General features: G+C 20.0%; 7 protein-coding genes across 7 annotated transcripts; 4 read left to right on the forward strand and 3 right to left on the reverse strand.

Moving 5' to 3' along the window:
- Nucleotides 1-529: 529 nt before the first annotated feature.
- Nucleotides 530-4,313, reverse strand: LOC128951458 (probable H/ACA ribonucleoprotein complex subunit 1). Its single transcript, XM_054296705.1, has 3 exons — nt 4,302-4,313; nt 1,197-1,497; nt 530-1,005 (listed from the first exon to the last, which is right to left on the reverse strand). Exons 1-3 carry the CDS (start codon nt 4,311-4,313, stop codon nt 530-532), a joined length of 789 nt encoding a protein of 262 aa, XP_054152680.1.
- A 4,953-nt stretch (nt 4,314-9,266) lies between these two features.
- LOC128951459 (acetylgalactosaminyl-O-glycosyl-glycoprotein beta-1,3-N-acetylglucosaminyltransferase-like) lies at nt 9,267-11,645 on the forward strand. The gene is made up of 3 exons (XM_054296706.1): nt 9,267-9,891; nt 9,979-10,710; nt 11,051-11,645. Exons 1-3 carry the CDS (start codon nt 9,267-9,269, stop codon nt 11,539-11,541), a joined length of 1,848 nt encoding a protein of 615 aa, XP_054152681.1. The 3' UTR covers nt 11,542-11,645.
- A 6,396-nt stretch (nt 11,646-18,041) lies between these two features.
- LOC128951461 (potassium voltage-gated channel subfamily KQT member 5-like) lies at nt 18,042-21,716 on the forward strand. Its single transcript, XM_054296707.1, has 6 exons — nt 18,042-18,092; nt 18,137-18,634; nt 19,401-19,769; nt 19,932-19,973; nt 20,775-20,953; nt 21,077-21,716. The coding sequence occupies exons 1-6, from the start codon at nt 18,042-18,044 to the stop codon at nt 21,714-21,716; spliced, it is 1,779 nt and encodes a 592-aa protein (XP_054152682.1).
- Nucleotides 21,717-26,654: 4,938 nt separating this feature from the next.
- On the reverse strand, nt 26,655-27,277 carry LOC128952648 (uncharacterized). Its single transcript, XM_054298075.1, has 2 exons — nt 27,143-27,277; nt 26,655-26,943 (listed from the first exon to the last, which is right to left on the reverse strand). Exons 1-2 carry the CDS (start codon nt 27,264-27,266, stop codon nt 26,663-26,665), a joined length of 405 nt encoding a protein of 134 aa, XP_054154050.1. The 5' UTR covers nt 27,267-27,277; the 3' UTR covers nt 26,655-26,662.
- Nucleotides 27,278-41,476: 14,199 nt separating this feature from the next.
- LOC128952650 (uncharacterized) lies at nt 41,477-42,087 on the forward strand. The gene is made up of 2 exons (XM_054298076.1): nt 41,477-41,687; nt 41,812-42,087. The coding sequence occupies exons 1-2, from the start codon at nt 41,573-41,575 to the stop codon at nt 42,051-42,053; spliced, it is 357 nt and encodes a 118-aa protein (XP_054154051.1). The 5' UTR covers nt 41,477-41,572; the 3' UTR covers nt 42,054-42,087.
- Nucleotides 42,088-54,975: 12,888 nt separating this feature from the next.
- LOC128951462 (nose resistant to fluoxetine protein 6-like) lies at nt 54,976-61,867 on the forward strand. The gene is made up of 14 exons (XM_054296708.1): nt 54,976-55,134; nt 55,216-55,409; nt 55,549-55,645; nt 55,717-55,804; nt 55,987-56,051; nt 56,134-56,310; nt 56,389-56,756; nt 56,969-57,060; nt 57,151-57,264; nt 57,355-57,472; nt 57,553-57,882; nt 58,252-58,304; nt 58,874-58,878; nt 61,740-61,867. Exons 1-14 carry the CDS (start codon nt 55,089-55,091, stop codon nt 61,865-61,867), a joined length of 1,875 nt encoding a protein of 624 aa, XP_054152683.1. The 5' UTR covers nt 54,976-55,088.
- An 816-nt stretch (nt 61,868-62,683) lies between these two features.
- On the reverse strand, nt 62,684-63,900 carry LOC128951463 (uncharacterized). The gene is made up of 3 exons (XM_054296709.1): nt 63,722-63,900; nt 63,396-63,475; nt 62,684-63,132 (listed from the first exon to the last, which is right to left on the reverse strand). The coding sequence occupies exons 1-3, from the start codon at nt 63,898-63,900 to the stop codon at nt 62,684-62,686; spliced, it is 708 nt and encodes a 235-aa protein (XP_054152684.1).
- Nucleotides 63,901-72,089: the final 8,189 nt, after the last annotated feature.

A 72,089-nucleotide genomic window follows, 5' to 3' on the forward strand; every position in this document is an offset into this window, starting at 1 on the left:
AATTTTGTTAAACTATTATTATTTATTATATTAATGCTAATTATTAATTTAAACAAAGTCTATTATATTTAAAAAATATATTTACAATAATTATATATACAAATATATACAATATATTGGAAATTAAGTAACTATAATATAGTTTTAATCAATTTTATTTAATTAATTAATATTTTTTTATTAAATTTTTCTTAGATATTAACGAAAAAATATTAATAATATTTTACGAATTTTTAAATATATTAAAATCTATGTAAAAAATAATAGTTATTTTTTGTTTAAAAATGATAATTTAAAAAATTTATTAACTTAAAACATACATGATTATATGATATCATATTCAAAAATTTATAATAATAATAATAATAATAATAATAATAATAATAATAATTCAATAATTTATCTAAATGGTAAATAATAATCATTTTAAAAAAACTGCAAAATGTAATGAACTAAACTATAGAAAAATATACTAAATAATAATATTTAATATATTTTTTGTTAATTATAATAAAACTATTATTGAATTTTATGCCTTTTTGGCCGAACTGCTGGCCGCACCGGCAGCCGACGCGGCACTGGCAGCTTTAGCTCCGTAGCCACCTTTTAGACCACTGATGCTTTCAATACCATCGTAACTGCCACCCAACAGTCCGCTCAATCCCTTTCCACCTACCAGTCCACCGCCCAGTCCGCCGCCCAATCCGCCGCCCAGTCCACCGCCCAGTCCACCGCCCAGTCCACCGCCAAGACCGCCAGTAATGCCAGCAGCGGCGCCGGCAGCCGGAATAATACCGCCCGAAACTCCCAGTGCACTATTCTGGCGACCCTCGCCGCGGGCAACAATAGTCTGGACATCTTCGACAACCGGTGCAATCTCCTGGACCACACGTCTGTACGGTATGATAACTTCCCTGAGCTCCTGGATAACTGGTCGGACCACTTCATGGGACAAACGATAGGGTTCTTCCTCTGATTTGGTCGCCTCTTGTTGACCAGGAGCACCTGTAGATAGGTAGGTAGGTCAATTTGATAATGACGGACAGGTAGATAACAAAAATAAATAATTAATTAATATTAGTTGTTTCAAAAACATTTAACAAACATTAAATTAGTGTAGTTATATGTATATGTGATTAGGACAGTTAGGATACAGTTTATAGTACAGGTAGTAGTCTAGTCTACTGTTACTATACCGGGTGTATGTATTTGTTGGACAAAAACGCCACTTGATTTTGAATTGTACAATATTTTTACTGGCAATTCAATGGCCGGTATCTCAATAGTTTGCGGTTGAATCGGCTCCTGTGTCAAGTGTACGGGTTTGATGTCCAATCGCCAATGCGATTTAATGGCAGCGGGAATAATGTTATTTGAATGGCCACTGGAAATAATGCCACCGCCTCCGCCACCACCACCACTACCATAGCTACCGGAGCTAATGATACCGCCATACGAGGCATAGGTTTGTGCAATGAATGCAGCGATTACTACAAACTGTAATTATAAAACAATATTAGTATTTTGATAATAATAATAATTTTTGATATTATTTTATTAGCACTACATTTTCATCTATAATAATTAATATTTTATAAAAATTTTCATATTTACCTTAAACATTATTAATAATAATAGTAAATTAAATTGTTAACTTTAAAAATTAACTATTAATTAAATTAATATATATATATATTAAAATTTACTGAATCAGTCAATTAGAAACTGTATAATTATATTTCAAATATATATTTCAATTATTTAATGAAAATTTGAATTTAATAATTTTTAAATGACAAACATTGGCTTTTATATACTTTAATAATTTGTCAAATATTATAACTAGTATTCGTATAATTTTGTTTTACTATTATTTTATTTATTTACTTATTTTAAATTAAATAAAAATAATTGCACAAAAAAAGCTGTATCACTTTTTTATATTATAATAAAATCTATTTTAAAAATACTGTATTATTTATATTTTGAATTATATACACTAACACACTAACACTTCAAATCTAATTTAATGCATTTTATTGTATTTATATTTTATCAAATTTATGTTTATTATATTAAAATTTTTACTTTTATTTAAAAAAGTCAAATATAGTTCAGATTTTTATCAGATATATATATATATACAGTATATATTCACTTTTATTATGAAGTTATATATTATGCATATATTTATAGTCTGATACAATTTATCATATAAAATGTATATTCAGTATATAATGTATACTATATTAATAAAAATTAATAATTTAGTAACAAATTCTTAATTTTGTCATAAAAATTTGCATTTATAATTTATATATATATATATATATATATACACACATTAGACTAAAATATATATAATCTAATTGTATTAGAGTTTTACGGAAATGTAATAATATTTTTAAAAAAATAATAATTTTGTTTATTGTTGGCATTAAATTAAATATTCAAAATATGCAATGTGTTTTAGTAATTAAAAAAATAATATTTTATATTATTTTAAGTTAACAAAATAGAAAACTTTTGATAAAATAAAAATTTAAAATAATAAAAATTTTAATTGAATTGGAATTTTATTATTTAATTTAATATAATAATTTTTATTTTCAATATTATTATTATTATCATTTCAAAAATTTTTAACATAATTTTTGTTAGAAATTCATTTGAGAATATACTTAATATATATATATATATATAAATGAAATATATAAATAAAATAACTATATAACTTTTATCATTATCTAAATCTAATTTTTTTATTTTGGTTTAAATTTAAATTAGATTTAAAACATCAACAAAAAATATTATAATAAAAAAATAATTATAAAATGAAACACATCATCATCATAACCAACAACTACAACAACAAGCAAACAAAATTGAAAAAGTTTTTAAATTAACAAAAAATAATACTAATATCTCTTAAGGGTTAATGAAATTAATGGACTAAACGTTATAAAGTGAAAAGTTTTTTGAAGGCATGTATACAGTATGTGTACTGTAAGTACTATAAGTGCATATTTAATTCAATATACTATACTGTATATTATAAGTATATAAAGTGTTGCTAATACAGTATATATACTGTACTTTTATATTATTGAGAGAAAAAAAAATTATAGCACTGGTATGTAATGATATATACAGCTAACAACTTTACATCACTGGTATCGACATCATCAGCATCTGCAGCAACAACAACAACAACATTAACAACACGTTGTTGTGAGAGTGCATTAGCCCAACAGTACGGCTATTAACTCTCTCGCAAGAGTTGTCGGATGACCTGTGACTTGAAAGAGAGAGAGAGAGAGAGAGAGAGAGAGAGAGAGAGAGAGAGAGAGACTGTAGTATTATAATACCCGTACCCTTTGAGAGCACTTGGAGGCACATGTATGTGTGTATGTGCTGTTAGATAACAGATTTTTTGTTGTTGTTGTTGTTGTTAGGTATAGTTATTTTAACTATCAGATAATGTTTATTTTATACCGGGATTTTTTTATTGTTGTTGTTGTTGTTGCTTGATTCAATGTATTTTTTGTTATTTATTTATTTTGATATTTGTTGCATTTATACAGTATAATTAAGCTTAATATACGCATATAAATAGTGTATAATATATTATACTTTAAACTTTATATACCATATACTTTATATGATAGTATCATTTAATGCAAATTGTTATTTATGTACAGTATATATATATATAGTATATAATAAAAAAGGTTATTTTATATATAGTTATAAATTATATAACTTATATAATGATTATAATTTATCTAATATATAGTTTAATTCATTGGAAATCATTAGTTGTTACTATACTATAATATTTAATTCATTCTCAGTATAAAAAAACGTGTATAAGTTTTTTTCCTAATATAATTCAATATTACAGATAAAATTTATTTTTTTTAAATAACATTTTCTCAATGTTAACTAAATATACAATTTATTTATCAATACTGTTTAATATATATAAATATATAAACTATTGCAATTTAAATAAACAACATTTTACAATAATAATTATTGAACAAAATGTTAATTTATTAATAAAGGATTTTTTATGAGGAACTCTCCTCTTTAATGGTTAAATAATATTTATTTTTTTAAAAATTGTTTTCCGGATATAACTTATACAGTAATATACTGTATATTATGGTATTAAGCAAATAACTTACACTTAATACTTCAAAATAAAATATAAATTTTATTTCACTAACAATTAGCTAATATTTATTTATAATACTATATATAAATTGATTATACTATACTAGATGTACAGGTAAAACCTTATTTCCCATTATTATTATTATCACTGTATTGCCTAATGTTGATGTGTAATGTGCTTATTGTTGTCAAAAACTTTTTATATAAAAAAAATAATTTTATTATTTATAGGTGTGATTGAATGGCTATAAAAAACATTAATAATATTTTTTTTTACTTTATATCTCTCTTTGAGATTTTATTTAGTCGTTGTTGTTATTGTTGAATACATTTACTATTGAAAAAACACAACACATATATTAAATACTACTTGTATAGAAAGTTTGAGATAATTGAAAAAATTATTTTTTTATATTTTGTGTGTGCAATAACTACAGTATAAATATATTGAATATAAAATACTGTATTATTCAATATATATATATATATATATATAAGAGATTTACAGTGACTTTATGAGAGAGTGAATTGAAATTTGCAGACAAATATAATAAAATTATTTTATTATTATTATTTTTTTCTACAAAAATAAAAACTTGTTTTCAATGTCACACTCTAGCGTAACGAGAAAATGCAATGTTAATAAATAAAAATTATTTTAAAATTATATATATATATAGATATAAATTTATACTGTATTTTCATATAAAAAGATCTATTGATAAATTGATTTTTTTATTGTTGTTATACATATGTTTAATTTTTATTAAACATTAACATTATTATTATTATTAATTTACTATTTTTAAACATTAATAAAACATCAATTTCTATATATAAAAATAATGATTGTGATAATAATTATAGAAAAAGTTATATAATTTTTATTATTTTTATTAGAAATAAATATCATATATGTTTTTATATATTAACTATATATATAGCATATAATGTATATAAATTTTTATATGTAATAAATTAGTTTAGATTTTAAATTTATATACTATCTATTTAATTTTTTTATTTTTGGGTATATACTAGTGGACAAGTAGATAGACTTAAATAGATAAAAACTTGATCAATGAAGCTTAACATACCAGAGCATTGGGAAAAAACCAGAGCACACACACACATACATACAGTATACATACCTTTCTAATCTATTGAATAACCTACCTGTGCTGTGCACATATAAAATACTTGTTACATATAAATTATTAGAGGTAGAGCTCAATGTACCTAAAATAAAAAAACTTTCACTTATATATTAAATATATATATATATATATATACTATACACTTCTATTACATACCTGTGCTTAGCTGGCCATAAAATGTGAATGTGCTTCAAAGCACACAGAGCACCTGTAGTACTGTATATACAGTATATAAATTTCTATGGATAATGGCTATATCTGGTATAGCTAGTTATGTAGGTCCAGACACCGGTGCTCTAGCTTATGTTGCTCTGTTGCTTAGCTTAACTTTTTTTATATTTAAAAAAAACATTTTAAAAATCATTGCATAACATTTCAAAGGCTATAAGGAAAAAATTTTATTTTTTTCTGGTCTCTCCTCTATCTATCAACCTATCTATCTATCTACCTGTGCGCGCCTCCCTTTAGCACTGGCAATGGTAATGGTGTGTTTGACTCTTAACTTGAAATTTTATTTTATCTCTCTCTCTCTCTCTCCCTCTTTCTCTCTTCAATAAGCAATAAGTGAGAGCCCATACATAAATGCATACATAAGTCAGTCACTGTTGTGTTGTTGTTGGTTAAGGAAAAACTATAGACAATCGAGAGGTACATACAGTATATATATATATATATATATATATATTGTATATACACTGTTGTAAACTACTCTCTTATGTCTAACCAAAATATATATGTATATAAATTTATATATTAAAAAACATACCAGTGCTTGTTTATATATATAGTTTAGCTAACTATTGTTTTATGGCTATTGTTTCCATAGACATTGGTTTTATATTTTTTGATATCAACTGTAATATAAATAATTAAGAATAAAATAAATAATTTTTTTTATATATATATGATATTTAATGTTATCTATATATCATTTAATTAGTTAAATACTATAAATGTATTGCAATAAAAAGTGTGGAAAATAATGTAAAATATTAATAAAAAATATATTAAGTCAACTAAATTGCTTTATACAATAAATATCATCATTATATACACTGTATTTAAATATTTTACTTTTTAAAAAAAATGTTTTAATCAACAAAAAAGTGCTTAAAAATGTGAGAATTTATGGAATAATTAAAAATATAAATATTTAATTTTAAAAAACAATTTGAAATAAAAAATAATTAAAATAAAAACAATGTTTTCCTCTATTTGTTGATAATAATAATAATAATAATAAATTTTGAATTAATATTTTAATAATATTAATATTAATAATGAAAATACTAATAATAATAATGTCATTGATTGTATAATGTATTAAATATATAAATATGTGCATGTTTGTTTTTAAATAACTTAATTTTTTTTAATAAATAATTTTTTTCATTTTGTTTTATTATTTGTCTTAAAAGAAAAAGTAAAATAGTTTACAAATAAATATTGTGTTAATCTTTTAGTCAAAAAAGTAAATAATTAAAAGTGCATTAAAAATTGCTTTTATAACAAATAAAATAATAATTATTTTTATTAAAGTTCTGTTTATATAATAATATAACTTCTGGTGAAATTAAATAAAATTTTAGTATATTTAAAAAAATATTATTTAATTTTAATTATAGTAAATTTTATTCAAAATTTTAAAAAAATATATCAGTGCTTTTAACTTTTTGACAATAATAATAATAATAAAAATGATAATAATATTTTAATATATTTGCTGCATATTATAATTATGCCATCATTATCATAAACAAATAATATGTATTATATGGTTTATGATAATAATCTACAGGTATTTATAAATTACAGTATACTTTATATAGTTTTACTTAGATTTATAAATTTAATTTTTAAAAATTAATTATAAAAAATACATGTATACACAATTTTATATACACTTGATAAAATAAAATTTTTATTTAAATAAAGTATATTTAATTTTTTAGCACAATTGCTCATAATTAAACTAATTAAAATATTTTCTGTTAATTTTATTTTTAAAGAAAAAATATTTAATTTTATTAGTAGTTATTTTTTTATTTTAAAAGTAAAATATTCAATCAAATGATTTTTAATTAAAATATATTTGAAAACAATTTCTAAGTAAAAATAATAATCATTTTAAAAATTAGTTATTTTGTTTGAAAATATTTATTAGTATTTTAATATATAAAATGTTTATTGCAATCATTATATTTTTAGTATAAAGATATACCAAAAAATATATTTATATATGATGTCATCAAATTATCTTATTAGTAATATTATATTTTTATAGTTTATTACTATTGCTTATACTGTAATTTATATAAATAATTTTTTAAAAAATAACTTTAAGTTTATATAGTATATTTAATATATAGTAAAAATAAATATAATCTAACTTCATATTGTATTAAAAAAAATATAAAGAAATTTATAATCATTATTATTATTATTATAAAAATATAAAATTACATTCAAATTATTTTTGAACATTATTTTTTACTATATATATAAAAAAACATAAATACATTTATAATTGCACAATTGTTCATTTGATTATTTTTTCTATTTAATATATGTTTCAGGGTAAAATTTTATATACACAAATACACACAATTGTATATACATTTAAATATAAATATTTAATATATTATTAAAATATTAATAACATTTGATAATTTATACATTAAACATATACTATTAGTTGATGATAATGATTAGCCGTGATTATCAACATGGTTTATACAATTGTTTATATATATATACACATTTGTATTTATATATATATATATATATATATATATATATCTGTATACATATACACACACAATATTATTGTAATAATATTAATGATTTTTTAATTTTGAGGTCACATAATCATCATCTCAAACAGTTAGCTGATTATTATAAGCTATTGTTTTATCTGATAAATAATAATTTTATGTTAAAATATATAATTAAATTTTTCAACAATTTTTATTAAAAAAAATAAATATTTAATCTATCATAATAATATACTGTTAGTTTAGTTGCTCAATTTTTTTACACTTTCAATATTTTTTGGCAATTTATAATCGAAAAAAAATTGTTAGTTAAAAGTAAAAAATTTCAATACACATGTATTTTATATATAATATTATTTATTAAATTTTTAGCGGATATACTGTATGTGTAATTTTATTATCATTTAGTTAATTAACGTAATTGTAAAAAATATATTTATTCATAAAGTCACATTTGTTTATAACAATTTGTTTAATTTATTGATATTTATTTTTTATAATATTATAAATAGTTAAGTAATATTTTCAAAAAGTTTTTTTTTGGTAGTGAAACTAGTTTTTTGTATACAGTATATACTCATTATTATTAGTGAAATATTAGTAAATTATTGACGTCAATTAGCATATACTGTATGTAATTTATATAAAATAATTTTTTAAAACATCATAATATTATAAATATATATATAACTTATATATTTTAATGTCTAATTTAATCTGAATTTTCAAGTATATATATATTTGAATATAGTTTTAATTGTTAATTATTTATTTTAATTTTAGTTTTACTTAATAAATTTTAATTTTAGTATTACTTAATAAATTTTAATTTTATTTTTATTTAGTATTCAACAATGATTTGACAGCAAATATTTAATATACCAACAAAAAAAACACTAACTAAACATAACCGGTGATTGATTTTGTGATAAAATATTAAGCAAAAAATATTAATAATAATAATAATTGTGTATTTCCGATAAGTTATTATTAATCATTCAATTATTTATATATATAAATGTTTGTATTATTTACATTAAAACAATAAGTATTACTATTTATATGTTTTTTTTTGATACATTGTTTTAACATTTAAATATTAATAATTAACAATTAAGTACTTTAGACAGTATTATATTATTACATTATTATTATTATGCATCGTATACCAAAACAAAAGTTGGTCACCCTATTTGGTTTGACCAGTTTGGTGGCCACTATGATAACCATAGCCCGATTTTCCTCAAGTCTAACCGGTCCGATACCCGGTGCCGGCAACCGATATGTTATATCGCATGAAAAGCTGATTGAATATCAGCAACGATTGCGATTAATAGCCAGTAATAACAATTCAAATGAAACATTGAATAACTTATTGGAAAACTTGATGACTATATCCTATAATAAATTACATGTGATTAGTAGTAGTAGTAGTAGTAGTAGTAATAGTAGTGACGATAAATATAATAAAACTTCTAGTATTAATAGTACTAATAGTGATAATAATTATAAAAGTGCAATAAATTATAACATACCGGTGCTCAAAAATAACAACTATAATAATAATAATAAAGTGATATCATTGTCATCGTCGTCATCGCAATCATTATTGTCATCAATAGATCCGCTTTCTTCATCCTCATCATTGTCTGGACTAACACGTGATCAGCAGCAACAACAACAACAGCAGCCAATCATTATTAATGGTAAAAATATCGGCACAGGTAGTCATCATAATATACCGGAGCCACATAATCAGCAGCAACAGCAACCACTTAGTGGTAATAAATCAATTAATAAAAATAATTTAATTGTGCCAACAATTGATAGTAATAATAATAATAATGTGTTAAAACTGTCGAAACAAGTAGGAGAAGCCAACAACAAAGATAATAATAATAAGCCTACAATTAGACCAGGGCTTAGAAAATCAAAACCAGTAGTAGTAGTAGTCGACCCTAAAGCCGATATCAAAACCAATGACATTAACATCGATGTCGACCCACAGGTCATCAAAAAAGATAGACAACAACAACAACAACAACAACAGCAACAAAAACCAGTCAACCCGTCATCGGCTGACAGTAATCTACAGCAAGTAATCGAAAATGAGGAAAAAGTACCGAAAATACCGGTCAAACCTAAACTGGTATTTGACAGCAAAGATCTGTCCACTACTGAGCACATGTTAATTGACAAACCCCTTGGTTGTGATGACGATATGGGCGCCTCATTGGATCTATTGGTTATTGTCAACTCGGCTGTCGACCACTGGGAAGCCCGGGAAGCCATACGCGATACGTGGGGCAAGTTTGCCATCGAACGGGGAGCCTATCTGTTGTTTCTTGTAGGCAGTTCCTTGAGTCCAGTTGTCCAGCACCGGGTGCTTATGGAAGATGAACGTACCAGCGATTTGCTACAGGGCCAGTACATTGACAACTATTTCAATTTGACATTGAAAACCATATCGATGATGCACTGGCTAAGCACCCGGTGCTCGCGAGTCAAGTACGTACTGAAAGTAGATGACGACATGTTTGTCAATATGCAACACATTACCGATTTTACCGAAACCCGTAATTTTAACAAATGTATAATAGGTTTGTAAAAAAAAATTTTTTCGATATTTTATTTTAATTGTTAGTTTAAGCATAAAGAGTAATAATAAAAAACTATTTTAAATAATTTAATTAATTAGTGTATTAATCAGTTAGTATTTTTTAACTACAAAAAAATAATTTTTTTAAAAAGTACGATAAACTGTAACCTAATATTTGAAAATAATTTATAATTTACAAAATCATTAATAATTAGAAATAGTTAGAAGAAATAACAAGTATCTATAAATCATTATTAATTAATTATTATATTTATAATAATTAAAATAATAATAATAATTTTTTTTAAATAAATATTTTTCTATATCTATATATAAACTAGGTAAATTGGCCAAAAATTGGAAACCGCACCGCAACACAAACAACAAATGGTATGTACCGCCCGAGGCGTTCAACGGTACCGTATTTCCTACTTTTGCTACCGGACCGGCCTATATGATGTCCGGCGATGCCGTCAAACCATTATACGAAACCAGTCTCAGGGAACGGGCCATGTATTTGGAAGATGTCTATATGACCGGTATTGTTGCCGAAAAGGCTGGCATCCGGCGCCTGAATCATGCAATGTTTCGCAACACACATGTCCTCAATTTGGATGAATGTTTGTTTAAGCGACTGATGACCAGCCATAAGCACAGCCCTGAAGAAATACGACGACTCTGGCAACTGGTCTATAGGCAGCCGCCAAAAGACTGTACAACACCGGCGCCCAAAACGGTCAAACCAGTAGTGGTGGCCAGTGTTGGTGCCGCCGCTGCGGCTAATAAAGTCGGCGCTACTCAAAAAGCTACACAAAAACCAGTGAATGGATAGACCAGTCATTTCATCCAATTTCTCTCTCTTTCTCTCTCTTTCTCTCTCTTTCTCTCTCTTTCTCTCTCTTTCTCTCTCTTTCTCTCTCTTTCTCTCTCTTTCTCTCTCTTTCTCTCTCTTTCTCTCTCTTTCTCTCTCTTTCTCTCTCTTTCTCTCTCTTTCTCTCTCTTTCTCTCTCTTTCTCTCTCTTSTCTCTCTCTTTCTCTCTCTTTCTCTCTCTTTCTCTCTCTTTCTCTCTCTTTCTCTCTCTCTCTTTCTCTCTCTCTCTTTCTTTCTCTCTTTCTTTCTCTCTTTCTTTCTCTCTTTCTTTCTCTCTTTCTTTCTCTCTTTCTCACTCACTCACTCACACACACTCTCCATCTATCTATCTTACTATCACTACTACTACCTACCGGTGCTCATAAATATTATAAGTACATTATATTTAATTAGTAATTTTATAAAAATTATTAAAAAATTTATTTATAATTATTTATTTATTTTTTTATTTGTATTTTTTAATTTAATTCATTTTTTGTTTGTTTAATTGATTAGTAAATCATTACATTTTTTGTTATCGTTGCTCAATAATACTGTATTATTTTTAATTTAGCAATGTTTATGTTAAACATTAATAACAATAATAATAATAAAATCATCATTAATTTGTGCTTGTCATTTTTTTAGTTTCTTTTTTTAATAATTTAAAAATAATTTATTAAATACGCCCAATCAATAAAAAATAATATGTTTAATAGTTTTAAAAAAAAAGTTTAGTTATTTTCTATTATTACAACTATAATATATATATATAAATAGTAATAAAAACTAAATTATATATATTTTATATTAATTTTTAGTAAATTTTAATAATAATAAGATCTCTTATTTATTTGTATATAAATCTTTATTATTTAACAATTATTTTTGTAATTGTTAACAATTAGAAATTAATTTTATAACTTTATTGTATAAAAAACATATGATTTTTTTGATGCAGAAAATAATTTATTTAATAATTAATAGTTAATAAGTTAATAATTAATAATATTTAATATTAAAGTAAATAAAAATTATTTCTACTAATTAAGCTGTTTTATACAAAATAATAAATATATTTCATTAAATAATATTAATAATTAAATAAATTAAATTAAAAAAAAACTATCAATCAATTGAGTACATTAGTTTAGGCACATTGTTTGATACAATTGTCTACAGTGTCAATAATTACCGCACCTTTTAGTAGTTTAAGCGCTTCTGTAGCCAAATTAGTACAAACCAATTGTGAACCGGTAGCAACTTTATCAATGATATCTATTATCGGATCGATCAATGAGCCGGTGCTGGCCAGACATGACTTAAATTTATATATATTATTTTTACATTTACCTAGAATTAATATGAGAGTAGTAAAATTATAATTATTTTTTTATATAAATTTATAATTACTAATTAAATGTTTCGGCAAACATATGATATACTGTATAAAATATATTGTATTTAAGTATTTTTGTAAATTAAAAAAAATAATTTAATATAGTTATTTACCACAATAAGCATCAATGTCCAGTGCATTACATTGAATAACCATGGTGATAATTGTCATAAATGCCAGTGCCCAGATCAGTTTACTATTGGTTATACACATTATTATTGTTAGATTATAATTTTTTAAAAATATTTTTTTTTATAAAAATATAATTAATTAATTAATATAAAATTAGCGTATACTGTATGATACTGTAATAATTTAATTATTATAAATTAAATTATTAATATTCAGTAAATTTTGTTTGTATTTTTTTGATAAAATAAAACTTGACGCTATTTATACCATTGCAAATATGCTAGTAAATAGGATTGCCAATAAAAAAAACTTAAATATTATAATCTTTAAAATAACTATTTTAATATTTAATAAAGTTAGTAACTTTTTTAAGTTTTAGTTATAAACATATTATGTCTTATAATTATTTTGTATTTATTTAATTAAATATTCATTATTTTTTTGTATTAAAATTTATGAAAGTATGATTTTATAATTTAGTATAATAATTAATATATTAGTGTAACTAAATATAATAATAAAATTTATATATTAAATTGTTGATATTTTGGTTATCATATAAAGTTTTTTAATGACTTTTAACTTTTTTATGTTAATTTTCATTAATCATTGTAAAGTCATTTGATTCATGGCTGTCAACTAGAAAATGATTGTTTAAAAAATGTTATTTTTTATAAAATAATAATTTTAATAATGACTATTAATATTAACAATGAACTTTTTTTTAATTTATAAAATAGTTAGAAAACTAAAAAACTGTTTTAATTTATTACAAATATTAAAAAAATAATTATTTTCTATTAGTATATTATTTTTGTATAATAAATAGTATAAAAAAGTATAATACTAATTATAAGATTAATATTTAATTGATAACTATCAAAATTGTTATTATTATTATTATTATTTTAATAGTGTATTATTTTATAAATATAAAAATCATATATAAAAATATATTCTATAAAAAGATATTAAATTATAATTGAATTTAAAAAAACAAACAAAATATCGATATCTTATTTACTATATTATTCACTAATATTTTTTTTACATATTTATAGATAAGATTTTATATATATAGTATTTGTTAGTTAAAACAATAACTTAATAGAAAAAAATAATAATTAACAATATTGCACAATTATATTGAAACAATTTTTTTAGGCACATTGATTGACACATTTGGATACATTATCTATAATTGCCGCACCATTTAATAGGCTGATCCCGTTTGAGGCCAACATTATACAAGTTAGTTGTGAACCGCTAATCACTTTATCGATAATTTCTACGACATTATTGGGCAATGAGACTACATTTGACAAACATAACTTAAATTGATTGATACTATTTTTGCATTTACCTATATAATAATAATAATAATGATAAAATATAATTTTAGTTAAAAAATTACTTAATAAATATAAATGACAAATAAAAAACAAATAAATTAATAAAATAAAATTAAATATTTTTTTTAATTACCACACATTGTATCGACATCAAGACTGCCCTGACATTGAATGACCATGATAATTGCGATAAATGCAATTGACCATGTTGCTATTATAAATTTTGTATTTATACAACTCATTTTTAAAAATAAAAATATGATTATTTTTTTTATCAAAAAATTTTGACTTATATAAGTAATAGACTTATACAGTATATAATATTGAAAAATAAAAAATAAATATTTGAACTATTTTTTAAAGTAAAAAGTTTGCACTATTTATATAATTATGATTTAAATAATAAATAGGCTGGCCAATAATATTAATTATATGTATGTAAAAATATTTAAAAAATAAATGTTAAAAATTATTATCAGGGTTATTGTATAGTTACTATTATTTAAAAAACCCCTATATTTTTATTATTTAAATAATTAAAAAAAATATTATTACAGTATTATATTATATATTTAGCCTGTTTAATTTATAAAATAAACATTATAAAATTCACATATTTAACTATTTTATTTTTTGGTTATTCTAACTCAACAAAAAAACTAATTTGTCATCTAATTATTTGTCTAACAACAAAAAAAAAGTTTTGTCGTTTATTTTCAATTATCATTGTTGAGTAATTTGTAACTGTTATGTAATGTAAATGTTTGTTAAAATATATTAGATATTTTTTAATATTAATGATTATAAATATATTTAGTAATCTTAGAGTTCAATCAGATCTATTATACTATTAATATATTATTTCTTAATTTTTAGTAAATAATGTAATTTATAGTCTTTTAAATAAAATCATATTTAATATTTTTAAAAAAATTAAAATTATAATAACAAAAGTAATTGTTTAGATTTAAATATTAGATATAATTTATTTAATTTTAAATAAAAATTATAGACTTTAAATCTAAAGTAATAATTAATGAGTACATCGACATAGTGTTAAGGTTTTAGTTTAATATTTATTAATTGTTTGTTAAAAAATTACAACATATATTACAGTATATAATTAATTACATAGTGTACTAATAATGCTTAATTTATAATTTATAAAAAAACGTTTAATACTTTTATACAAAAAAATTAATAATCTCAAAAAAACTTATTAGATAATAATATTTTTTAATAAAAACTTTATTGTATAATATTTTAGCAGAATATAAAATGTTTTGGATATCGGTATCTATTAATAAACTTAAAATAATTAATTTGATTAAATATAATAAAAAATGACACTAAAATTATTAATCATTTAAAAATATTAAATACTAAAAAAACGTGTAGTACTTGATTATATGTTTTATTAATTATAAAAAATATCATAACATATATTATTTTATATTTGATAACAATTTCCTCTATATTTATTTGTTGTCAACTAACCGACAGTTATTTTACGATAGTTAACGATAAATTGCGAAACAATTTACACCTTTTATAGCTTTATTTAGTCAATGATTGCCAAATAGAGGAGATTGTAATCATTACTATTATAATTATATAATTAAAAACTTGATTTCTCTAACTAAAAGCATTAAAAAAAATATATTTTTTTTAGTTATTTATTAAAATTAGTATCATCTGATTTTTGATAAAAACTAATAGATTTATTATAAATTTATTATAAATTATTTACCATTTGATAATAGCATATACCTGTATATTAATTTAATGTATTAATTAAACATATTGCTAAGTTAGTCCTACTAAATATCTATACAATTCATTACTAATTACTAATATACAGAGTTAGGCATATATGCCGCAAAATAGAATAACGCTATATTTCTGTCATTTTCATATTTATTTTTATCAATTATATATATATTTTTATAAAAATAAATTAAAATTTTAATGATAGTGTTTTTATTTTAATATACCGTCTGTGGAAAAACTGACTACAATATTAGTAAAACTAAGATTATCATGTAAATCTTTCACAAAAATCAACTAAAGTTTGTGTTGAATTACAGCAAAAACAAGTCAAATTTTACTAATTAAGTTAATTTTAATTAATTATAATTTTTTTAAAAAATATAAAGATTTATAATGGATAAAAAATTTAAAAAATTTTAAAAACTGCTCTATTTTTATTTTTACGATTATAAATATTTAATTTTCGATTGAATATTATTCAATACAATTAATAGAAGATAAATTAAAACTTTGGACTAATTTAAAATATTTTAAAGTTATAGAAAATAGGAATTAAATTTAAAATAAATATTAGTTTAAATCAAATATTTGAGTAGCAAATTAAATGAAAATTTCAAAAAACATTCTTTTTAGTATTCTAAATAATATTTTAAATAATAATTATTAAAAAAATAATGTAAAGATAAAATAAATTTAAATAATAAAAAAACCATTTTCATAAATAACACAATTTTTTAATTTGTGTTTTAAAATTTGAATAATAAACTATTTAAATTATATTGTATGTCATATGTTTAGTAAAAGTGATTTTTAATAAAATAAATAAAAATTAGATTTTTATGAAACTTAAAAAAATATAAAACCATGAATAATGTAAAATTTAAGTTTAAAGTAATTTAATGAATTTTTTTAAATTTAAAAAATTTATATTATTAAATTAGGCCTGAAAAATTAAGATTTTATTGAAAAAATATCGAAAATTTGATATTTTCATTATTTAATATATAGATGAAAATATGCATATCTTTAAAAATATCAATTTGTACTTTATATTATTTTATTATTTTTAAAAATTATTTTTAACCAAAACTTTAGTCTTTTTTTCACATTATAAAAATTATTTCAGATTTTTAATTCATGTAGTTTTTTTATAATGAATTTTTGTATTTTTGCGCCTTATATGCCTAACCCTGTATAAAAAACATATAATACTTATAATTAAATAAAAAAGTTAACATTACATTGTTATCAAAATTACATAACTAATTTTTATATGTGTAACATTTATTTATTGCAAGTATTATGGTTTTTTTTAATTTATATTATCTAACAATTTTAATGTAATACAATTAGTATTTCTATAAAAAAAAATAATAAGTTTATACTACCTTTGTATGCAATGTTTATTAATATAAAAAAAATCTAGAAATGCTAAATAAAATATTATATTTGATGATTAAAAATATAAATCTAAATTTAATTGTCTTGTAATTATCAACAAAAAAAAAACAAAACAAAATGTCATAAACCTTATATCATATTTCTAAACATAAAAGATAAGTCTAATAAAAAAAATTTTTGTCAGTATATATCTGTATAAAATAAAATAATAAAATACAATTATTATATTAATAATAGTAAAATACATATTAAATTTAATAATAATTAAACTATATTATAATTTATATATTTATTAGTATATAAAATTGTTTTTTAAATATTTATTCAGTGCATGGATATCACTAATAAAACTAATAACAAAAATACAAACTACTATAATAATAATAATAATATCATAACTATTGATAATACTGAAAACATCAGCAACAATGTACTACAACAACAACAAAATACTGGATCGGCTTTTACTACCAGAACCAGTAGAAACTCGATAAATGTACCCCAGATTATCATAACCAGACAGTTCAGCCGTTACCTGAATGTAGGTCCGGCCGCCGGATCAGCCGACGGCTACGGTGGTAGTGGTGGCTATGGCTATGGCAATGAGGACAACAATGCAACCATACAGTCAAAGGCCAGTATTAGTTCGGTCGGTCGGCTCATGCAAATGCTCAAAGTGGTCGATGCCCGGCGCCAGGAACGTTGTCGACGGCTATCCGAATCGGCCACCAGCTATTTGGGCACTGCCCTACCGGAACAGTACGGTCAGCGACAGACTATTGCCTGCTATAAACTACGGCTCCGGATCTACAATATGTTGCACCGGCCGTACGGTTTTTGGCCGTTTCTCTATCATATTGTTGTGTTTTTGTTGGTATTCCTGTGCTTGATATTGACAGTGTTCAGTACTGATCATAATTTTGAGAATGTATCATGGATGATTATGTTGGAAATGGAAAAAGTAATGGTCGGCTGGTTTGGCATAGAGTTTCTGGTCAGGTTCTGGGCATCGTCATGTAAGGTATGTCATGTTTGTCGACTATAGTATATAATATTATAGGTATATTCAAGGTTTAAACCTATTTTTTTTATAACCAATTATGCTAGTTTATCAAATTAAACTAGCATAAATAAACTAGTAGAAATTTAAAATAAGTATTAGGCATTTAATCATTATTTGATATATCATATTAAAATTAAAATATTTATTATAAAATATTTGTTAAATTTGTTATGTTTTATATTATGTTAGGCATTTGGTGATGACAAATAATTTATAATATTAATTAAAAAAAAACTTATCAAATATTTTTTAGACAAAAATATTAATTATTATTATACATGTAAACTATTTAGCATGGATAAATTTGTGTTATAAATATTTAGAGCAATGTTTTTATTAATTTGTTAAAATTTAATTTTAATTGGTATTCCTTAGGGCTAATTTTTATATAATACTAATATAATAGTAAGTAAAAATTAATAATAAAAATATTATTACAGTTTTTTTTATAAAAAAAATTTATAAAATAATTGTACCTAATTCAATTTATTTGAATTGTTTTAAGTGTGTTAGTTTAAACAAAACAAAAAAATCATGTATTATTTGAAAACTGTAACAAATATAGACGGTTAAAAAATATATTTATATAACTAAAAACAATTTATGAAATTAGTAGATTACACACAAAATACCTAAATTTTTATTATGTCTAGTCTAGACTTTTTTTTTTTACTTTAATTAGTAACAAATATTTATTTATTTTATTTTTTTTACTAAAAAACAGATACAATATCGTGGATGGCGTGGGAAAGTCAGGTTTGTATGGAATCCCTTACGTATCGGTGATATCATACTATTGATTGTATCGACCTGTCTATTATGGGTCGACTCGGCCGACGGTCATCTAGTATTCGCTGCGTTTGCTTTGCGAGGATTTCATCGATTTTTTCAAGTGATTCAAATGATAAAATCTGAACGCCGTTTCCGACCGGCCAGTGTCCTCATGAGTGTCATATCCGCACAGAGAGAACAACTGATTATAACAACGTATATCGGTTTTCTGGTCCTATGTTTTATGGCTTTCCTAATCTATATCGTCGAGACTGATGTCAATCAAAATTTCGATAGTATTGCCGACTCGTTTTGGTGGGCCGTAAGTGTCTTTTTTATAAAAAAAACTAGACAATCGGTGCCCGAAAAAAAATCTAGACTATCGGTGCCCAAAAAAAATCTAGACTATCGGTGCCCGAAAAAATAAACTAAAATCAATTGTATTTTCTAATTATTTTTTATGTTTTTATTTTTAATTAAACAGATTATTACCATATTTACCATAGGCTATGGTGATAGAGTACCGGTACGTATTTACTGTATATAAATTGTATTAATTTTTTTTAATTAATTAATTATTATATTTGTATATGTTTTTTTAAAAAAATGTTTTTATATTTAAAAAAATAATTTACAACTAACTAAACAAATTTATTTATTAGTTTAACCTCATAATTATGTCTCATGATTTCAAAATAATTTCGTGTAATTTATTAGCTATTAAAAGAAAATTTTAGTAATTAATTTACAAAACAAAAATAATTTATTATATAATTGGCTCCGGGACATGTAGAGAGAAAAAAAACGTAAACTTTGTACATTAATAAACACATCAAATTGAATATAAATAAATAAGTAACACATTTAACACAATTTTATATCTAGTACATTTATATAGTACTTTCATATCTATAATATTGATATATATTGTACTCAGATAATTACAAATATTAGAGGGTTATTAAAAAACAATAGTAATTAAAATTACAATAGCAATAAAAAAATGTACTGGTTGTAATTTATAACTTATTGTCTTTTATTTCAAATGGGATTGCAATAAATATAAATATCAAATAAATGTTTTGATAGTATAATAATAAATTTGAACATTAACTAGTAATACAGTTTATATCACAAATTTATAATCTAGGTGCAATATAATCTAGAATACAAGATAAATGTTTATTATAAATTTTTAAATTATAAATTTTAGTAATATTTATATATATTTATAACTTTTATTTATTTAAATTATATTAAAAAAAAATACTTTAGCAAAATATTACTTAATATCTATCATATTATAACTATCTATCTATAAATTAAGGTAACATGGTTGGGCAAATTGATTACCTGTGTGTTTACCATAGTTGGTGTGTCGATATTTGCATTGCCGGCCGGCATAATAGGTACAGGACTGGCCATGAATGTCCAGGAAGACCAGAGAGCCGAAAATCGTATCAAAAAACGCAAACCGGCAGCCATTCTCATACAACGGTGCTGGAGGTTTGTAAATTGAGGGGCCGGGGGAGGGTCGGGGGTGACGGACATACCTATTGATGTCGGTTTTTTCAAACTGTACAAGTATATGGATATATCTAATTATTATTATTATTATTATCGGCACAGGTATTACGCGGCCACTCCCCAGTCGCTATCGATAGCCACTTGGCTAATACATAGGCGACATTGTAATCTGATTACTGGACAGGAGAGGAATGCCATCCGATTTGTCCGAATGGTACAGTTTTTGTTGGCTAAACAAACATTTGAATCGCATCTACAGGAACGGGATGTTAGGGATGTACTCGAACAATACCAAACGGGACATTCAAGTATACTGTACAGGATTCGTGAAATACAAAGCGATTTGGACGTATTGGTCGGTAAAGTACAGACCAATGGTAAGCGTATGTTTGAGTCGAGAGCCGGACTCGTCGATCGGATCAAACGGCTGGAGACCAAACACGATGAGTTGGACGAGAAATTGGACCGAAATTTTCAACTGATTTTGGCCGCCATTAACCGCGGTAACAGTGGTGATGGCACTAATGGTAGTAATAGTAGTAGTGGTAGTGATGACCACTTTCGGCAGTCACGGCCACCGTCATCATCGTCGACATCGACGGCTGCAAACACTGGTGCCGTTCATACAGACGTAACTGAGTTGTCGTCTTCGTCTGGCCGCTGGTCCCGAAAATCGTCGACCACTTCGGCGGCAACTTTCTCAACATATAGCGCCGGTACCAGACGTAGCTCTGTTACCTAAAAAATAAATAAATAATTAATTATAAATTAAATATTATTAGTTTTGTTAAATACTGTAAATATTTTTTATTTAGTTTACATTATTATTATAATATCAAAAAAAACTATTATATAATTAAATTATAGTATTAAATAAAATATTATAATATAATTATAATATCCATATTTAATACACAATGCAATCAATACTACTGTATTTAAATCAAAATTTATACAGTATAAAATTATATAAAAAATTAAATAAATGTTTTAGATAAATTAAATAATTAATATAACATTTATAATATTGTAAAATATAATTTATTTTATAATTATAATTGTACAATAATATTATTTTTTATTAATAATTTATATATTTAATATTTAAAATAATAACTAATTCAAACTTGATTAATTAGTTACAAATAATATTAGATTATCTATTGTATGTTATAATAAATTTTAATAAACAGTAAAACTAACTAATTAACTAAAATACAAAAACAATTAATATATATATATATTTATAAGTTTTAGTTTAATAATAATTTTACTAATAAAATATTAGTCTATATTTATTAGAATTTAAAAATTATTATTTTTAAAAAAAAAAATTATATTTTTTAACATTGATACATTTTTGATCATTAACATTTTTACAAAATAAACAAATTCATGTTAAAATAATAATATATTAAAATTATATAATGATTTTATTATTAAAAATATTTTTATTTTTTTTTTGTATACTTGCTCATGTATATTAAAGAGCAAGACAACTAGGGTTGTCTAGTAGTAGTAATAGGGATGACGTTGATTGAACAACCCTAACGACAAGTATAAATATCTTCAGCAGTAATAGCTGTTTTAACACATACGACAAATTGTTTTGTAAATTGGTTACCGCCTACCTGAGCCATAGCCCCCAGCAATAATGTCAAATATTTCATACAATCCCTTTCCGTTTTATACGATTCCATGGCTTTGATATCTTCATGGCTGACACCTATTTTGTGTATACAGTTGACAAATCTGGTCCAACCTGGCTTAGTTTTTTCATTGTCACATCTATCTGGAGTATTTTTTAAAAATTTTGAGGTAAAAATTTAACTTGTTAATTGTATTTTTTTTTGTTTTAACTTTTAGTTATAACTTACAACATAATATATTACGCAATTTTCTTAATGGATCCGATGTATCACCAATTGATGAACGAAAACAAATTGTTAGCACAATTGCTATAACAATTAAATTTGACTTGCTGAATAATTGCATGGCCACTTTTAATTTTATCTATGTTAAATCTATAAATGCAAAATTGAAAATATTTTTAAAAAAATAAATATTTTTTTATAGTTTTAAACCATTATAATAATATTAATGTTGCTAAAAAATGATTATCTTAAGTTTAAAATGAGTACTAAATTAAAATAAAGCAATTTTTTTAAAAAATTAAAATAATAAACTAAAGTAATGTAATGTTTTAAAAATACAAATAATTAATAATGAAAATAATTATATTTATATTTACTTCTCTTTAATATAGCTGAAAAAAATTTTAGTTAATAATAATTAGAAATATAAAACTTATAATATTTATACCTAAAAAGCTTAAAGCCTAAAAAGTAGTTATAATATAGCAAATCATTATTGTATTAATTTATTAGTTTTCAGTTAATATACTATAAAATATTTACTTATTTATTATAATTGATATAAAATATAAGATTTATAAACTTTAGTAATTTTCTAAAATAAATTTATAATAGAAAAAATGATTAGACAATTTACTTAAAATTTAATATCATATAAAATTGTCATATAAAACATTTGTAAATAATACTTGTAGTCTATATTTATTAAAATAAATTACACTAATAGAGACTTTTATAATTATTATTTGATTATATTATAAAATACTATATACTCTATAAGTACTTTCATAATAAGTAAAATAAATTTATTTTGTAAATTAATTATTTTTGAAATAGTATTAGAAATAATAGTTTTTTAAAATAAATATTTACTATATAATATATATATAAACTACTAAATTAAAACAATAATGAAAGCAAAATAAATCATTTATATTGTTTCTATTAATTGCTAATAATTATAATTATTACATTTTGTATTAATATCAAATTTATTATTTATTAAGAAATAAAAATAAATACATTGTTTTTTGTTTAAAAAAATAATTATAATATGTATTAATAACTGAAAAAAATATAATAGAATTCTAATAGAAAATATCATAATAATAATAAAGAAAATTTTTACTCTAATAATTAATGTTTTAAAAAATAATAATAATTAATAATTATAAATAATAAGCAAAAATACAATTGTTTATATTTAATTATTTAATTAAATATTTATTTTTTAAAAAACTGTAAACTGTATTAGGATTTATCATTACATATAGTAATTTTAATTTAATCCATACGAAAATTGCATTGTGAATAATCACCTTGGTGAATACTATCTTGAATACAATTTAAATATTTTTTAGTAAAATCTTTGCCATTATCTTTATTTTTATGCAATTTGGCCAGGGTCACTGAATGATTATATACTTTTCTAATACATATCAATCCTCGACTGGGATGTCTTAACTTTTCCAGACCATTCATAATACCTGATCCATAGCCCATACCATCGAAACATTTAGTCAAACGTAACTTTGCATTATTAACAATATCCGGTTTGTCACAGAAAGCTATTTATTTTGTATTATTTTTTTTATAGAAAAAATTTAATTAAAAATAAAAATTTATAATGAAAATTATATTTATAATAATAATAATTACTTACAGCATATAATATAATCTAATTTTTTCAATGGCTCAACTACCTCGGTCAATATTGATGTTATGGATACAGCAATTAACAAATATATTAAAATACATTTAGTAGTTTGCATTTTGCAGTTTTTTTAATAATATATTTTTGTCTTTCAAATCTAAAATATTTTAGCTAAAATAATGAAATATTAAAATATTTTTATTTTTTAATAAAAAATAAATTTAAACTAAACTTAATATTTTGTTGCTATTTATACTTATTTGTTGTTGAAACTCAATAAACAAATAAATTATCCTAGCTTATTGAACTCATTAAAAGTTAAATATTAGATTTATTAATTATAATTGTCTAGAATAAATAATTAATAATAATGTTAATTAAGATTATATAACACATAATCACTACAGATCATTGTTTTATTTATAAAAATCAAATCAAATAAATAAATTATTAGAGTAAATTACGAAAGGTTATTTATTTATTTATTGTAAAATGAGGAAAATATTTTTATGAATAATACTTTTATTTTAAAATAAAGTTAGAAAAAATAAATATTTATTATATAAATTATTATTTTTTAAATTTTAACTAAATTATTTAGCATTGCATAACACACTTGAATACTGAATTAGTCAATAGATAATTGTTTTAAACATATTGGTGTTAATTTAATAGTAACTCATAAATTAGCATAAATAATAATAAAATTTGTACAAATATAAAATTAAGATCATTAATCTATTTTATTGAATAAATTAAAATAGTTATTATTAAACAAATTTTAATTTTAAAAAATTAATAATTATTATCAATACTAATGTAATTTAGTATTATAATTTTAATCTTAATAAATAGTAAATAAAAATATATGTTAAAAAACATATTAAATATAATTTTTATGTAAATATACAATTAAATTTTTACTAAACAAACAAAATAAATTGTTGTTAAAATTTAAGAAATATATAAATAAAATTATATTATTATTATTGACAATTATTTTGTTAATTTAATTATAGTTAATTATACAAAATAATAATAATAATAATATTTTAATAATAATAATAATAGATAATTAACCATGATAATTACATTTATCTTTTAGATAAGTCTTTACACAATTTTCAAACTCTTTTTGATATTTAATTATTTTTTCATTGAATATATTCTTTATGATGTGTTCTTTGCATTGAATTTTTGAATAATTATTACCTTTAATTACGCCAAATAAGTGTCCAATTTTAGCATCATTTAGACAATACTTAAAGTTATTCAATTGTTTCTTGTGTTCAATAGTCGGACATATTTCTAAATAATTAATTGAAACAAAAAAACAAATTTATTATTATATATTAAATTAAGTTATGATTATTTTTTTTCAACAAAAAAAAACAAAAAAAAACTTATATATGACTACTTATTTACCGCAAATAATATCGGATAATATTCTGATATTAATTGTACTAGATACTTTATTGATAGTACACATTACTATTGCTACAAAAATTACAATTTTGCAACAATAGTTCATTTTTATTTAATTTTTTATTAGAATTGATAAAAGTATATGATTAAATTTTTTTTAGATCATTGAAAATAAAAAAAAATTAAAAAAAATCTATATATAAGACTATGAAATAATATAATAGAAATTAAAACATATGTTTATACACTATTATATTTATTTATAGCTTTTATTTATTTAATAATATATACAAAAATAAACAAAATTTTACATTTTTATACGCAATTTGATATTACGTAAGATATTATCGCAAAACATATTACATAATTAACATATTATTTACTTATTTGTTTGTTTAATATAATATAATTATATTTATAGATAGAAATATTAACTACACTTTTTATTTTATTGTTTAGTATTTTTACTTATTTATAAGTTAAAACACTTTTTCTAAACTTTAAAAATTTAGTATTTACTATATTAATACTATATTAATAGATTATTTTTACTCAACATAATTAAAACTTTATATTTAATTTATAATTTAGTATTATTATGTAAATAACATTTTATATAACAAATTATAACATTTATTTAATGCAAACACAATTTAAAGTAATAAATTTTTATTTTATTTCAATATAAAGTAATATATTTTATAATAAAATTATAAAAAGTATCCAGGTCATAAATTATTTTTTTTCTTGAGAATTCGATTTAGAATTAATACATTCGACAACGGATTTGTAGGCAATTGGACTATTCATAGCACAATTGAATACTGAACCGACAACACCTCTATCAGTGTCGTCGCCAAACTGTTGTATAGCTCCGTGCGATTGTTCCACACATTTGTTTCGATCGTTTGGATATTTTTTGCGAAATGTCATAATTTTTTTCGTCAAATTAAAATCAACTCCACTTAAACATACAAAAAATTCGATCACATTTTCCACTACACTTGTACAACGATCTAGGTACATTTAAATTTTTTTTAAAAATTTTAAAAAATAAATAATTTCATTCATACAATTTTTTATTAATAATAATAATAATAATTAACTTATTAATATTCTAGACTAGATAAATTAGTTCTTTTTTATAAAAATTTATTAATAATTATTAAATATTAATAATTTTTTTTAAATTGAAAATAAATAAATATTTCTTACGACAGCGAGCCATGAATACAAAATCCAAAAATTCCGGTGCAGTCTGACAAGTGGTCATCCTAGATGTTGTTACAATAGTCATACTAATCAATATTATATATTTAATATTTATAAATTGTTGCATTTTTGTTGTTGTTTTTTAATGTATTATATTGTCTATTAAATTATTAATTAAAGTCAATTCAATTCATTAGATTAATAATATTTATTTTTATTATAGACAACAAATAGAATCCATTTTTTTATTAATTAAATATTAATTAACTATTTAATGAATATATATATAGTATACAAACATATTTGCAATTTAGCTAATATTTGATTTTTAAATATTTTACATTTTATTACTTTAAAATTAAATAATTCTAAATGTCTATTTATATATCTTTATAACTAACCTAATAATATATTATAACTTATAATTGGTATTATAATTTAGTTTTTTTAAATATATATATATATATATTTAAACAAATGTTTTGTATTATATTGATGTTTTCATTGTTTTTACTTAACTTTTTTCATAAATATTATATGATATTATATAAACATATATTATATGATTAATAAATATTGCATATTATATTGGTTGGTTTTTAAAAATTTATTTCACTGGCTTTATAATAATGTAGAAACGCAAATAAAAATTTCCTAATAAATTTCCCTAAGAAAATTTCTAGAATATTCAATCAGGAATAAATTTCAATAGAAATGTTACTTTATAATTTGAATATGATATAGTTAATTTTAGTTTTGAAAAAAATATAAATGAGCAAACTTAAAAAATTTAACATTAATTGTGTTCTAATCAATTTTATTTTTAACTTTATTACAATTATAGGATATACACAGTAGTAGTATAATAACATTAATAGTATAAAACAGTACAAACAGTACTGATTTACTTAATATTTAAATAATTTACACAAAAAAACAGTAAAATAAATAATTTATAAAACAATTATTTTAGAAATTCTTTAATAAAAATAATATATATATATATTATTAAAATTTTATTTATTGTAAAGGATATTAAAAATTTTTTTTAGCCATTTTTGCCATTTTTTCCACATTTACCCATAAAATATTCTTTGATACATTCATTCATCTTTATAATAGTTTTATCATTTTGATTAATAGAATTGAATAAAACACTGTTTGGACATGTTTTATGACCAGTTATAAATTTATCAAGGTCCAACTCAACATTATCTTTTTTCAAACAATTCCTAAAATTTTTTACTTGTTTTTTAGCTAAATCATCATTGCATCTTTCTATTTTTTTTAAATATGTATTAATTTAATATTAATTTAAACAAATTATTTAAAAGGTTATAATAATTAAAAAAAACAAGTGATAAAATTAAAAATAAGTATTAGTAAATTTTTATTAATTTTTTAATTAAATTAAAAATTATTTACCGCATAAAAAATTGCTTAGTTTATCCAGTCCCTTTACAATTATTTTGTTGTCTACATTATTGATTGAACATTGTATTACAATTGCCATAAAAATTACAACTTTAAAATAGATCATTGTTTTATTTGTTTTAAGTGTCTATACTTAAAATTTAAAAAATTATATTATATTATTTTGTTATTGCAAATTGTATAGACTTCATTTTTTCAGTTATTATTTTTATTAGTTTTTACTCTATTTATTGATATAATAAAAAACAAACATATTTGCAATTTTACTAAAAATTTTAATTAAAATATTTTAATTTATACTAAGTTAACAATTAGTATTAGTAGTAGTAATAACGTTAACAATGTACTTGCTGCTATATATTAATTGATAATATTACTAATGCTATTATACAATAACTAAAACTAAAACAAATAGTTCATTGTTGATTTTATTATTTTTTGGTTATACTTGATTGAATTATTTAATTTATAAAATAAATTTTTAAATTATTATTGTTAACCTGATAATTAAAAATTACATTAAACTAATATTATAAAATAATTTATTAAATCTGAATCTAAAAGATATTTTAAAATTATATAAAATTATACTTTTGAAAAATATATATATATTTGTATTAATTATTTTAAGTAAAAAAGTATGTCTAAATTGTGGCGTATTGTTTTATATCTATACAAAATAATTGTTACAATTAATGATATTTTTAATCTTTGTCAATCTATTAATTTTTATTTAATATATTTAATAATAATATATTAATAATAACGTATATAACTATTCATTTTTTCTAAATCTGAGTCTAAATTTTGAATAAATATAAAATATAATAATATTTAGTTTAGTTCAAAAATCATTACATTCATTTATTTAAAAAAAAATGATCTAACTATGACATTATTTATAAAAAATAGTATTAAAAAATAATTTTTAATTACTAAATTTTTATTTGATTATTTATTTTAATTATTAAATAAAAATCATAATATATTTAGCCTAAAAAAATATAATTTTATTAAAAAACTAAATTATTAGAATTGCAACAAAGTTCTATATAAATATACTGTATTTAATGAAAAAGTTTACATATTTGTATAAAATATATTTTATAACAAAAAAAAACTTTACAAAAATGTATATATAGTATAATTATATTATTGTTATCTAATATTTTAATTTTTCTTTTATAGTTGAATAATAATTATTAAAAAATTATTATTTTAATTTTTATGTATGACTTATTATTGTACATCTAACTGTTAAGTGATTGTTTGAACAATTTTCAATTTTTGGTTCAAACGGTATAAACTTTTCATCCGAAACATTAATAAATACATTTCGTTGACAATTATAATCGCCTTTTTTTAGTTCATCAACAATATGTCCGATTCCGGCTCTAATCATACAATCTTTAAATTTTTTCAAATGATGTTTGGCTTCATTACCCGCACATTCATCTAAAAAAAATAAATTAAATTTTATTAAAAAATTTATATTTTAAAAAGAATTAATTCAATTCAACAACAATATTAATATTAATTTTTATGTATATTTTTGTTATTGTTGTGTTATTGTAGACATCCATTCAAACACTTGAATAAAATAACTAATTTTTTTAATAATAAAAAAATAAATTTTTTAATTAAAAGTATTTACCGCATAGAAACTTGTATAGTCTACCCCGATTAATTGCACTGGCTGCTATATCAATTGTACACATTACTAATACAACAATAACTAGTAATTTACAATAGTACATTGTTGATTTTTGTTTTGTTTTTTATTAATGTTATACAAATGTATAAATTAAAAAAAACTTTATATCATTATTTTACAAATAATTAGTTATATAATAATTAGTATACGATTTATATACTATTTTGTTTTTTATGCTAAACAATAGTTTATTGGCTAATATTGGTTGATAATTATGGGGCAAAAAAATAGGGCAAAAAAACATTTTTGTTTCTATTATTATATAAGTGTTATTTATTGTTACTTTTTATTTATTTGTTTTCAATGAAAAACATGTTCACAAAAAAAATTGTTTAATAAGTTTTATTAGTTTAGAAAATTATAATGCATATCATTGTTATATAATTTATAAAAATAATTAATTGTAATAATTAATGGAATTTTTTACTCTTTGAATATCTATTGTATTATTCCATACTAAATATGTTTTTAAATAATATAAAAAAAATAAATAATTCACTAATAATATTATTGGCTTTACCAATAAAAATCTTTTGACATAATTAAAAAATATTATAAATTATATATTGATTAATATTTTATATTTCATTATATTATATTAAAATAAAATAAAAACATTTTTTTTAAATATTCAAGTTAATTCTACATATAAAATAATAAATGTTTTAATATAAAGTAGCATTATCATCTGACTTGAATTTTGATAAATAATTAAATTTACAAATATATATAATAAAAAATAAAATTTACTTATTTGTACAAATATTTTGAATATTTATATAGTATTACAATTAATTATACTTAAATTATATGCAAACTACTAATACTATTATATATTTAAACAATACTTTTAGAAAAATTATTATTATTAGAAATAATTTTTTTAAAATTCTAGTAAAATATATATTATTTTATTTTAAAAAAATAACATATGTTATTCAAACATTTTTTTAATAACATTTTTCACTAGGCTTACTTTTATTTATCTATTTTATTTATATTATTTTTAAATTAAAACTACAACTACAACTTCTCATAACTTTTATATTACTAGTAATTGAAATAATTGATGATATTTGAAATTTTCTGTTATAAATTTGAAATATTAAAAATTATTTTAATATAATATTTATTTAAAAATAATTTTTATGATTAATAATTAGTTTTTATTTATAACTATTAAATACAAATAAAAAATTTATAATAACATAAAATTATAACTTGGTTTAAATAATAATTTTAGTTAATTTTTATCTATACTTTTTAATATACTTGAATTACATTATATAATAAAATTTATAAAGTTTATAAACAATATCATAAATCATAGTTATATCATTTTTTAGTATAATTAAAAATATTTTTTTATACTTTATTTAACTTATACTTTTTATTTAATATAATACCCAATAATATATGTATAGGTGTTTATATTTTGTTAGTAATATATTTGAATTTACAAATAAAACACTTTTATCTAAAAATTTTCATAATTTCTTAGTAATAACAATGTATTATAAAAATTAAAAAAAATAAAATATATAAAATTCACGAATAAAACTTAAATAAATATTATTTAAACATTTTTGTTTTAATTTATATAATATAGATGTAAACCCTATCAATAATGATTTAAATCTTTAATATACTGACAATGCAAATATTTACAAAAAAAATATCAAAATGAAAAAACACTTTTTAAAATTTTTTTCAACAAATAAATAGCTAATATTATAATATAATAACTATAGAAATAATATATTTTATTAAAGATATTATACTATATTATTTTATTATAAATCCCCGTCTATTGTTTTGCTATTTTACTCAACAATTGCTTAATTATTTTATATAATTAAGCATTTATTTCTATAATACTTAAATATATTAATTTTTGATTTTTAAAAAAAATATTACATTAATATATTTTTACAGTAATAAAAAACAAAAAATATATATAATATTTCAGATTACAATGAAATCTAAATTATCACAAAAATCACAAAAATCAATAATTTCAATATTATAAATTCACAATTTTTTTTTTAATAAAATCAAATAAAACAAAAACACAAAATATTTTTCAAATTTATTATATTATTGTATTGTATATATTGTGTTATATTAATATATATATATATATTAACAAGCAAGACAAGCGGTAATATCGCCTACGGGTGTGTTGGCCAACAATCCAGCTACCGGTCCTAATATACTCAATGCACAGCCTACATTGGGTGAACCAACCAATCCACCAACCAAACCTATAACCACTTGTACAACAATTTGTAGTACCAATGATATAGGTCCCTGAAGAAATGCTTTCAAACAACCGGTAATTTTAGGTATTACCAGTTTATTACATTGTCTTAAATCTATTTATTTAAAGTAAATAAAAAAAAATAATTATTTTCATTTATTTCAATTTTGTTTGTTAACAGTATAAATAATTTAATAGACTTAATAAATTTTGTCATTATTAAATATATCTATGTAAAAACAAAACCAAATAAACTTATTAGTGTTTTATATCTATTTTATAATTTTTATTTTTTCAATACTTATAAACTGTTTAAAATTTTTGTTGTTTATGTATATCCTGGATAAAAATGTATTTTTTTAATTAACTAATAAAAATAAACTTTTGATTTAAATTTACAAAATATATTAATTTGTGTGTGTGTATGTGTGTGTGAGTGTGTGTGTGTATGTATGTGTATGTGTGTGTGTATGTGTGTGCGAGTGTGTGTGTGTGTGTGTGTGTGTGTGTGTGTGTGTGTGTGTGTGTGTGTGTTAAAACTAGTATAATATCAATTCAATTATATATATATTATTAAATATAATGATAATTACTGCAAACAGCTTTGAGAAGATCATCGACTGGATTGGCGGCGTCGACACCGTTATTGACCATAAATACGGTTATAATAGTCACAACTAACAGTACAGTTGTCATCAACGAAATTGAACGCATAGTTAGTCTAGAAATTTGAAATTTAAAAACAACAACTAAATTAACAAAAAAAAAATCAAAAGATAAAAAACTGTTAATAATTTTTTTTGTATGGTTTGTAACAACTATTGGGCGATATTTATACAATTTCAACGATATGTTAAACAGTTAGCTATTGATTAGACTTGTAAAGTGTAAAGTTTTCTACTGTAAAGTAATAATTTTTTTTAAAAAATTTTGATATTTATATTAAAATAATTTTCTATATTTCTATTGTAGTAATTATTAAAATAATATTTAGTTATTATCAATTTAATTAATTCTAATTAATTTTAATTAATCAAAATTATTTTTGTATTTTATGTATGTTTATAAGGTAAAACTTTTGCATATTGCAACTCTATATAAATTTAATTTGTCATCGTTTTAGCATAAACAATTATTAAAAAATTTATATAATCATAGTTAAGCAAATAAGTAATAAATTATTAGATTTATGATGATGTTAAAATTTTATTATTTTGTAAAAATACTATTATTTTGTAAAAATACTATTATTTTGTAAAAATATTATTATTTTGTAAAAATGTTATTATTTTGTAAAAACATTTTAAATAAAATTTAAATTCTTGTAATAGTACTTTTAGTACATGTATTTAATTTATACATATATATAAAAAAAATATTAAATAATTAAATTATATAAAATATTAAAATTTTATAATTTTTGATAACCTAATTATAATAACAAAGTTTTTTAATTAGTAATTTTTAAAATATAAAGTACAAATAACAATACTTAAAAATTAATAAAAGAAAATACTTTATATATTATGTATTTTAATGATTTTTGTTTAATAAAGCCAATTAGTTTAAATTTTTATAAAAGATTTATATTTTATAAAAAAATATTTATACGCAAAATAAAAAAACTATTGTTTAAATTAATATAAAAAATATAATAATATTTACATAAATAACTATAAGTTTTTACTACACTTCTATTCATTGTATAAAAAAATTATTATTATTATAACAACTAGTTTTATATAACTTTTATAAAATTAAAAAAATAATTCAATAATTTATTTTAATAATTTTTATAATACAATTCAAATTATTTTCTCAAAATTTTTTAAGTTAGTTTAATATTTTAGCTTAAAGTCAACAATTAATTTACTATTTATACATTTTTTGTTTATATGTGTCTCAATTCTAGAATTTACTGCAAATTATTAAATTGAAAATTTTTTTTTGTAAATATAAAATATTTATTTTGTTATTTTTTACTATTAATTTAATTAAGTTAATAATTTTTAAATTTTATGAATAACACTTATAAAATAATATACTTCAATTATTTATTTTAAAAAACAAGTTTATAAATTATAGTAAATCTATAATGTACAAGTTTTTATCAAAAAATTTGAGTTATCATTGCTATCTATATTATTACAATATGTGTTTAATTGTAATAAATTATTTTTTTATTCAACTAAAATAAATATTCTATAGTAATAAAGTAATAAAAAATAAAATTTACAAAAAAAAAATTTTTTTACAAAAATTAAATGCTTCCATAATAAACTATATTAAGCTTTAATAATAGTGTGTATTAAACACATTAATTATAATGTACTGTATGTAGAGATTGGAAAATAGAAAGTTTCTAATAAGTTTCCATGAGAAAATTTCTAGAAAGTTTCTCAGGAATAAATTTCTATAGAAATTTAACTTTATTGTTATACTATGGGATCTCCATATCTAAAGCTATTGTAAAACTACTATACATATAATATTATACTATATAATATAGATTACTGTATAATACTATTATACAAATGGTATACCTATATAAATAATTATAATTATTTAATAATAATCAATTTTGTAAAATTTTATTCATCATTTTATTATATCATAGTTTAATATAATTAAATAAATTAATTTTTTACTTTAATTAATAATTAAAATACTAATAATAATATTTAAATATTACTTATGAAAACAATGTTAAAGATAACAAATAATGAGTGAACAAAATTAACCATGGGGATCCCATTAATAGAAATTTAATCTAGAAACTTTATAGAAATTTCTTTATTATTTTATAAAACACTAACTGTATATGTATTTATTAACTTATAATAATACTAATATTATTTTAATATTAATAATAATATTTTTTTTTAATTATTATTGTTATTAAATAAATTAAAAATTGCATAAATATTATTAATTAATTTTTTATCCTCATTTAAACTGTCAATTTTGTAATATAAAAGTTATATATTAAGTATTGTATATAAAATATAAATGTTATTATATTATACTTAACTATTGAATATTAAACTATATTATTAAATTAACTATATTATTAAATTAACTATATTATTATTATACTATTAAAAAATGTTTCAAAAAAAAAAAAATATGTTTATTTTTTAATTAGAATTTAGTCAAAAAACTATATAAAAAGTATTTAAATATTTTATTTAGTATATTTTTTATTTAGTTATTAGTTAATTATTTATTATACATCTGATGCATATTTATTTAGCAATTAACATTAATTTACTTAATCTTAATGATAATAGATTTTTATATAATAAGTTAAAAATAGTAATTTTATTTCTAACAAAATAATCTAAATATATACTACAAATAAAACGTCTAGTTCTAAAAAAAAATATTATTAATAATATATTGATATTTCAACATTATACTTTTAATAGTCTTATTGAACTTAAATTATATTTATTTTTTAAAATGATTAATAGATAGTTGACTTTTATAAATAACATTATCATTATAATACAACTATAATAACAATAATTTACTAAATAAAGTGATCGAAAACATAAAATCAATTATCTATAGATTATTATTATCAAAATAAATATATTATTTTTTAAAAACTAATTTATCTATAAAAATAGACTAATAAATAATATTTAACTTTTATTTTGTATGTTTTATATTTAATATACTAATATTACATATGATAACTTAGTTGTTTAAAAAAATATATTATACATTTTTCATTAAACTGCTGATAAGTTGGCAACCCTATGCTTATAGAGTGATTGACAGTTTAGAAACCTTATAAATATAGCTAAATTTTTTAGATATAAAAATATTATTGTGTATATATTGTATAAATAACATTAGTAGTATACTACTAGCTAGTATAATTTAACTAAAAATCATAATATTGCTATATAATAGATAAGAGTAAGTATAAAAATTTTAAAATAATTAATTATAATATTAATTTTATTATAGATTACAATGCATTCAATCATATCTATGACTACTACTACTACTACTACTATTGTTGTAATAGTTATTATGGCTTTAATTAACATGACTATTGCTGTCAGTCAAAACCAGGGTTGCGATTGTATAAGTCCAGCTGAATTTGCCCATAAATTTTGTGGTATTAATAAAATTATTTTTAATTATTTAATTAATTAATTAGAAAAATTTATTGTTTAATTTTATTTTGATTAATATATTAGATTATAAAAATTGTAAACAAAAGTTACCATTAGTTCGTCAATGTATTGCTGATCTACATTTGAAACCTGAAATCAATCAATTTGTTAATCAATTGCTTAGTAGTAGTTTACATATGGATCGGTGCCAACACGTTGTCGGACACATTGCCGGACCCTATGTACCGGAAGTAGGACGACCACCTATACCTGTCAATGAAATTGATAATTGTTTGTTTTCATGCAAATATAATTAATGTTTACTAGCTAACTTTAATTATCAATTAAATAAAATATATAAAAATGTTATAATAATAAACAGTATATAAAAATTCTAGTTTTGTTTTTATATAAAAAATATATATTAATTAATATTATATATAATTTTAAGTTTATGCTAACTATAATACATGGAATTATGTATATATTTTTTTAATTTACTAAATTAATAATAAAAAATTATTTCCAAGTTTAACAATTTTTTAATTAATTAAAAATTTTATACATTGGTATAAAAAATTTTTATCATTATAATATTATTAGTAATTTTTACTTATTATTGATTTATTTTATGCTGTTATATTTCTGATAAATTATTAATGCTAAAATATACTTATAATATTTAAGTATAGAAAATACATTTTTTTTATTTATGAATTATACAAAAAAATAAATAAATTAAATTAAAGTAAAAAAGTAATATTAAAATTTTTTTATACTAAAGTACAGTATTTTAGATTCAAATATATAAATTATAAAAAATATAGTTTAATATATGTAAATAAAAAATTTTAATGTAACTAAAACTTATTTGATTTTTACTTAAATAAAAACTATTATAATATAAGTAGTTATAAGATTTAATTGAATTTAAAAACTATATTATTAATAAAATGTATGTAATAAAAATCTATTTATAAAAAATAATAATATATTATATTTCAACATATTATAATTAATTAATTAATTAATTATATTTAGTTACTATAGTTAATAGACATATTGAACTTAGAAAAAAATGATTTAGATATATTAAAGTTTTATAAATTACATAAATAAATCATATTTTTGGTTGAAAACACTTATCAATCACTAAGCAATAAATAAATATTTTTGCATAAATTTTACAAACAATAACAATAAATTAATTAATAGAATAAACAGTAAAAATATTTTTATATACCAGTTATTTGTCTAAAGTTAATAAATGGTAATTTTTAAATTAGTATTAATTAAAATCTAATATCATATTTTTATTTTATTATTATTATTTTTTACTATAAAAAATTTAAATAAATCAGTTGTTTTTTTAATAAAATTTATTTTCCATGATATTACTGTTCAATTGGCAATTATATGAAAACTATTTTACTGACAGTATAAAAATCCTATAAATATTGCGATATTTTTTATATGAAATATATATTTATATAAACATAGTTAATATATCTAACAACATATATTTTAAAAAAAAACAATCAAAATATTTTCAATAATGTATAATGTTTTTTTTGTTGAAAAATTGTTTAAATTATTAATAATATAATTTATTTTCTAAATTATTTTCATTAGATCAACAAAAACAATGAAATTAAATTCATTGATCAGATTGACTATTGTTGTGGCCGTAATAACCATAATATCAGCTATCAATCAATGCCAGGCATGCAATTGTATTAAACCTCAACAATTTGCTGAAAAACTTTGTGGTAATAATAATATTTATTTTTAATTATTATATGATTAACATATTATAGACACATACAGTATAAACATATAATAAAAATATATAGAATAATATTACTAATTGCTATTACTAGAAATTAATTATTTATTTAGTAATTATTTTTTATGCTTATTTATTTAAAAAATAGATCTAAAAAAATGTCCAGAAAAAGATGCTAAACAAAAAATTGTTGAAATAAAAAAATGTGTGACCGGTCTTAAACTAAGACAACAAGTGGTGGATACGTTCAATCAATTGTTAATCCGCTATAAATCCAATAGTTGTAATCATATTGCAGAACATTTTGCTAAACCCTATCTTAAAATCGATGAAATATATCCAATACATTTGGATAAAATATACAAATGTTTAGTTACATGTTAAAACTAATAATAAATAATTTTACAGATTTTAATTTTATATATATAGATAAATGTAAATTTTGTTTTTTTTTTGAATTTAATTATTTATTCAAAAAAATGATTAAAACTTTTAATTTTTAATAAAATACAATTTAATAAAAATCATAAGTATTTTTATTGTTTATATATAAATTGTTTTTTTTAGTTAATTATTGTTTCTAAAACTTATTTAGTAAATAATTGAAAAATAATATTAATTATTATTTTTTATCAATTATTAAAATTCAAATATATTTTTTTCATTAATTTATTTTCTAATTATTATTTGACTAACTTATTATTATTATTAACTTGTTTTCTATACATTAGAAAATAATGTAAACAATATTTTTTAAGTAAAACAGTTTATAAATATCAGTTAAAATAAGATTAATAAATTTAATAAATACTAAATGTTTTGAAATATATATATACTGCATAATATTTTAATAATACCCACAATTATTATTTTAAAAATTAAAAATTATTACAATATATATATATATATTAATAAAAGTGTTAATATATTTTTTGTTGTAATTTTTTAAATATATTTATTTCAAAATGTTATAGTCATAGTAAACTTAACAAAAAAAAATTAAACATAGTTAAATCAATATAAACTGTCATTAAAATGATAGTTACAATTTTACACATAAATTTTCATACATATGCAATGATAGATAATTTTAAATATGATTAACTAATAAAAAACATTTATTATCTATAGATATATTTATTTTATTCGATAATAAATTGTTGGGTATTTGTTTGATAAAAATTAACAAAATAGCTAATTGTGTTAAAAAATATTAAAATACAAACATACAGAAAAAAACAGTTTAGAAATTGTTTAATTACACAATTAATTAATAATAAACTAAATTAAATTTTAAAATTTATTTATCGATAGATAGAATACTAAAAAAATACTAAACTTAAAAGTCATAGTTTTAAAAAAATGACTATAAAATGTCATTAGAATGATAATTATAATTTTGATAATAAATTTTTAAACATTTGTAATGATAATCACAATAAATATGATTAACAATTACAAACTGTAATTTTGGATAATTTAGTTTATATTAATTAATTAAAAATATATTATCTTTTTTTTAATTATAGTTTTGTTAAAAATACTATCCATAATTTTATTATTAAATTTTTGAATTTTTAAAAATCTAAACATTTATAAATACAGATTTAACATTTAAAGTATTTTTTCTTAAAGTTATTCTTTAAATGGCAACTCTACAAATCAATGTCAATTAAAAATCTGAAAAATCATATAAATACCGCAACAGTTTTATTGTAAATTAACAACACTAACTATTTTAATAAAATTACTTAAAAAAAAGTATTTATCAAGTATTTTAAACTTTTAGAAAGTAAATAATTATATTGTTTATATTAAATACTAAATTTTTAATAATAATTATTTATTTTTTCAATAATTTTATAGATAAACAATAACAACGACAACAAATACAATGCATTTAATATCATTAATTTAATCAATCACTTAATTAATTAAATATAAAAAAATTTGTTTAAATAATATAATATGTATTACTAATCTTTATTAAATAAGTAACTAATTAATTAATTTATTATTAATATTTATTTATATATATATATATATATAGATTTAGCTGAATGTCCAACAAAAATATCAGATATTAAGAAATGTATGGATAAAATCAAATTGAGTGCATTTACCATCGATACTATCAATGAAATTATGAAAGTTGTCGCCAATCAGTCCAGTTATGCCACGGCTGATGAATGTTATGATAGTATACTCAACTGTCCGGTTATGTCGGCCCTAATGCCGCCCAACAAACACAAGTTATCCCAAATAGCCAGTTGTGTTGTTCAATGTTAGGACATCTAAATAAGACTAACTGTATTATTATTATTATATATAATAACAAATAAAAATTATAATAATATTATATTATTATAATTTTTATGTTAAATAACATTATACTATAATCTAAATCAAATATCTAATAGTTTTAAGATATTTTTTTATAATAATATTATAATAAGTGTTTTTTCTAAATATATTATAAATAACTGATATTATTATTTTTTAATAAATATAATTTATCTTTTAATAATTATTAAAAGAAATTATTTTTATAAAAATTTTTATATCAATTATTTTTTTTGCTTACTTAAAAACAAGAAAAAAAATGTTAATTTTTATTTTATATGATATTAATTGATAATAAATTTGATATAAGAAAAAATATTATTGATGATCAAATTTTTCCACATAAATTAGATAATATAGAAGTATTAAACAGATTATATATAATTAGAAAATATTTATAAATATACTGAAAAAAATTATATATTCTATTAATAATTTTATTATAACTTTCGTAAAAATATTATTAAAGTCTGCATAATTTTATCTGTTAAAATAAATGTTTTACTTAATTATGAAAAAATGCTAAATTTAAGATATTTTTTACATATAAAAAATTATCGATTTTGCAAATAAGTTTGAATTATTGCAATTTATAAAAAAAATTATGTTTACTACTAAAAAAATAAATTATAATAAATATAAATTTAGCAATAATTATTTGTAAAAATACTATTAGCTTAATAGCTAAAAGTATTTATTAATTTTTTTTACAGATAAATTAAATTAAATAAATTGATTTTCATAAAATTTATACCAAAAATTAATAATGCATTCAATATCGTTGATCTCATTGTCTATTGTTGTGGTCGTAATGGCCATCAGTTTTACGGTCAATCAATGCGATCCTATCACTAGTGAGACTGTTATTCAAAAATTATGCGGTAAATAATTTAATATAAATTTTATATAAATTTTATAATCTATGTATTTATAGATATTAATCTCAATCTATTAGTTTGTAATTATTTTTAATAATTTTTATAACTATAACATACACTACAATAGATTTAACCGATTGTACAACAAAAATACCGAAAGTCCGTAAATGTGTGTCCCGTCTGAGACTAAAACCATATACTATAGATGCTGTCAACAGTATAATGACAATAGCAGGCAATGTGTCTACCAGTGCCACACCTGATGGCTGTTTCAAAAGAGTAAACAAGTGTCCAGTAATGGCATCACTATTGTCGCCGCCGGGCAAACAAAAGTTGTATAAAATTGACAGATGTTTGGTTAACTGTTAAAACAAAAAAAAAATAATTGATATATATATATATATATTATAATACAATTGCTTATAATTGTTGATTTTTACATTGAGATGTAATTTTTTTTTTAATTTTAGACTAATAAAACTATTTTCAAATAATTTAGTTAATATTAATCAACTAAAATATATGTTTATCTTTTGTTTATTTATTATTTTATTAAAAAATACTATCCATAATTCTATTATTAAATTTTTGAATTTTAAAAAATCTAAACATTTATAAATACAGATTTAACATTTAAAGTATTATATTAGATGCAATATTTTAAACAATATTATTATTATTTTCAGTAATTTTATGTATAAACAATATCAACAACAAATAAAATGCATTTAATATCATTCATATCATTGACTATTATTGTGGTCGTAATGACCGTTAGTTTTGGTGGAAATCAATGCAATGCTATTACTGGTGAAGAATTAGTTGGAAAATTATGCGGTAAAATAAATAAAACAATTTTTTTTGAAATAATTATTTTTGTTAATTATTAAACTTAATGATTAGTTTTAATGAATATTAAATTTTTATAATTTAATTCTATATTATAGGTTTAATTAATTGTCGAAATAAATTTCATAAAGTAAAATCATGTATAACTGGTTTAAATCTGCCTATAAATGGTGTTCAATTTTTTTTGACAATGTATTTAATATGTTGCAAATAATAACTAATTTTGATAAATGCCAAAAACTACTCATACAAGTTATGAAATTTTCTCAATCACTACCGTTTGATGAATTAGCCGATTGTGTAAAATGTTAATCAAAATTAAGAAAAATTTGTAGATTATTAATCATGAATAAATTTATAGACAGTTAAAAAACAATTAGTTTGAATTAATTTTAGAATAAAAAATTTAATTAATTATTAATTATAAAATATTTTTAAAAAAAAAATGCATTTAAAACATTTTTTTACCCATTTTTTAAAAATATAAAACATTTTTGTTTTTACTTAATTATTATTAGTTAATAATATTAGTTATTTATAAAATATAAATAAATCTAATAATTTATTTTTATATAGACAAACAAAATAGCTAATAAATTATAAAATAAGATAATTAATTAATAATATTAATTATTATTATAAGCTAAATTATAATTTAAAATTTATTTAATTATGCTTTCTAATTATTCAGTATTTTAAAAATATTTTAATAATTAAATATTTTAAATTAAATGTTTTAAAATAGTTTTAATATAAATGTTTAATAAACATTTTATATAATATGAAGTTTGTTAAATAAATATTTATTTAAAAAAAAAATAATAAATTATTAAATTTATTTATATTTTATATAACTATTAATATTAACTAATAGTAATTAAATCAATATAAGTATGTTTTATATTTTTAATTTTTTATTATTATTAAGAATTAAATAAATTTTTATTACAAATTAATTTATAATAATTGTTTATAATGTCTTATTTTTAATAATCTTAACAATTTTTTCGTAAAGTTGATTAACATTTTATACATTTAGCTATTTTATCTAATGGTAGTCTATTAGCTAAATCTATTAGATTTCCAGTAAAGCTTTTTTGGCATAAATGGACATTTGTTTCACTCCATACCTTATAAGTTGCAAAATCAATAAAATTCAAATCTTGTTGAGGAAGTTTAAAATCACTAACACATGATTTTACTTCACGAATTTTTCGTTTACAATGAACTAAACCTAATATATAATTGAATTTTTAAAAAAAAATTTAATATTAATTAACAAAAATAATTTAATAACAAAATAAATATAAAAAAAATTGTTTTATGGATTTTACCGCATATTTTTTCAAAGTGCTTCACCAGTGATAGCATCGCATTGATTGCCACCAAAACTAATGGTCATTACGGACACAATAATAGTCAATGAAATTAATGATTTTAAATGCATTGTATTATGTTGTTGATGTTGTAAAATCTATAAAATAAAATAATAAATAAAATGTTTATTAAATAAAACTAATATTTAATATAAATAATGAAAAAAATTTACTTTCTAAAAGTTAAAAAATACTTAATAAATACTTATTAGTAAATATACTAAACAGTAGCTATTGTTGATTATTATTTTCAATTGAAATTATCGCGATATTTATATGATTTTTTAAAAATAATATATTTTAAATTATATTGCTTTGTAGAGTTGCCAATGTTTGCCAGCAATAACTTTAAGAAAAAAAATACAATAGTTTTTAAATCTATTTTTTAAAAACGTTTGATTTCTTAGAAAATAATATATTTAAAATTAATAAATATAAACTAAATTAACAAAAAATATAGACTGTATTTGTTAATCATACTGTAATCATATAAATCATGTATATTATCACCAATTTATTGATAATTTATAATGAGATAGTTAGCAGATTACATGTATTGCTAGTTACAGCTATTAAGCATAATAATTATTAACTTAAACATATTTACAATATTAATAATAAATTATAATGAATTTTAAACAACAAAACATAATATTAATAAACATATAATTAATACGAAATTAGAAAATAATATCAAATATAGTTAATTACAAATATAATTAATAAATTTAAATGTGTTTTTATATCGCACATTATAAAATCGACTTTGTAATGTGCGATTGGTAACAGTAGGAGCGCTGATGATATTTGTCCCGTTATAATTTAATTAACATTATTAACTAAAAGTTATAAATTTCTTTTTAATAATCATAATGTTTTATATTTATTGATTAAAAAACATTTATAATTAAATTATTTTGAAACAAAATTTTTTCAAGTTTACTGTGACTATTAAGTTTTTTTATTTCGAAATACATTTTTAATATTTTTTTTTGTATTCTATCTAATGTAAATTAAATTTGTATACATTATTAAATATATTATTCAGTTATAAATAATAATTTTATTTCTATCAAAAAAATCTAAATAAACACTACAAATAAAATGTCTAATTATAAAAAAATTATTATTAATTATATATTGATATTTCAACATTATACTTGTAATAGTCTTATTGAACTTATATAATATTTATTTTTTTAAATGATTAATAGATAGTTGACTTATATAAATAACATTTTCATTATATAAAAAATTTAATACATAAATTTTTGTACAGCTATAATAATAATAACTTACTTAATAAAATAATCGAAAACATAAGTCAATTATCTATAGATTATTATTATTATCAAAGTCAATATATTATTTTTTAAAAAACTAATTTATCTATAAAAACAGACTAATAAATAATATTTAACATTTATTTAGTATGTTTTATATTTAATATATTACTTATGATAACTTAATTGTTATATATAATTGTACATTTTTCATTAAACTACTTGTTATGTATATCTTACATATATTTATGCATTGAAATGTTATATACTGTATATCACTGGTTATCATTCAAGTGATTTCTGATTACTTTTGATTAAAATTCACTGTCGAAGCTTATGGTTTATTATAATATATTTCATCAAGCTCAAATACAATGTTACATATTAATTTTAATTAAGTGGTATATTTTATTTAATATTATATAAAAAAGGTTATTAAATTTGTGTATTATAATTTTTTTTGTTTTTTATCTTGGTCAGTAATTATATTTTTAAGTAAGGGACCGTATAATAATCGTGATATCGCCTGCTGTATATAGTTCAATAATTTAATTTTATTATTAGTTTAATCTTTAATGTTTTTATAAATTAAATTTAATATAATTAATATTCTTAATTAATAGCTATAAAAAATTTTTAAAATAATCATAATGTTTTATATTTATTGAATTTTTTAAAAAACGTTTTAGATTTTTTTAGAAAAATGAAATTATTTAAGAATAAATTATGAATATTATTTTTAACAAAATTATATATTTAATTTAATTAATATAAACTAAATTAACAAAAAAAATTATAGAAAGTATTTGATAATCATACTTAATTATATTAATCATGTATAAAAAAATTTATTAGTAAAATTTATTTAAATATTTAAACTTAATTTTTTTTAATTACTTAGTATACAAATGTTTAATAAAAATTGTATATAATGGGAGCATAGAAAATGATAATTAAATTATCTTAAATTTAATAATAAAAAAATTAAAAATAAATAATTTCATTGTTAAATAATGATTGTTAAACAGTCCATCTGTACACCAGAGGACTTCCGCTTCTTCGGTAGCAATAACAGAGGATCTTCAGAGGTCGTGATTTATGGCCAATTGTGTGATCATTCGCCGGTCACTTGAGTTGAATTTTGACACTCTTCCTGTTTCTGGCTTCTTTTGGATCCCATTTCCCGATTCGATTTTATTGATGACCCTATAAACTGTTGTTGGAGGTATCTTGGTCATTTTAATTATCTCTGGCATTTTTAGTGGTGGTGTTCCAGTGTCAGAGGATAGTTTGCCGAGCGGTGGTTTACGGACTTATTTTTAAAAACACTTCAATAATAATTATTTGTTTACATTTAATATATGATGTGATATAACTTTTAAACCTAATTTTTCACTCTATTTATTAGACGTAATAAATGGTAAACAAAATATACTAAATAAAATTTTATATGTATTCAAACTTTAGTTTGAATCTATCATTTTCTTTGCTCACAAGTTTTTATATATATATATACAGAATATATATAATGTTAAGTTAAATATTACAAACAATAGTGCTCTACAATTAAATAAACAAATAACTTTTTATTTCATTTATAATATTTAATTTATTAGATAAAATGGATCAGTAAATAACTTTAAGTTGCATCTTGATAACTTTTTTTTTGATAAAAAGTTATAACATTATTGATGTTAATAATAATAATAAATAAAAAAATGATTCATAGATAATCTAATAATTTTTATTTAGTTATAATGACATCAAAAGTAATCATAGATACTGAGCAAATGACACGCATCGGCTTATATTAGTGCTAAATATGTTAGGGTCAGTTTTTGAATTTTTATTTTAAAAAAAATATATTGCTGATATTAAACATAAAAGTGACATTTTAAAAGGTATTTTTATCATTATGCCATAAAATAGTCATAATCTTAGCATAACAATATTTTTAAATTAAAAAATTTAACATTAACTTAAAAAAAATTGTTAAATGCTGTGTATGACTGAAAGTAATGGCGATTACCGATACAACAATAGATAATGTAATCAAATATACGATTAAATTCTATGATTAATATTTATAGTATATTTGTTATAAATTAAAAAAAAATTTATATTTATTCGTATAAAATTTTAGAAAATATTTAGTTATACCAAAAGCACTTAATCAAATAAGGAAGTTAAAATATAATAAAATATAGTTTAATTATTTATATAATTTTAATAAATATATTATTTATTCATTTTATATATAGTTGATAATTCAATAATGATTAGATAATACACAAAATTAAATTATTATTATAATATACTAATAATATTTATCAATTTAATTTATTTAAAATTTAATTAAAACAATTCAAATAAAATTAATTTATAAATCTGTTCAATATATTTATTGATATATATATAATAAAATTAAAAATATTAAAAAGTATTAAACTGATTAGTATTTAAAATTTAATCATATTATTACTACTACTATTTTAATATTTATAAATCATACAAATAATAATATTACTACTATTAGTAGTACTACTACTAACATTGGACCACACAGTTTGCAATATCATCTAACGGTATATTAACGCCATTCAATGCCGTCAATAACGCACTGACGGCACCATTGCATGTAAGGCCGGTAAGAATGGAGGATAAGAAACCCAATGCACCGCTGATGGCCAACAATAGTGTATCCAATAGTGTTTTGATAGGTCCGGGTAATGAAACAATACCTTCAATACATGTCTTAACACCGGCTGTTTTATCAGTGCATTGGCTCAGACCTACAGTCATTATAATAGTATTTAAATAATTATAATATTAATAATAATTACATTAAAATTTAATTAATAGATAAATAAATAATTATTTAATATTATTTACCGCATATTTTTGTAATAACATCCTGTCCTGTAATAGCATCGCATTGATTGACTGCAAAAATGATGGCAACAATAGTCAATGTTATCAAAGTTATTGAATTCATTTTTGATGTTGTTTTGGATTGTGATCTATAAAATAAAATAATTAAAAAAAATTGAAAATAATTTTAGTATGAAAAAATATACTAAACTGTTTAAAAGTAAAATTAATTTCAATTACTAGTTATTATACCAGTTATTGGTTTTTAATTTTTATATTGAAATTATGCCGATATTTATATGATTTCTAACACTACGCTTACGTAGTTTATTATAGAATTGCCAAATAAAGATTTGTTTGACAATAAAATAAAAATTAGCTAAAAATAGTAATTAATTATATTTTTTTTATATATTTACATATTTTATTAAATTAAATTTAATAATTATTAATATATTTAATAAATAATATTTTTTGAGAAAAATTTTAATTATTTTTTTTAAATGTAACTAATAAATTCATTTAATCAGTAACACTACTGTAAAACTAATTGTAATAATAATTGAATAAATTAATAATAAAAATTTAACTTATCACTTAAAAGTAATTATTATAACTATTTGACTATGGTGAAATCACAAAAACAATAAATTATAGTATTTGGAAATAGTTATTAGTTATCTATTAATTTCATATTTTACTGATTTTTTAATATTTTAATTTATTCAAAATCTAAATTAAATTTTAATTTTTATAAAACAGTATTTAAAATACTCGTAACTTTATTAAAAATTTGTATATTAACTAATTTTAAATAATTTTAAAATATTTATTAAAATACTAAATAAATACATAGCATAATTAAATATATTTTAAAAAATAATATAGCTCATAATAATAATAATTAATTAATTGTCTTATTTTATAATTTATTAACTGTTTTGTCCGTCTGTTTGTATTTTAACATTTAACATTATTAGCTATTTTTTAATAATTATTTATTATTGGACTTACATTTCTTATATATATATCTATTATACTTATAGACATATAAACATATAGTATAAACATTTATTATACTTTTGAATACTTTCTATAAATGACAAAAATTTATGTCTATTTTATAATTAAATTATAATTATATAAATATTATAATCTTTTGAGTAATCATAGACACATTTTTGCCGGTCTCCAGCCATTGGGCAGCACTTTTAATTAATATTATAACAAAGATCTTAGCTTTAACCCTTATTTGATACGCTATAAGACTATAGTTGAGTATATTTTGTCATACTGAATCATTTGACTATATGACTAAAATCAACTGACAGTTAATTTGCGAAAATAATATTTTATGTCGTCAAAGTTTTTTTCTAATAATGATTTCTAGCATTCTTAACTGGTTTTATTTTAATAAAAAAATCATTTCATTTTTTGAGTGTAATTATTATTTTTATTAAAATGCAACGTTATTGTTGCAGACTTTCTGCAACCATTAGGGGTCTGCCGGTCTCTACCAATGGCCCAAAAGGTAGAGTATATGTACACATACCTATAGGTTTAGAGTTCGAATCCAAGTCAGTAAAACAAATTAATTATTTTGAAATTTTCATTTTAGCTATTATAACTTGTATAATTAAAAAATTAATAAATGAATTAATAAATGAATAATAATATAAATAATGATTAATAAATAATATTTTAAACATAGTTTTTTTAAACAATAAAACATTAATATTTTATATAGTTTTTAAATCTGTTATAATTAATAAATAAAAAATTGTTTATCTACATTTGAAATGTTATTATTGGTTTTGTTTTAATAATTGTTATATATATGTAAAGTATAATCTAAAGACTATGTTTAAAAATAACTAAAATATTTATACTTCACTAAAATTTAGCAATAATTTAATTATAAAATAGACATAAATTTTTGTCATTTATAGAAAGTATTCAAAAGTATAATAAATGTTTATACTATATGTTTATATGTCTATAAGTATAATAGATATATATATAAGAAATATAAGTCCAATAATAAATAATTATTAAAAAATAGCTAATAATGTTAAATGTTAAAATACAAACAGACGGACAAAACAGTTAATAAATTATAAAATAAGACAATTAATTAATTATTATTATTATGAGCTATATTATTTTTTAAAATATATTTAATTATGCTATGTATTTATTTAGTATTTTAATAAATATTTTAAAATTATTTAAAATTAGTTAATATACAAATTTTTAATAAAGTTACGAGTATTTTAAATACTGTTTTATAAAAATTAAAATTTAATTTAGATTTTGAATAAATTAAAATATTAAAAAATCAGTAAAATATGAAATTAATAGATAACTAATAACTATTTCCAAATACTATAATTTATTGTTTTTGTGATTTCACCATAGTCAAATAGTTATAATAATTACTTTTAAGTGATAAGTTAAATTTTTATTATTAATTTATTCAATTATTATTACAATTAGTTTTACAGTAGTGTTACTGATTAAATGAATTTATTAGTTACATTTAAAAAAAATAATTAAAATTTTTCTCAAAAAATATTATTTATTAAATATATTAATAATTATTAAATTTAATTTAATAAAATATGTAAATATATAAAAAAAATATAATTAATTACTATTTTTAGCTAATTTTTATTTTATTGTCAAACAAATCTTTATTTGGCAATTCTATAATAAACTACGTAAGCGTAGTGTTAGAAATCATATAAATATCGGCATAATTTCAATATAAAAATTAAAAACCAATAACTGGTATAATAACTAGTAATTGAAATTAATTTTACTTTTAAACAGTTTAGTATATTTTTTCATACTAAAATTATTTTCAATTTTTTTAATTATTTTATTTTATAGATCACAATCCAAAACAACATCAAAAATGAATTCAATAACTTTGATAACATTGACTATTGTTGCCATCATTTTTGCAGTCAATCAATGCGATGCTATTACAGGACAGGATGTTATTACAAAAATATGCGGTAAATAATATTAAATAATTATTTATTTATCTATTAATTAAATTTTAATGTAATTATTATTAATATTATAATTATTTAAATACTATTATAATGACTGTAGGTCTGAGCCAATGCACTGATAAAACAGCCGGTGTTAAGACATGTATTGAAGGTATTGTTTCATTACCCGGACCTATCAAAACACTATTGGATACACTATTGTTGGCCATCAGCGGTGCATTGGGTTTCTTATCCTCCATTCTTACCGGCCTTACATGCAATGGTGCCGTCAGTGCGTTATTGACGGCATTGAATGGCGTTAATATACCGTTAGATGATATTGCAAACTGTGTGGTCCAATGTTAGTAGTAGTACTACTAATAGTAGTAATATTATTATTTGTATGTTTTATAATAAAAAAATAGTAGTAGTAGTAATAATTTGCTTAAATTTTCAATACAAATCTGTTTAATATTTTTTAATTTAATTTTATATATATTAATAAGATTTATATAAATTGTTTATTATTGAATTGTTTTAATTAAATTTTAAATAAATTCAACTGAGAATTATTATTATTATATTATAATTATTATATTTTCTTTCTCTGTTATCTAATCATAATTGTATTATTAATTTTAATGTTTAGCATTAAATAATTATTTTTTAGTATTTAAAAAATAATGAATAAATAATATATTAATTAAAACAACATAAAAAAGTAAACTATATTTTACTATATTATTATTTAGTTAATTGATTATGTGTTTTTGTATGACTAAATATTTGCTAAAATTTTATACCAATAAATAGAAATTTTTTTGAATATATTGCAAATATACAGTAAATATGAAACAATGAATTCAATTATATATTTTGATTACTTAATTATTGTCAGTTTAGCTTTATTTACTTAACAATTAATTTATTGCATATAATAGAGAGTATATAAATACTGATACACACCATATATATAATCAAATTAAAAATAAGTATAAAATAAACATTATATATCTATATATATTACTAGGTATTACTTGGATTGAAAAAAGTTATTTATAAATTATTATTATTTTTAATTTAAACAAAACTTAAAATATATAAAAATTAGTTTTTAAAAAATACACTAATTATTATAATAAAAATATGTATATATTATGTATTTTATATTACTATTGTTTAGTTTACATTTCCATAAATTAATTTTGAATAGAGATTTAATAAAAAAAATCATTTAAGGATAGCTAATGTTTTAATTGAAAAAAACAATATAAAAATAATAAATATTTTTTAAAACTTATATTTAATAGCAGTTTTTTTTATATTAATAAATGTTTTACAAAACAATACTACTAGATATTGCAAAAATTTATTATATAAATCAAAAAAATCCTATTATGTTTGGATATAAGTAATACTAATTAAAAACATAAACAAAATAAATAGTTAAATGTTTATTGTATATCAGTTAATCAATTATATAATAAAAAAAATAATTTTTAAAAAATAAATAAATAAATTATTCATCACAAGGAAACCATACATTCAAGTATACAATTTAGTGGTGTATTAGTTAATTTCAATTGCGATAATAGTTGCGATATTATCGGCAATTTATTACAATCTTTAGTCAATACACTGCTAACACCTTTGATTATATTTGATAGCAAATTAAACATTTTGTTTAGTAGTGCTGGCAGTGATGGCGGCAATTGATGTCTACCGAAACCTTTATCCACATCATTAAGAGTAGTATATATTATACTATGACAGTGATAAATTGTAACTTATTTGTGAACGACCCCAATTAATAAATAAATAATTCAATCACATATATTTATATATACACGCACTAACACAAACATACTCATACTAACATAAATATATATATAATAATTATATTTAATCTTATTTTTAAATTTTTAATTTTTTTTTTAAAAAATATAATTTTAAAATATCGACACATATACCATATGAAAGCCTATACTTTAGGCTAACACCTATCGATAATAAGTTTGTCATTGTAATTCACCCGTGTATGTTGGACTCAATGAAAGCGGATAATGGTTTTATTAGTGTTTTATTACACGAGTTCGTACACGGATTAAGATTTGTTTATTTATTTTTGCTTTGTTTATATTTTATTAAATATTAAATATTTTTTTATCTGTATATTTTAGGCATGTGACCAATGAATAAGACGATCTCCCATGTGATCACGGTTATGGTTTTATAGGTGACTGCATTGATTTAACTGATATTTGGAACAACCAATTAGTTGCTGAAGCAAATGGTTTTCCAAAAGTTCGAATAGACAACATTGGATTACAACTATTATACAGTGGTCTTAAGACTAAGGACTACGTCTTTATTGATACGACTGGCGATACAACACACGATTTGGGGCAAATCAATCGCGCTTACGGTATGAGATCATAAGAATCAAGTGATCAGAAATAAATGGAAGTTAAAAGTAGAGGCGTACTTTCATTATTTTAAAAGAGCGGGAAATGGAACAAAAATTACGTGATCCACGAATTCGAAATAGTTTCCTATAGTTTGTTTCAAACATTTTTATTTTGAATAGTATTATATAAAGCAATTCTCGAAATTTTAAAACTTTTCCTAATATTAGAATTATTGAAAATATTTAAAAAAAATAAAAATGGTATTTATTATTAGATATATATATAAACAATGTATACAATTATACTAATAGACAAAAATAAAAAATGCAAAAATTAAACTGAATTAATGAACAAAATTATTGAAAAAAAATTATTTAGTTACTTATTATATTTATTTATTAAATATAAACCTTAGTATACCTTATTATTAAAATATATATTAAATTTTTATTATTATTTTGTAACTGGTACAAATTAGTTATTATAAAATTTTTGTTTCTATAATATAGTTATCTATAGATAAAATATGGAAAATAAATTATTACCAGTTGAGAATGTTTTAAAAGCATTTGCATACGAACTCCTTAACTTAAAAAACAAATAAAATCTAAAAACTTCAAAAAAAATCCAAAAAAATTTTTTTAGCATAATGTGGATTCGAACCTATGTCCTCGTGGGACAGACAAAAAGTCTTATACAATGAATATCCGTACTCCTTTCAGGAGTTTGTGAACAATATTATTGATTATATTATTATATCATAGAAATGATAATATAAAAACTTTAATAATAATTATAGTATTTAAAGTATTTGGCTGTCATTTTTAATAATCAAGCAAATATTAATACCACTTAATTTTCAAACATCGTTTCCAACAAAATTATCTGTATTGAAACCTAAGTATTATTTTACGATATATTATAAAGAATGTATATTTTATTTATTTATTATATCCTTATTATAAATATTAATTTTGTATTTAATATTTGATGTTTAAAATAAAATTTAAATTTTATATAAATGATATTTTTTTTAGTAAATGACAATTAATTTGCTAATAATGCTTTCTATCATTCTTAACTGGTTTTATTTTAAAAACATTTAAACAATGCACATATAAAAGATATTTAATTAGTAAGCAGATTTATAATAGAAATTTTTAAATAATATATTACTTTAACTATAAAAGTAATTAATGCGGATTTTTGTGATTATTTGAAAAAAATTCACAATCATTGCAGTAAATTTCAACAAAAATATTTATTAGTTTTTAAATTTTTTTTATTAAAATTATACTACAAATAGTTTTCATATATCATAGTTTGTTTGTATTTCATATAATACAGATATTAACAATATATTTGCATTATTTACTGTATAAGACAAGAATATAATATAAATTAGTTTTTATAAGTTTTAATAATAACTTAACTGTAATTAAAAATGTTAACAATTAAATTAAATTTATACATTTATTTTATGCTAATGTTGTTTATATGTTTGTTTAAAACAACAAAATCTATTGAATCAAATCTTATATATGAAAATCACTATTTTGTCAAACAATTGTATTCGCATTTTAGTAAATCCAATGTAAGCCATGAATGCAAACAAGTGATGGACTATTTGGTCAAACATCCCGACGACAGAACAACATTTCAATGTATTTAATTATATTAATAAAAAATATTATAAAATAAGTATTTAAAAATGTATTTTTTAAATTTTATTAACTTATAATTAGTGATTGATTCAAGTGCTGTCATCGGCACCGGTATTAATAAAGGAAATTTCCAATATGTTGGCCATTATAGTGAATGCATTGACCATAAATCAGACTTAATGATTGACAAACAATTACACAAATTGAATGCACAATATTGTACACTCAATATAGATAATAATTATTTCTTTGAAAAATTAATATTAAAAAATACGGTACTTATAAAAATTAAATATTTTACATTTATTTTAATAAAGTTTATAATAAAATTATTTATTATTAAATTAAATATTATTTGCATTTCATTACTATTTTATTATTAATTTATCAATAATTTTAAACATTTCTATTCAGATATTATATGAATATAAACATATGATTCCCACAACTATTGGTATTTGTTTTCCTCAGTCATGCAATGCACACGACTTGAATACAGTTCTTCAATCATGTAATTAATAAAAAAAAATTTTTAAAAATAAATTTAACTTTAATTAATTAAATTATTTCTTTTAATTTTAGTTTCTAATAATTTTGATATATCTTTATCAATTGCAAATTGTAGTGTTGCTAATAATAACACATTAAAATGGCATCACATACTTATTATGTAAGAAAATTTTAATTTTTAAAAACTAATAAAAGTTAACTTAATAAAAATGTTACATTTACCTTTAATAACATATAAATAACTTAAATTATTTAAAAAAAAATAATTTATATCTAAATATTTTGTTTTTTTAAATGTTTGATTTTTTGTTTTTATTTAACATTAAATATTTCTCTTATTAGTTATTGTTTTGTTTCAATTGGTATTTTAATAATGTTGGGTACAATTATCGATTGGCAATTTGGATGTAAAATTTTGATAATTTTTTTTTTATAAATAATTTATTTATTAATTTTTAATAAAAAAAATAAATAAATTGTTACCATTAGTTTCATCAAACAAATGGATTCAATTATTGGTTGCATTTTCATTGTACACAAATACACGACAATTACTAACAGTAGAAAAACAGCCGTTAAATACAATCACTTGTTTTAATGGTTTACGTGTTATTAGTTTATTAATTATAATATTATGTCATATTATTGATACATCGCACTCATATGGTAATACAATTTTAATTATAAAATTTTATTTCACAAAATAATATTTATTTTTATATATATATATATATATATTACTAGTAATGAATATAAATGAGGTCTTTAGATTGCATTCGTCTTTTATGATGCAATTTATAACAAATGTCGAGCTATGGGTCGATATATTTCTATTGTTATCAGGATTTCTGTGCGCATACAGTGTTATCAATGATACAAATCAGACAACAATTAGTAAATATGTCGGAAATATGTTTAGAAAAATAATTCATCGCTATATTAGACTTACGCCATCATTGCTGGCAATGATTGGATTTTCAAAATTATTGGAAATTATGGCTTCGGGTCCGCTTTGGTTTCAATACTTAGATCAGTCACAATCAACCAGTTGGTGGACTAATTTAATTTATTTAAATAATATTATACAAAATGGACAAACAGATGTTTATTCAGTAATTTATTTTTTTATATATATCATTATCTAAGGGATTTTTTTTAAAAAAAAAATTTAAAACACCACAATTATAGTAAAAATAATTTAATTACATAAAAATAGTTATTTTTCTTTAAAACTTTAAAACATTTTATAACAATGAATTTATTGTAGTTTATAATCGCTATTTGATTTGCAAATTCATAATTAATTAAATACTATATATTTTAGTGTTTAGGTCATACATGGTATTTGGCAGTAGATATGCAAATGTTTATAGTGTCAAACATTTTCATAATATTATTGGCATTCAATGATATTAGGTATAAGTAAAAAAAAAATTTATTTAAGAAATTTTTTAATTATATATATTTTTTTGTTGAAAAATTTTTTTTTTGTTAAAATATTTACAGAAAACAATATTTAGGTATAGCTATAAATATTGGGCTTATTTTAGTAGCATGGACAGCTATTGCTATCAAAATTATTTTTTATGGATATCCGCCAACTGATTTAAAATATATGAAGTATATTACAATATTATTTAATATTAAATATTTTCAATAACTAATTTATAAATTTACTATAATTTTTTTAAAAAAAAATATTTATTACAGCACTGCACCAATTTTTAACGAAACATTATTTTCGACATATTGTCGTCTACCTCCATATTGTGTCGGCATATTAATGGCTTATATTTATAATAAATTTGGCAAAATTAATATCAAATGGGTTAAGTTATTATTGTAAAATTTTTATATATTATTTTTAAAAAAAATTAATATATGATATCTATTTTATAAAAAAAATAGCAAATAAATATATTATTATGGATATTATGTATTGGCATAAATGTTGCGATAGTTTTCACACCTTATTTCTGGTATTTGGGTTACAGTTATAATAACTTTCTAAGTGTATTGTTTGGTTCAACTCATCGTACTGTTTGGTCAATCTGTTGGTCATATATGTTGTATGCCTGTGCCACAGGACAGGGAGGTATTGTCAATCGATTACTTTCATGGCCAGCATTGGTACCATTGAGTCGACTATCATTTCATGCCTATTTAGTTCATTATCCATTGTTATTATTGATTACATTCAGTGCACAACAGCCAACTTATTTGGATCCACTTAATCTGGTAATCATTTGTTAATTTTGTTATTATTTTTATATTAGGCGTGGTTCACATATTACGTTCGCATTTGAGGGGGGGGGGGTTAGCCAAAGCGAACTTTTGCAAAAAAGAGGGAGGGGAGGTAGTGACTTTAAGAACGTTCACATTTAGATAATATCTTATTTCTTGTGGTGGGGGGGGGGGTAGCGGTTAGGGATAATCGAACGTATTTTTTTAAATGACTACATGCGAACAATTGCGAACATAGGGGAGGGATGGGGTCTAGATTTCTTAAAAAAGTGCGAACGTAATATGTGAACCACGCCTTATAATACTTGACTAACAATGACTAATTTTTTTGTATTATTATTATTAAAATAATTTATTGTCTAGGTAATCACCTTTTTGGGATTTACAATGCTCAGTTTGTTTATTAGCTATTTAACGTATAGCATGTTTGAAATGCCAATTGCTAAAATTGAAAAATTATTCAACAAAAATAATCAAATTAATAAGAAAGCAAATTAAATTAATTAGAATTGTATTTAAAATAAATACAGTTTTCTATATTTAATTATAAAGTAGTCTATAAAATAATATAGATTTTATAGAAAAATTAGACTAAATGTTTAGTTATGAAAAATTTGTTATAATATATTAACATTTGTTTTAGTAATTATTATAAAAGGTATAAAGTACATTATTATTATAATTGTAATTTTGATCAGTAAATTGCTTTTCAAAATAAATAAATATTAATTAATCATTTGCAACATTAACAATAAAAGATAATAAATAATTAAAATTTGTATTAAACAACAAAAATACAATTAGTATCAGTGTCATTTATATACGGTATACTAATTTTAGTTTTTACAAAACAAAAAACAAAACATCTAATTAATTATTTAGTTATTATTATATCATACAATAATTAAACTAGACTTAATTATTAATATTGTAACTGGTACAATTTTGTTGTTAAATAAAATTTGCTTTTTATTTGTATCTATAGATCAAGTAAATAGTATAAATTAATTATTAACGATACTATTATTATTTTTTTGTATTATCAAAATAAAACAGTAATATTATTAACAGTAATTTACAAAATTAATTATTTATTAAATTTGAAAACATTTTTTTTTGTATATAGTATTATGAAATTATGAAAAGTTGATAAATAATTAATTTGTTATTATAAAAAAATACAATCAGTACCATTGTCATATATATATATATATATATATATTATTGTTTTTATTTTTTACAAAAAAACAAAATATATTATTAAACTGCTTTTAGTTAGTTATTATATTTATTTATTATACTTATACCTTAGTATATATTAATTATTAAAATATAAACTATATTATTATTATTATTTTGTAACTGGTACAATTTGTCATTGACAAATTATTGTATCTATTATATATATATATTTAGAGATAAAATATAATAATTAAATTATAAACAATATTATTGATTATATTATTATAACATTTATATAAAAAATAAAAATTATAGTATTTAAAGCATTAGTTTTATTGTATATAAAGTAAATTACATTATTATTATTAATATTATTATAACATCAGAAACTTTATAGTAACTTTTATTTTGATCAGTAAAATGTTTTGCTTTTAAATAAAAATATTTATATAACTTTAATTGTTTAATAGTGTTAAATACAAACAAAAAATAACAATGATATACTACTGTACTAATAATAATATAATATAAATATTATAATTTTTATTTAAAAAAAATCATTAAATTAATAATAATAATAATAACAATGAAAATTAAAACAATTATCATATTATTATTGTGGATATTATTTATCTATAAAATACTAATGCATTCAACAGAGTATTTAAAATACAAGACAAACAATGAATTATATTTCAATAAAACTAATTATATGAATGTTATTGATATGAAAACAATACCATCGATAACATTGTGTTTGACTAGTGATCAATGGATAAATCAATTATCAAAAATGGACGATCCGTTTAGTAATATATTTGTATGTCATATAAATGATGAATTATGTTATAATTATTATAATAAAAACTATCTGCGCTATACATATACAGGTCAACAATGTATACAATTATTTTATCAGGGTAATTTTACAAATTTACTAGTAAATCCAAATCAATTAATTACAAATTTATTTATCGGTTTTTATAATAACATTGTTTCGTATAATAACAACATAAAACTAGCATTATCAACTAGCAATACACCAACACATTTTCAGCACCGCATGTATGGGTTAAACGATAAAAAGATAAATAATTATCAAATTGAAACATATCTACAACAATACATACCGTTTCCCTATCAGACTGATTGCCAATATTATGACAATGATATCAATGTCGACGATAAACAACAATCAACTGATGGACGACTAGTAGTACTGAAACCAAAATCCCGTACGGAATGCATGTTAAACATAATGACTGATAGAGAGTATAGAAAATGTAATTATAATTACTATTGGATTCAATATCCCATTAAAAATCAATCAACAATTCAATCATTAACTAAATATTATAATAAATTACTAATAAATAATAATAATAATTCAATCAACGATTGTTTAGTCGATTATAAAATTAGTGAATTATACAGAAAATGTAAACCCGATTGCAATCATTATACATATGATATAACAGTAAAGGAAATTGACAATCAATTTAACGATTTATTGTTTAAACAAATGCTATTAATTGAAATCAGAAAACAATTGAAATTACATATAATATATTCACCAAAGATATCATCCATAAGCTATTGGTGTGAATTGGGAGGACTTATGAGTATGTTTTGGGGTTACAGTTGTTATTCATTATTAACTAAATGTTTAGAAATGTTTTCATTGAAAAAGTTGTTAACAATTATTATTAGATTTAATAGAAAACACAAATCTAATATTTTCAATGAATATTTTAATTATATTAAACAACTAATTAATTATTTAATATTTTTAATATGTTTTGTAATAATGTGTTGGCATTTATTGTCGATAATCAATACATATAAGAGTTATCAAATTAAAACACAAATTAAATTTAAATACAATATAAGATTACCATTGATTTCGATAGTTTTTGTTTCAAAACTACCATTAGTTGAATATTTATCTATCGATGATATTTATAAACATATTAATAAATATGGTTTACAAATGTTAAACACTAGTAATAGACACCGATTGAGACAATTAATTAAACCATTGATTGATTGTCGCTTTGAATTTACTGATAACTTACAAACAAATGTTAATTGTAGTGAAAAACAATTATTTATCGGCAAATTTGTTGCATTAAAACAATTAAATTATTTGCAATTTTATTTATATATAGTATATAAACAGCCATTAATTAGTTTACAACAAATGACTATCGATTATATAAGAAAACGTAAACTTAAACATATAGCTATTATATTGAAAAATTTTAATAATAATATAAATGATTATAATTTTATTGTATTGCAGACACAGTTTGACGATTGGAATTCAGATAATATATTTGAAATCAAATTAAATAGTTTAACAAATATTTTCTATACGACTAAAGCCGTCAATCAATTAAGTAATAGTAATCAATGTTTAGACGATTTAATAGTTGATAAACCATTTGTTGGACAATTAGTTAGTAGTTATGATAATTATAAATTTCAATCAATAGATAATTGTATTAGAAATGAATATTTAATAAAAAATAGTTGTCTACCATTTATATTCAATAAATTTGATTTATCTAATAATATAACTACTGATGATATAATTAATTGTGAGAGCAATGAAAATCCTATTGATTTATATAAATCGATTCAAACAAAATGTTTGAAACAAACAATAGGTAAATGTTTGCGAATATTACCGGATATGAGTTCAACAACAGTCCCGTCGACGGGATTCCCGAACTATACTCAGATCAATATAATACCCAAACATGGATTAGAGCCACAAATCACTGAACAGTTATGAATGGATATCTATTCGCTTATCTATGAAATCGGTGGTACTATTGGTATGTGGATCGGCATATCTGTAGTCACATGTAGTCAACTATATTCATACATATATTATACTAACAAAACATTATATAATATTTATATCAATTATAAAAATCGTGTTATAGTTATTTAACTATATATATATAATATTTATTATATTTTATAAAATTGTTGTTGTTTTATCAACTAGTTATTTGTAATATTAATATATATATAACAAATATAAAGTTTATATAAAGCTAATGTTTTAAATGTTATTTTGCATTTTAGTTTTAAAACTTTATTTACATTAATAGCTAATTAAAAGTTAAGAAATTAATGTTTAAAGTTTTCATCATATATTTTCACATTGTATTAAATTTATTGCAATTACAATATTATTATTACATTATACACTGTTTGTAATATATTTAATGTTTATATAAATCATGTTATCTATATATAATATATACAATATATATATATATATATACATTTATGCCATAGTTTTGTATACTAAAATCATAATGCGCGCCAAATAAAATAAAATATCTTAATAAATATCATTTATATGAGTATAAATAACGTTAAATTTATTAAATATCAATATTTTCATTTATAATATATTCAGATTCTATTTTTACAACTTTTCTAATACAATTTTTCCAAAAATCAGATTTAATTAAATTAAACGAATTAATTAATAAATTTTTAAAATCTATTGATGTTTTGAGATTTAAATTATTAGTTGAAACAATTTTTTTCCATTGAGCCCAAATCAATTCGATAGGATTTAACTATTAAAAAGTTAAGTTAGTGACGGACACTCGATCAACATAAACGAAATTATAATACTTACATCACAATTATAAGGTGGTGTTCTAAGTGGTATATGACCAGCTTTTTTGATGAGCTCGTCTAACGCATATTTTCTAACTTTTTTATGCTTTTTAGCTAATATTAGCAAATCCTTTTTCTTTAATTTGTCATTAAAGCTAATATTATTATTGTTAAGCCATTCCTTAATTTGATTGACACGCCAATTACTTTTTGGTCCTTTGTTTAAAATTCTTGAATGAATTTTTGCATTATCATAGACAATGACACATTTTTCTTTGAGATTTGGAATTACTTGTGTTTCCATCCAATTTTCAAATTTTTCACTATTTAATTCTTCATTTACACTTAAAAACAATCCATTTTCAACAAAACCGTCCTCTCCACCCACATGGATTACATTATACCGTTTTCCAGGACCTATTATTAATGTAGAGTTTAGTGACGTACACCCGATCAACATAGATTAAATTAAAAAATTAAAAAATTACCAATTTTTAAATTGAGTTTATATTTTGCCTTATTATTATTATTATTATTATTCAATTCCAATGGCATTATTATATGTGTAGTTAAAATATTTTGATGGATATAAGTTTCATCTAAATAAATAATAGGAAATTTTTTTTCCAATTGATTTTTTCTTACTAAATATCTCCGTCTTTGTCTTGTAATTGCAGGACATTTAATCTTTTCATCTCTTATTATATCTCTTGTTTTCTTCTTTTTATATCCCGCTTCTTTTAATAATCGATAATAAGTCCTTTTTGAAGCATTTTTGAATGACAATTTTTTTAATGATTTAGTTTGATCGATTATTTGATTTAATGATGGAGATTTATTATTTTTGTGAAACTTTTTAATAGTTTTATCAATAATAGTAATGTCATCCATTATAATTGTAAATCTTTTGTTTTTAGGACCTCTCTTTTTTGGAGATCCTAAATATCCACTAAAAATAAAAAAATTGCGTCAATATGGGGGTGCGGAGGTTTAAATTTATACATACCTTATAACCTTATAAATAGAAGCTCTTGACCTCTTAAATTGAACCATTAATTGTTGAACAATTTGTTCTGTTTTCATATTTGTTTGAGATTTAATATCAGTAAAATTTTGTGATATTAATTCTCTTATTTCTCTTGTCATAGCACATGTTTTGCCTCTATTTGGGCTAATATTTTCCATAATTAATAGCTAATTAATAATTAATATAATATTATAACTAATTTATCACATTTAATATAATTTAATTGCACTAATATAATGGCACATGTATTTGTTGACAATATTTGTGTCCCTTTTACAAATCACATGTTTACAGGCATGCGTTGCTATAGTAACTGAAAACTACTAAACTGTTATTAGTATACAAATCTATGGCATATATATATATATATATATCAATATATTTTATATATAATTAAATTTATTGTTGTTGTTGTTATTAAATTTAATAATAAAAATAATAAATCATATGGTACATTATGTTAAATTCAACAAAAAAATATAATAAATAATTAATTTGTACTAAATAACTAAAATACAATTAGTATACCAGTGTCATTTAGATATACGATATAATAATTTTATAATATATAAATTTATATCGAAACAACTAATTAACTATTTAGTTGTTAGTATTTCTTATAAAATAATTAATAATTAAACTTAGACTATTAGTTATTAACATTGTAACTGGTACAATTTTGCTATTAAATAAAATTTCTATTATTGTATCTATAGATTATAAACAGATATAATATAAATAAATTAATTATTAACGATATTTTTTCGGGGGGGGGGGAGTTATCATAAAAGTGAAATAAAAACATTTTGTAACTGGTACAATTTTATGTTATGAAATAAAAAATAAAAATAATTATCATTATAATATTTAAAGCATTAGTATTTTATATATTGATATATAAAATACATTATTATTATAAAATCAGTAAAATTTTGATCAATAAAATGTTTTTTTTTATAAAAAAAATTAAAGTTATATTACTTATATTACTAGAAAATTGTTTGATTGTGTAAAATATAAACAAAAAAATAACAATAATATTTTATAATAGTAAAATATAAATAATTAAATTTATTAAATAAAAAAATCATTTAATTATTCTAATGATTATTTTTAATAATAATAATAATGAAAATTAATACTATTATCATATTGATTATAGATTATTGATTGATAGCAAATATATTGATTAGAAATATATTTATTTAATTAAATTATTTTTAAATAGTAATTATTTTTAAATATAAAATATTTATATTTTACACATATAATATTAAAAAATATAAATTATTTTATTAATTAAAAATTATATTTCATAATTTATTATTATTATTTTTTTGTTTTTATTTATTTTGTAGATTAAAATTATATACGATAAATTTTCATATTTATATTTAATAATATATATAATATAATACTGTAATATATTTACAATTTTAATATGATATACACATTATATTATGCATTATGATAATTAAATTAGTTTAATAATAATCTGTAATTACCATAAATTAGTTATGTTATATTACTAACATATGTAATATTATATACAGTATAGATAGTATATAATACTGTATATTTAATACATGTGTTGTTTTTTATTTCAATACATGATGTAATTATTATTATTATTATTATTATCATATGTTTACTGAACTGTAGATAATTTATGATACATAATAATACAATGTATATCATTACAATGTTCATAATTAACTTTTTTTTTATTGATCTAATAAAAAATACAAACAATAATTTTATATATAACTATACATATATAATACAGGTTATTATAGTAACCATTAAGTAAATATAAACAAATAAAATAATTAATTTTCTGACTATACTACTAGTTGATCTTTATTTAATATAAATTACTGATTATATTAGTATATCATATATTATTTACCAGTTTTTTATAAATCAATATAAATAAATAATAAATTTTTATTTAAGTTTAATGTAATTTTATTAAGTTTATGTTACTAAAAAAACTATTTCAAAAAAATATATATTTAAGTTAAAATAAAAATTATTATCATTTTATTAGTGAATTACTTTCAAATAAAACTAGTATAACTTTAATATTAATAATAATAATAATAATACAGATTTTTTATAACCTATTAATTACAATAAATTAATACTATTATGAATTTAAATAATTTAAGTACCGATAGTTCAACTATTGTTAGTACAGAAAATAATATAAAACAAAAAGCTATTAATAATAATAATAATCATGAAATATTATTTACAAAACATGACCGCAAAACTGGTCTGTGTCGGCTGATTATTGTCCAGACAGTATTTGGTGTTACCTATGCCGGAAACAGTCACCTAAACAATAACTGTCCACTCAAACGGACAGCACTTATAGTCTACGATCTACTCGTTATGGTTGCACTTATGGTATTGGAGTTGATAGCCATATTAGATGGCGACCAGTTTAGTAGGGTGTTCAACAAAAATAGTGGTGGAGGGGATAGTAGTAGTAGTAATAGTAGTAATGATAATCATAATGATGTCGGAGCTGTTAGTAAACATGGAGTCGTATTGGTGGCACTGTTTCGGGTAACAGCCATATCCTGGGCCATAGAGTTTTTAACCATCAGATTAATGCTATTGAAAAATGGCAAATCAATTGTCAGGGGTATCAAAATGACTGGTATGTATTGTTTGTCTTTATTATTATTATTATTATTATTATTATTAATTTGGTGTTAAACATAGCATGTATTTTTAAATTTGTATTTAAAATTAAAAAAAAATTATTTAATAATAATAATAACTTGAAATATTTATATTGTTATATAATATCTAGAATTTTTAAAAAATATATAATTTATCTGTTGTTGTTGATAATTCAAATAGTAATTAATTTTATTATATTAATTTTATATAATATTATATTATTTGTTGTTAGTGTTTTCAATATTTAAGTAAATTAAAAAAAAAACTTTTTAAAATTGTAATATTATTAATATTTAATTATTATTTTTTCAAAAAAAATTTTTAAATAAATAATATTATAGGTATTACTTGTCTATCGCGTAGACGAAACATCAGATTTTGGTTATCGCTAATACTGTTGACACTAATGGACGCAATGCTAATGTCAGTCAACTTTACCGATTTGACAGCCGATTCGGTGCTAATGTTGGCCAAAACATACACAACGACGGAATTGTGGAAATCGTTTGTCTATTTTATTATGGGTTTGTTTCACGCAATCAACAAATTTTCCATAACATCGTTACTGGCATTTATGGCTTATGCCGTACGCGCTATTATTAATGGTACGTGTTTTTTATGTGACACGTGTGTGTGTGTGTGCGTGTCTGTGTGTATGTAATTGTGTTATTATTATGTAATTAAAATAGTATTATATTTTACTTAATATTATTTTATCTCATATATGTTTTTAAAAAACCGATATTATAATTTACCCAATTTAATTTAGTAATATATATATATCAAATAATTTTAATGATATATTGATAGATAAATTATTTTTTTTATAAAAATAATTATTATTAATACTCTAGTTGTATTATACTGTATAATGTAATTAACAAAAAATAACAACTAATTTAATATTTAAGTATTGATATTTGATTTAATTAATAAACTATACTATTATATAATATCTATATATATTTCTACTAAATTACAGATTGGAAAGTTAGACTCGACAACAATGATATCAAAATTAGTGAACTGTGCGACAATGTATTGAAACTCAGACATCAAATGGACATAACTAACCAATTGGTTGGGACAATGCTTTTTGTTAAGATATTTGTGAACGCAATGTTTATGTCGACCACAATTTGCGTACTAAGCCTATCGGGTAAACTGTCATACATTGCCGTCACTACTATTTGCGGTTTCTGTACGATAGCCATAGTCGACACTACTGTACTTTGTATAGCATCGCAGGTAATGATCGATGCTTTCGGTAATCTATGTAAACGTATTGAACAACTGATGGCCAGAGATGATAATGTGTCGCCAGAGGACAGTAATCTTTATCGACAGTTATCGGTAATAGTATCGGTCAGAGACGGTATACGACTCAAAGTTTTCAATTTGTTTGACTTGAAAGCCGTAACCCTATTGGCAATCATCAGCTATGTAGCCAACTATGCTATTATACTCATACAGACAACCGATCATTAAATTAAATTAAATATTTTAATTATTATATTACAAAAAATAATAATAAACTATAATAGTTATACTGTTCTAGTTTTTTAGGCTATAGTTTATTATAAATTATAACTTTTAACATTTGAAAAAAATTTTATTTGCATAATATATAATACATAAAAAAGTTTTTACCAAATAATTTTCAAAATATTAAATTAAATTATGTATTACTATTGATTGTTATGTTTAACTATTATGTTTGTGATATTAATTAGCTAACTTATAATTTTAATAATTTTGTATAATAAATACATTATTTTTAATTTATTGTTTATGTGCGTGTATTTATTTTATTTTTTTAATATATACTAAAGTAAATAATATATTAAGCAAAACTAGCAAAATACGTAAAGTATATGCAAACATTATTATAAGTTAAAAATATTTTACATTAAAAATTTATTATATAATTAAATACATTCATACAATACTTTAATAATTTATAGATTGTTTTATTTTTTTAAAATAAAGTCAATACATATTTTTATGTAACTATTTGATTAAGTTTTGTTAGTATAACTTTATTATTAATATCATTATATATATGCTATTTCACATTATATAATCACTAAAAATAAAACCAATAGTAAAGTTATATTGTAGATCAATAAAAACATAAATAAATAAATATTGTAAATAATAGTTATGTTTCTATTTTCTAGATTTTTAATGGACTATAATCACGAATTTACTTCAATAAAATTGAACAGATATATTGCAACTAAAAAATACAATAATGACATATTTTTTTGTGATATTTGTTAAAAATAAATATGATTTCTAATTTTTGTTTTCAAAAAAATAATAATAATTACTAATGTTAATAATAGCAATTGTTATTAATAGAAATAATAATAATAATATATAATAAAATAAAAATAATATAATACTAATAATCAATGCAATCTATTAATTTAAGTACCGATAGTAATAGTAATAGATTAGCAACTAATCGGATAACACCTAAACAACAACACAATAATGTTAATCTTGAATTACCATCGGATAAATCACTAGTTAATCCACTTAATAAACAAATGGATAATCAGTTAGCACCGGTAGATTTCAATATCAACAAAACCACTGATAATCATAATCAACTAAGCGGACAACTATCTAAACTGATTGTTGTTCACCAAATATTTGGTGTTACCTATGCGGGCAACTGTCCCCTATTCAGTGACCGACCCTTCAAACGGGCCGTACTAGTAGTCTACGATCTACTGGTTATTATCCTATTTCTAGCATTTGAATTGTCGGCCATCAGTGACGACACATTTAGGCGGCTATTTGGCAGCACCACCACCAACAACAACAGTACCGGCAGTGACGGCAGCAAACATGGAGGTGTTATGGGAGCACTGTTTCGGCTAAAAGCCATATCCTGGGCCATTGAATTTTTTACCATCAGATTATTATTATTGAAAAATGGTAAACATATTTTGAATGTTATCAACAAAATGTTAGGTATGTACTCTTTTTTAAAAAAATAATAAAAATAAATAATTTTAACTTTTTTTAGAAAAGTTAGATTTATTTATTTAAAGTCAGCTAGTTGATTAATAATTTAATATATTTAAAATTATATATATATGTATAATATATAAATGATTATATTTATTATAAATAATTCAAGATTTTTTTTTTATTTAATTAAAATGAAAAATATGCTAATAATTTATTTAAAATAAATAAATAAATAAATTTCTTATTATAATTACTTATATTAATTTAGTAAATACTAGACTATCCCGGGGACAGGCAGTAATATTTTGGTTATCATTGACACTGTTTACTGTGATGGACGCCGTACTATTGGCGGCCAATTTTACCGATTTGGCCGCAATTGTCGAAACATTGCCAATGAAAGTGGCGGACACTTCGAAACAATGGCCAGAAATTATTGGTTATATTATTGTCTGTTTGTTTCATGCAATGAATAAATTTTCCATAACATCACTACTAGTATTGATGGCCTATTCAGTACAGTCGATGATAATGAGTAAATTAATTTTTTTATTAACTAAATATAACTAAATATAATTGTATTTAATATTGTTTGTTACTAATTTATATTATTTAAATAGACATTACTTACAAAATTTTTTTTAACATTTGTTATGTTTTTATATTATTTTCAGTATTATTATCATATTATTGCTAAATACTATAAATTTTATCAATTGTACTATAAGTTTATGTATATGTTATGTTTTATACTATACTTTACTTATAGATTGGAAAGTTTTAATTAACCAAATTTAATATTTAACTATTTGATATTTGATTTAATTAATAAACTATATTATATAATATCTATATATATTAGATTGGAAAGTTAGACTCGACAACAATGATATTAAATTGGGTGAACTGTGCGATAATGTGCTGAAACTCAGACACCAATTGGACACAACTAACCAATTGGTTGGGACAATGCTATTGGTCAAGATATTTGTGAACGCAATGTTTATGTCGACCACTGTTTGCGTACTGTCCCTATCGGCCACACTGTCTACTATTGTTATCGCCGGTGTTTGCGGTTTTTGTACAATAGCTGTGGCCGACACTGCCGTCATATGTCTGGCCTCGCAAGTCATGATCGATGCCGTCGACGATCTATGTAAACGTGCCGAACATCTGATGGCCATTAATGTGTCGGCAGAGGACAGTCATCTCTACAGGCAGTTGTCGATCATAATGTCTGCCAAAAACAGTATACGACTTAAAGTTTTCAATTTGTTTGACTTGAAAGCCGTAACCCTATTGGCAATCATCGGTTATGTGGCCAACTATGCTGTTATACTTATACAGACAACTGATAGTTAATTATTTTTATTGATTTTTTTAATAAATTTAAATATTTATTTGCATTTATTTAATTTATAATTAATAAGTTAGTATTACTAAACTTTTTTTTAATTTTGTATTTAGTTGAAAAATATTTTGTAATAAACTATTATATATTATTTTTTCATAAATAATCGACATTTTTTGAATGATATAAATGTTGTTTTAATCATTATTCATATAAACTTATAGATAGATGTATTAGAGTTTTACCTGTAATAAAAAAAATACATATAAATATATTTGTTTTAAATATAATAAAAATAAATTGTAAAAACACTATATAATTAATAAATTTAAAATAATTATTATTTTATTAAATTACTCATAAGCAAATGTTTATTTTTGAATGTCAAACATATTTTAGTTTAAATTAAAGTACTAACAATTACTAAAAGTAATTTTGAATAACTAACATTTATAAAGTTTATATAAATAAACATTTATGTGGTATTTATGTATTATCATTGTATTAATTTTATTTTCATGTAAATTATGATGTTGAAGCAATTAAATAGTATTTTTTTATTAGTTAAGTTTTTGTTGTTAATGTTTATTTTTTTTTGTTATTTTATTTATTGTAAAAGTCAAAAATTAAAAATTTACAAAATAAAATGCTATACATAAACACACACAAATACAAAAAAATCAATTAATTATGTTTAGAAAATAAATTGTTAAAAATAAGTTTACATTTTATTTTAGTTTTTAATGTATAAAATAAAACAAAATATTTTGTTATCTATTTTTAATATGAATTAAAATTTAAAATATTAGAGATTTTCATTTTTACAAATGTTATGTCAATATTAAGTCAATAATCAGTTGATAAAATATTTATCAGAGAGAGAGAGAGAGAGAGAGAGAGAGAGAGAGATTAATATTTAAAAAACAAAAAACAAAGATTTAAATACTTAAATTAATATTGATTTAATTAATGATTATTAAAAAATAAAATACTATAATTAATTGTTTTTATAATATTTTTTAATTATTAATATGATTTCAGCATAGTCAACTACTATTAATTAAATATAATCATGATAAGTTAACATAAAAATTTGAATAATTACTTTTCAACAACAATGACAATTAATTTAGAAAAAATAGAGTAACTGATACAAACAAACAAAATATTATAAATTTATTAATAATAATAATTATTATAATTTCATTTTTCAAGTAAATATCTATACAAACTAAACTAATAATTATGAATTCACTTTATCTATATCTAATGAAATATTTAAAAATAAAAAATAGTATTTATTAAAATAATTAACAT

This window comes from Oppia nitens, unplaced genomic scaffold (genome assembly GCF_028296485.1).
Source record: "Oppia nitens isolate AA-2021 unplaced genomic scaffold, nextdenovo-longstitch-racon4-pilon3 scaffold1_pilon_pilon_pilon, whole genome shotgun sequence".
NCBI classification, from domain to species: domain Eukaryota; kingdom Metazoa; phylum Arthropoda; class Arachnida; order Sarcoptiformes; family Oppiidae; genus Oppia; species Oppia nitens.

Coding starts and splice junctions, on each gene's coding strand:
- LOC128951461 (XM_054296707.1), top strand. CDS start 18,042: ATGTACTACAACAACAACAAAATACTGGATCGGCTTTTACTACCAGAA. Junction 18,635..19,400: donor TCTGGGCATCGTCATGTAAG/GTATGTCATGTT, acceptor ACTAAAAAACAG/ATACAATATCGTGGATGGCG. Junction 19,974..20,774: donor GCTATGGTGATAGAGTACCG/GTACGTATTTAC, acceptor CTATAAATTAAG/GTAACATGGTTGGGCAAATT.
- LOC128951463 (XM_054296709.1), bottom strand. CDS start 63,900: ATGGAAAATATTAGCCCAAATAGAGGCAAAACATGTGCTATGACAAGA. Junction 63,476..63,721: donor TCTATTTATAAGGTTATAAG/GTATGTATAAAT, acceptor TGCTTCAAAAAG/GACTTATTATCGATTATTAA. Junction 63,133..63,395: donor AAGAGATGAAAAGATTAAAT/GTCCTGCAATTA, acceptor CATTAATAATAG/GTCCTGGAAAACGGTATAAT.
- LOC128951459 (XM_054296706.1), top strand. CDS start 9,267: ATGCATCGTATACCAAAACAAAAGTTGGTCACCCTATTTGGTTTGACC. Junction 9,892..9,978: donor GCAACAGCAACCACTTAGTG/GTAATAAATCAA, acceptor TGTCGAAACAAG/TAGGAGAAGCCAACAACAAA. Junction 10,711..11,050: donor TTTTAACAAATGTATAATAG/GTTTGTAAAAAA, acceptor TATATAAACTAG/GTAAATTGGCCAAAAATTGG.
- LOC128951458 (XM_054296705.1), bottom strand. Junction 1,006..1,196: donor CCAACAAATACATACACCCG/GTATAGTAACAG, acceptor ACCTATCTACAG/GTGCTCCTGGTCAACAAGAG.
- LOC128952648 (XM_054298075.1), bottom strand. CDS start 27,266: ATGCAACAATTTATAAATATTAAATATATAATATTGATTAGTATGACT. Junction 26,944..27,142: donor TGTATTCATGGCTCGCTGTC/GTAAGAAATATT, acceptor AAATGTACCTAG/ATCGTTGTACAAGTGTAGTG.
- LOC128951462 (XM_054296708.1), top strand. CDS start 55,089: ATGGACTATTTGGTCAAACATCCCGACGACAGAACAACATTTCAAT. Junction 55,646..55,716: donor GAATACAGTTCTTCAATCAT/GTAATTAATAAA, acceptor TTTTAATTTTAG/TTTCTAATAATTTTGATATA. Junction 56,757..56,968: donor GACAAACAGATGTTTATTCA/GTAATTTATTTT, acceptor TATATATTTTAG/TGTTTAGGTCATACATGGTA.
- LOC128952650 (XM_054298076.1), top strand. CDS start 41,573: ATGCATTCAATATCGTTGATCTCATTGTCTATTGTTGTGGTCGTAATG. Junction 41,688..41,811: donor TGTTATTCAAAAATTATGCG/GTAAATAATTTA, acceptor ACACTACAATAG/ATTTAACCGATTGTACAACA.